The sequence below is a fragment of the Ambystoma mexicanum genome, chromosome 5p, assembly GCF_040938575.1.
Source record: "Ambystoma mexicanum isolate Mex_15411 chromosome 5p, UKY_AmexF1_1, whole genome shotgun sequence".
NCBI lineage: Eukaryota > Metazoa > Chordata > Amphibia > Caudata > Ambystomatidae > Ambystoma > Ambystoma mexicanum.
In genome coordinates this window covers 839,377,720-839,449,808 of record NC_090930.1, presented here as the reverse complement: position 1 = coordinate 839,449,808, position 72,089 = coordinate 839,377,720, and positions in this window count along the sequence as shown.

The following is a 72,089-nucleotide window of genomic DNA, read 5'->3' as shown; positions in this document are numbered from 1 at the left end:
TGCTTGCAGCTTTCTCTATGGCGACTGCAGCGGCTGCTAAACTTTGTTTGCATGGAAAATGACCCCTCATCACTGGGTCTAACATTCTACTGTAATATGCAAGGGGCTTGTACCCCAATGTGGTTCTTTGTGTAAGGACTGCTGTCATAACAGTGCTGTCTGTATGTGAGAACAAAAAGAACTCCTCAGCATAACTGTGAATCCCTAAACCTGGAGCCGCGCAGATTTCTTTTTTCAAATCGTCAAACCCTTCTTCCATCTCCTCAGTCCACACGATTTTTTCCTGCGTTGCCTGTGCTTTCTTCAAGGCCTGTGATAGGTGCCTAATAATATATGAACTGTAGTCAAAGACCCATGCTCTGACGTAGTTACATAATCCCAAAAATCTCTGCATGTGTTTTATCGTGTGTGGCTTGGCGATTTTCAAAATAGCCTCATCTCGTTCAGGAGTAACCTTTTTCCCTTCATGCGAAATCAATTGGCCTATGTACAACACTTCTTGTTGACAATATTGAAACTTTTCCTTGTCAACCTTTTATCCTTTTGTCAGCGAGTATAATCATCAGCTGGACAGAATCATGTCTGCACTCTTCCTCTGATGTGCTGCAAACTAGAATGTCGTCTACGTATTGCAACACAACGCTTTCCAAAGCGATATTGCTTAAGTACATCTGAAGGACTCTATTGAAAATTGATGGGGACTCGCAGTACCCCTGGGATAAACAAGTGCTTTTTAGGTGACTTTGTCTGAACGTAAATGACGTCAGATCCTGTGAGTATGCTATGGGTTTGAGAAAAATGCATTTTTCAAGTCAATCACTGTGAAATATCGTGCGACAATAGGTATATTACATAGATTTGTAGAAGGGTTCGGAACTCGGCCTCTACAATTAGATTTATTGGCCTAAGGTCCTGTATTAAAAGCCATGACCCCCCCTTCGATTTTTTGATAGGGTACACAGCAGTATAACAAGGTGACTCTGACGTCACCAGGATGCCCTGTTCCATCATGGCTGAAATCGTCTTAAAAATACCTTCATCTACCTCTCGAGACATGGGATATTGTCGTGCTTGAGGTAAAATTGCTCCTGGTTTCAACTTAATCTTCACTTTTCCAACCCCCTTCAATAGGCCTATGTAATAGGGGCCTGTGGTTCATAATGAAACTGGCACTTTTGCCATATCTTCCTTGAAATATTCAGGACGTTTTTGTACTAGCATAATTTTCTGAGGAACTTTTCTTTTAATTGCTCTTACCCAAAAATTAATGCTCATCTCACATATTACCAAATCATCAGATGGGTGATCCCCAAACAGATCTTCATCAGTAACGTCAGTCGATCTGTAACCTTCTCTAATGGCGATTACTGCGCACCATTGTCTGCCCTCATCATCATTGCCATCAAGCAAAGCCATTTCTCCATGCACTATGGCTGCTTGTATCTCTAAGGGAAAGACTTGTCCCTTTTCCACAACCATAGGTATCCTTGGTCTGAAGAAAAATTAATCGGGAGTTCTCAACGTTCTGCCAACCATGACATTAGAATACAAACCCCATACTGAAAAACCTCTGGTTCTAATGGAATCACTCTTATAACTATTTGTCCTGCAAATGCCATGATCATTTCGCACACGTTTACATGATGCATTCCTGGTGTTGAACATACTATATCTTCGTCAGTAAACGAAATGGTCATATTTAACTTTGTCATTAAATCTCGTCCCAATATATTAACTGGTGTTTGTCTCGAATATAGCAGTGGTACCTTCATGTCACAATCTCCTATACAGACTGGAAATTCTTCTGTAAAGGGAACTTGACTTGTAGCTCCTGTGAATCCCTAAGTATTCATGGCATTGTCAGACATTAAAAATGTTCCCTCTCGTATACATGAGCGCGTTCACCTGTGTCTACTAGAAGCGAAAAAAATGTGCCTCCTATACTGACGTCCACCCTTTGTTCCTCATGGGGGTTTGGCGTCACGGATAGTATTGAACAAATCAGGTCTCCCAGTGAGCTGTCCTATTGTGGGTACAGCCTTGTCCCATCTTTCATAAAAGGATTCCCTCCATCAATGGTGACACCTCCTACCTTAGTAGTTGTTGACTGTCCCGTGTTTGTGTTCTGCTGAAGCTGCATAGGTGATTGCTGCGACTGTCCTTGGGGCAGATTAACTGCTACCTGCTGTTGTTGCAAGCCTTGCTGAATTCTCGCGCTTGGTGCTCCGGTGTTTGATTCTGCGCAAATCCATCTCCATTCTGCTGCGAATATGCAGGTGGATTTGACATCCCCCCTCTTGTAAAGTGGCCTCTTTGCACGAACCATTGACTTCTGCATGTGCGAAACAAGTGCCCTGTCATTCCACACGTCCAACATATAGGCAGTGGTCTCCCAACCTGCCCATTTTGCATATTCGGATGACCATATTTTGAAACCCACCTTGGTTATTCTGAAAGTTTCCCTGATTACTCTGCCAATTCCCTTGATTACCTTGTCACCCTTGTCCTCAGAATCTGCTTCCTCATGGAGTATAACCACTATTGTTTTGATCTAACTGTCTTTGATTATTCACCTGTGGCATGTTTACTGCCTGCTGTGAGTTTGACCCATCTACGCTGGTCAACATTGCCCCTTCAATGGCATACTTGGATAGTTTTTTCTGCACCAACTTCGCCTCCTCGCCTTTGCAAGCATCGTCTTTTTTGCGATTCTTTTCCTGCAGAAGCCTGCAGTAATGCGCAATGGTCAGCTGAATCTCCGACCATGGTTTAGTCTCTATTCCCACTAATATTTTGAGCTGCTTCTGTTCTGGCTCTGGCGGCCCGTGGCATAATATATGGTAGAACACTGGTAGAGATTTACCCCAAGATTCACGTGTTTCCAACGCCCAAGATTCCTGAAAATTTTGAATGTAAACCAACGGATCATCTCCTTCTTTCATCTTTTTTGTCATTATAGCTCCCATATCAGACATGTCCGGATATAATACTCGAAGCGCTTTCCAGACTGCCGCTCTACAGTTATTGAACAGTGCTCCATCATGAGCAGTGTTGACTGTAGTCACACCAGGGTACCCTGCCCTAATCCACACGTTATCAGCTCTCTCACGAAGTATGGTGATTAAAAGACATTTTATGTCCCCTATAGCCATTGTGTTGCCCCCCGTCATTTTTTCTAATTCATGTATCCATTTCCCAGTGCCAGAAGTTAAAATTGGGAGCTTACACCTTAAATTATCCTTTTCCATCTGGGGCCATGGTATAAACTGTGGTCTGGCCCCTCCTTTTTCTAACAAAGGAAACTGTGACGCCCCAAACTCATTCTCATCTCTCATAATTTGTCTGTACACTGCAGGGACAATATTGCCACATCGACGTCTACCTGGCAATGATCTTAACCTGCTTAGATAAGGTGGCGATTCCCCCCTCTGACTGTGGAGTTGCCCCCTAAATTGGTCTGACTGTGTCAATGGCTCTGTTGCCTTAGACACAGGCACGTTTAAATCCAACCATCTTACTTCCTTATCCATAGAAAAAGCATCCCTCAGACCCACATACGTCATCTCTCTCTTTCCAATGGAAGGCTTCCCCTTCTTCGTCTGACATTTCCTGTGCCCAACTCGTGCAACTTCTCTCGTCTTAACTTCTATTTAGAGTCAGCCTGTCTAAAGACAGTTTCCTTATGTCTCACACTACATATGGCTACCCCTGTGTCATACAACTGAGTGCTCTTGACAGTCATTTTTTCCCTTCCCCTTTGGCTTTTTCTGAGCCTTCATCTCATGGTATACTTTATCGATCGCTTCCCCAATGCCCCTCGAGTCAAACTCAGTTTCTAGATTTGCTCTAGACGTGCCTTCTGGAAAGTATTTCTCTATATCCTCCCATGTTACTTTTGGATTAGGATCTCTTACTTCCTTCTCCAAGTACTCAAGATCACGTGCTCTCTGTCTTCTTTAACGCTCCATATCATCGTCAACTTCTCTTCGCTTTCTAGCTTCCTCTCTCACTCTGTCTTCCTCTTTCCTTTTCATATCCCTTCTTTCATTTGCCCTTCGTATCTCCTTATCCCTTCACCTTTGCATCCTTTTATCCCTTTCATTTTGTTCCTCTTCTTCTATTCTTTTTCTTTCTAACTTCTCCTTCTCATCAACTGTTCTTTGTTTATTGTCACGTTTTCTTTGCTCTTCTGCTCTCTCTTGTTTTTTAGCCTGCTCGTCTTGATAGAACGGCTCTCGTCTCTGTCTATATTTCCTTTTCACTCCTTCATCCTTTAATCATTCTTCTCTTTCCTTGTCTCTTTTATCTTGCTCGTCTTGATCTCCCATTTGTCTTACATCCTCAATGCCTTTACCATCAAGTTTAAGCAAAATCTGACCTCCCATTCATTCATTCTGTAAGAGCACTACCTCGTCAGTTTTATGCAGTTTTAGGCAGCTGGGGAGCAGGTGCAGGTGGATCTGGGTCACCTGGCCTAAGCCCCGCCCACCTGGTGCCTTCCTGGATGCCGCTCTCTTTTTCACCACTTAGCAAGCCCCGCCCACCTGGTGCCTTCCTGCTTGCTGCTCTATTCCCTACTTAAGTAGCCCTGCAGCCTCTTTTCCTTTGCAGCTGGGGAGAAGGTGCAAGTGGATCTAGGTCACTTGGCCTAAGCACCACCCACCTTCTTAGCCCTGCCTCTTCCTTCCTGCTCTTAACTCTTAGATCATGGGTGTCTCTCACCTGGGCGTCCGAAGCGCAGGGCAAACAAAGAAAAGGGCAATTCCTGTTTGGACCTGTTCGGACCAGGAGGACCCAGAGGCTGACCCCCTGCTCAGACAGCAGGTTAGCATGCACCAACATGTGTTTACACCCCCTGTCCCAACAGGCCATCCCCACCCCATCTGTTCCCCCCATGATGTTCCCTTGTGCCCCCCCTTCTCACACACAGATGTTGCCTGTTTTGCTTGATTCTTCTACTCGGCTTCCCCCCCTGCCACCCTCCAGCCTACTTCTGCAGGAGTCTGTCCTGATACATTCTGGTTTCACCATCACCGTCCTGTAGGCAATGCTGGATTTTACGGACTTCATTGATTCACGGTGCGTCACCCTTTCTCAACTCTCATGCTGGACTTCCTTTGCACCTTGTACTCATGATGGCCCTGAATCATGCTGTTCCCATCTTCATCTTGTATCCTGGTTTGCAACATGATGTGTTACTACTGACATCTGCAATTGTATTCGCTCTCCCCTCTTGCTTCTCCACTCTTTTTGACTGCTTACTCTCTGTTCTCCCCTTCTCTCCCTTCTCCTATCTCCTCCTCTCCTTCCCTTACTTTCTTCTATGCACTTACTCTATCAGAATTGTCCCTGGTCCTAGTATGATAGCAACCTTGTCTGTCTCCTCCCACCTCCCCTTACTGTCACCCCCACACCCTCATCCAGCACTATCTGAAATGTAGTCAGGCCTAGTACCATAGTTGCTTGTTTTGTTCCTCCCCTCCCTTTCTGCACCCCTCAACCTCACCTTTTGTTTTTCTCCGGCTCTACCAGAAATGTCATCAGGCCTAGTACGTAGTCGCCTGTCTGTTTCCATTTCCTTCCCACTCTCCGCCTCCCTTCCTTATCCATGTCTTAGCTCTTGACCTATCTGAAATGTCGTCAGGCCGAGTACGATAGATAATTTCACATCCTTACTGTTCATGGCCTTTAAGAATGTCATTGTTTTTTCCCTTGTTCCTTCCCTTGCCTTGAAGCGCTATGAAACACATTGTGTATATGCGCTATATAAATAAACTATCATATCATATCACATCATATCTCTTTCTCCTTTCAATCTCTTCATTTCTCTTCCTATATCTAGAGATGTGCTTGCTTGATCACTTCTCTAATTATCGCCTCTCTCCTTGTCCCTCTGGACCTTGGAGCTTACATCTTTCTCACTATTTTTCTCCGGACCCTCATCCACTACTTTGGGTAGGTGACACATAAGCCGGGTTACTGTACCCTGTCGCATCTTTAAGTTCCCTTAATGGGCATAACCCATCGTCTTTCTTATTCTCGTCTTTTATTTCTGATGGGGCGGGCAGAGCAGAGGGCTCTTCACCCCCCTCTCTGCATTCATTAAGTACCCAATCTAAAGGAGGCTCCTCATATTTCTCTTGTTGATACATTTTCCAAAGTTCTAAGCTTGCTAGGAGCTTTTCTAGCTTTTTCCCAGTATAAGCAGCATGCAGATATGTCATCATATGCTGCAAGACTGTCTTCAACAGTGATCCGCCTTGTGGCCACGGCATACAAATGTTGTCTGCGGTTCCTTTAACCCAGGGGTGCACAACTGATTTTGACAGAGGGCCGAAAGTACCTTACATGAGGGCTATAGTGGGCCGAAAAGTAAATGTGGGCGGGGCGGTAGGCGGGGCGTGGAACACATGGAAAAAGAATGTTTTTGAGGGGTAACGATTTTTATTTGCATTTCAAACTTACATTTTGTACTACACATTTTCCATTGTTATAATTTATTTCCATTTAGTTATTGTATCTCGCCTGTTTAATTAACATATATATATTCTATTGACCCTAGATTGGACATGCCGTTATTTTGGACTGCTACAGTTTGCTATTTGGGTTGCCCAAGAGGAGTATGGCCTTCGTTGAGTCAGGTTTCCTCAAAAAGCCAAAGATGAACATCTCCTAACTGTGCCTGTTTTAGCTTTATTATTGGGTTCACTCTTGGAGTGCAACACTATGCCCCATGGACACCTCACCCCCAACCAAACACTATGCCCCAGGACCCCCTTACCCCCAACCAAACACTATGCCCCATGTCCCCCTCACCCCCAACCAAACACTATGCCCCATGTCCCCCTCACCCCCAACCAAACACTATGCCCCATGTCCCTCACCCCCAACCAAACACAATGCCCCATGCCCCATGTCACTCACCCCCAACCAAACACTATGCCCCATGTCCCCCTCACCCCCAACCAAACACTATGCCCCATGTCCCCCTCACCCCCAACCAAACACTATGCCTCATGTCCCCCTCACCCCCAACCAAACACTATGCCCCATGTCCCTCACCCCCAACCAAACACTATGCCCCATGGCCCCCTTACACCCAACCAAACACAATGCCCCATGTCCCCCTCACCCCCAACCAAACGGTATGCCCCATGACCCCCTCACCCCCAACCAAACACTATTCCCCATGTCCCCCTCACCCCCAACCAAACACTATGCCCCATGTCCCCCTCACCCCCAACCAAACACTATGCCCCATGTCCCCCTCACCCCCAACCAAACACTATGCTCCATGTCCCCCTCACCCCCAACCAAACACTATGTCCCATGTCCCCCTCACCCCCAACCAAACACTATGCCCCATGTCCCCCCTCACCCCCAACCAAACACTATGCCCCATGTCCCTCACCCCCAACCAAAACTCCCACCCCATGGCCCCCTCACCCCAACCAAACCCCCACCCCCCAAATCAGCACACACAAACCAGCACCAATACAGACCCGAACCCCCACCCCCCAACTCAGCACACACACACAAACATGCACCCATAAAGACCCGAACCCCCCACCCCCCAACTCAGCACACACACTCTCAAGCATGCACCCATACAGACCCGAACCCCCCAACTCAGCACACACACAAACATGCACCCATACAGACCCGAACCCCCCACCCCCCCAAATCAGCACACTCTCAAACAAGCACCCATACAGACCCGAACCCCCACCCCAGCACACACACAAACATGCACCCATAAAGACCCGAACCCCCCCAACTCCAAACCCCCCAACTCAGCACACACTCTCAAGCATGCACCCATACAGACCCGAACCCCCCAACCCCCCAACTCAGCACACACACAAACATGCACCCATAAAGACCCGACCCCCCCCAACTCCAAACCCCCCAACTCAGCACACACACACAAACATGCACCCATAAAGACCCGAACCCCCCACCCCCCAACTCAGCACACACACTCTCAAGCATGCACCCATACAGACCCGAACCCCCCAACTCAGCACACACACAAACATGCACCCATACAGACCCGAACCCCCCACCCCCCCAAATCAGCACACTCTCAAACAAGCACCCATACAGACCCGAACCCCCACCCCAGCACACACACAAACATGCACCCATAAAGACCCGAACCCCCCCAACTCCAAACCCCCCAACTCAGCACACACTCTCAAGCATGCACCCATACAGACCCGAACCCCCAACCCCCCAACTCAGCACACACACAAACATGCACCCATAAAGACCCGACCCCCCCAACTCCAAACCCCCCAACTCAGCACACACTCTCAAGCATGCACCCATACAGACCCGAACCCCCCACCCCCCAACTCTGCACACACACACACACACACATGCACCCATACAGACCCGAACCCCCACCCCCCAACTCAGCACACAGAAAACATTCAAATCAAAACATTCATACACATCCGATACACCCCCCACCCCCGCATCTCAACATACACACAAAATACATTCAAATACAAACATTCATACACATCCGACACACCTCTCCACCCCCGCATCTCAACATACACACAAAATACATTCAAATACAAACATTCATACACATCCGACACACCCCCCCACCCCTGCATCTCAACATACACACAAAATACAAATACAAACATTCATACACATCCGACACACCCCCCATCCCCGCATCTCAACATACACACAAAATACAAATACAAACATTCATACACATCCGACACACCCCCCAACCCCCACATCTCAACATACAAACACAAACATAAAGCAAAACAAACCCGACACACAAACACAAACAGAGCACTTACCGGAGACGTGCTGGAAGGCAGGTAAGCTGAACGCTGGAATCGTACTACGGCTGGCGTGGTCCAAGGTTGAAATGCCTTCCGGCATCAAGCCTTATGGACCACGCCAGCCGTAGTGCTGGCCCTCCATTGGTGCAGCACACACGCATTACGTGGCTCGTATGAGCGACGTGGTGCGTGTGTGCTGAGCCAATGAGGGCCAGTGTTTTGTCCGGCCCGGAAGACAACAAAGACTTTCCTAATGGAGGGCGGCCGCGCGGGCCGCCCTCCATTAGGAAAGTCTTTGTGCCTCGCGGGCCGGACAAAAGAGCATGGCGGGCCGTATGTTGTGCACCCATGCTTTAACCCAATCTGCCCTGTACTATTTACGTTTGGGTGCATGTTTTGGAAACTGTTTGCAGAGATGCCCAAGTGGAGTAACATTCTCCATTCTTAACCCTTCACTTTTAGCTTGCTAACGCTTGCTTGCTTTAATCACAGGTTTTAAAAACACGTTTTCAGTAAAACAACACAATATGAGCGAGCACCAATCGTCGCAAGCTCCAATCCCGTTTATCCACACTTTTACTTTCATCTTGCTAAAAAAATGAGGGCCAGTGTTTTGTCCGGCCCGGAAGACAACAAAGACTTTCCTAATGGAGGGCGGCCGCGCGGGCCGCCCTCCATTAGGAAAGTGTTTGTGCCTCGCGGGCCGGACAAAAGAGCATGGCGGGCCGCAACTGGCCCGCGGGCCGTATGTTGTGCATCCATGCTTTAACCCAATCTGCCCTGTACTATCTACGTTTGGGTGCATGTTTTGGCAACTGTTTGCAGAGATGTCCAAGTGGAGTAACATCCTCCATTCTTAACCCTTCACTTTTAGCTTGCTAACGCTTGCTTGCTTTAATCACAGGTTTTAAAAACACATTTTCAAGAAAACAACATAATATGAGCGAGCACCAATCGTCGCAAGCTCCAATCCCGTTTATCCATACTTTTACTTTCATCTTGCTAAAAAAAAAACAAGTGCAATTAAAACAATCACTTTCTTTTTCTGAACTTCACCACTCATTTATCATGAATTTTTCCTTTGGCTATGATGTCATTGTGCTTTCAAAACGACATAAAACAGACAAACTTAACCGGTCAGATAAGGTTTTCTACAATCTTCTTCCTTAAGACTCGTTTTACCCTCTAAAAAATGCTCTTCGCGGAACTTAAATATATCTCCTTAGGACCGCTTCTAATCGGTCCCGTGTCCTACGTCATCCACAAACAGGATTTTAGATAAGATTTCTTCTAATGTTCTTTAAAACTTAGGGATGGGGCATATCCTCTTTATCGTGGCCTCTCACACGATTTTACTTATTATATTTCTCGGCCACACTCAAGTCAATATCTTATTCACCCTATATTTATATATATATATATATATATATTCACTCTTACTCTTTCATTATGTTTATCCCGCCTCCCCCCATTACTCTCCTTTATTTTACTACGCATGCATCAATTTGCCACACTCCTCAGTTTCTGCTCACCATTTGCATATTTTTTTTCTTCTTCGACCCTCGGGATCGCCACCTCCATTACCGCCTCTTCAAACCGTGTTCCGTTCCGCTCTTCGTAGAAGTGGGAGGGGATTCTTATAGCAACTAAAGGGACCTGTCACACCTTCCTTGCAAGGATATTTTTGTCTTTTACCCTAACCACTATCTACGGGGAGCTTCATGTTCTGTCAGCCGAATGGCAAAGGTTGTGCGATATCACCAAGACTCTAAAGTTTACTTATATCGATGATCGATGGACTTTTAAAGAACCATCATCTCTCTACTACCAAGTGAACTGGGTTCTTCCAGCTCTTTAAGATGAGTAGCAATACCCCGAAGATGGATGGGGATGCAGATTTTATTCATACATCAATAATCAAAACGACCCAGGTAGTATTGCAAAAGGGGAGTCCGTTTTATTAAGAAGTATATAAAAGAGGGAGTGCAACGAACATCAGCAGTCGTTCAATCATCTTACTCAATGCATCTTAGTAGAAACTGAGGTTATATTGCATAAAATCATCATCATTGATGTTGACCTGCTTCACCACCTACGTGGCAAACTACAAAAACCTATCAGAGGGAGTGATTGCTTCTAAGTGAATGTCTAAGCATACGTTCAATATCAGTATAGAACTGTGAAGAAAAGTGATAGGGTGATTAACATCAGGTGGGGCAACTAAGCCCTCCCTAAAACATTGCCACTGTGAACGTCACTAAATACACGACGTTCCATTGGCTACACAAACTATAGGACCCTTGATTACATGGTCCTCTACAATTGGTTGGCTTCCGCCCCTCATCAGTAATTTTCCACCTACGTTTAGCTGCATGCAGACTGAACATCCAGGTGCTAGTGGGCTCATCTAGAAACCAGCTTCCCACCAATTATTATATCAATCCATCATCACCTCAACAGTCCAGTGTCAATTAGTGCTTTGAAGTTTAGCCTTGGGTTTGTATTTTGCTCTGAGAATTTTAAGGAGTGTAGGCACAGCCGGCCCTCGTGTGTAGGTGTGACCACCTCGTCCTTCCAATTTCTTCCTTCCATGTGACTGGACACCATGAAATTGAGTTTTTCGTGTATTTAACATTCATTTTTAATAGTCCTCTGACATATTTTGTTTTGCTCAAGCTTCCTGAACAGGAGCCCCTTGTTCCTTCACACAATTTGTATCCAATGTCAGCGAAGTCCGGTTTCATAAGACTTTTGGCTTCCTGGCTCATCCTATCTCCGTCTGCTGGGATTCATCCATGCAATTAAAACTTGCTTTTAACTGTAACAAACTGAAGTGAGGCCTTCGTATTTATGTTCAGCACTGCTTTATAACCTACACTGGAAACATCCATCTTTTATTTGTCCATATGCAACTATAGAGGTATATACATATATTGGCGCTTGCCGAAGTCTATCTATTATAAGCTTAGAGCTAGCTTCACGATCACTTTGCTGCTTGCGTTACAATTGCATCTGTACACGTGTAAACTGACTTGATATCTTCATCTGTTTCTGGGGCATAAGCTTCTTCATCCTGAGCCCAAGATGTCACTTATCCTTATTGCTTTTTTGATGCCTTGTAGAATATCTGCATTCTCTGATCTCTGCATCTCTTCTGTGTGCGTCATCTCTTTCCGCGTGAAGTCACCATTTATTCTTGCCTTTTAACTGCACTGCTTCTTCGGGAATCTCATTCAGTTGGTCATCATTTCATCTTGCGTGCAGGTACGGTTTTCCCAATGGGCACCTTGCCTCCCAGATTCTCTTAGGTATTGGTACTCTTTTGGGTACTGCACAGAGTCCACGCTCTGCTCTTTGCTGATTCAATTGTTCTGCATACGTCACATACTTTGGTTCCCATTTTATAGGTAATATGGGCGGGGCAGTTGGAAGGTGAATACTTGGATCCTCCTCTACAAAGGCAAGGCTGATTATATGTGTTAAATGTCACATGCAATTTTCTGTAACTTGAGCAAACATCAATATCATTGTAGCGGTAAAAATAAAAAATGATAGCACATGCAGGAAAATACTAAAAATGATGTATTAGGTTTGTAATTGAAAATGGTTCTGCATTTTCATCAGAATTAATTTAGAAAAAACTAAGCTATAAAGAAGAAATGTGGATTTACAATTTGAGAAGCATTGAATTATCAATTAGAATCCTACTACCATATCCTGCAAATCATTTATGTATCTTAATAACATGTCCACTTTAAGATGGTGCCTGGGAATGAGACACTGCCCTTGATGATCTTATACAAGTGAGTCTTTCCTTGACAGCTATGCCTCATGAACTTTCACTCTATCTAGCCGGTTTAGTTTAGTTTATTTAGGCAAGAGCACCACAGCATAATGCATACATTGTTTATTTAGGCAAACACGCTGTGAAAAAAGTACCTCATGACGGCATTTCCTTGTGTAGCAGCGCAACAGACATAGAAGGACGCTACTGCAATCTAAGCAGGTATTTACACTGTTGATTTAGTGCACCATAAATTCAAAAAAACATAGCACCACTGGCTCCAACTCTATTATCAGATGTTACAGCTAGAAAGAAGTGCATGTAGCCTTGTATTGTGCTACATGTCTTGTAGACCCTGAAATGTGGAAACCCATGTCAATGTCCAGCATTGGTTAACCCACAAATTGAACCGGGAGAGGTGTATGCTCGCTGCATATGGGTGTCTTGCGAGTTGTACAACTTGCCCTGCAAAGACTTAGTTGGATGACTGCTTCAAAGATCTACCAGAGGAATTCATCTAGATTTTTTAATGTTTAAACTGCAGTTGGCAACACTGACTACTAGATGGCTGTAAAGAGCTACCTGAGGGGATTTGGAACGTACCAGTTGCATGCGCACACGGGTAGTGTACGCACAAAACTCAGTGCTTCTGCATCAAATTGTGGCAGCGAATTACAGTTCAACCCATATCTTGGGAGAAATGAAGCATGAGGGATATTATATTCCCTCTTGGACACAATATACCTAAAATGATCCAAGACTGCCAATTAATGTAAATGACCTGGAGGCAGCTGCTGTCAGCTCTCCAGAGAGGCAGAAAGAGGAGACAATGGAATCCCTGCCAGGAACATTAAGGCAGACAAATGGCTGATGAATACGTCAACAGGTCACAGGAAGACTCCAGCATGGGAAATACTGGTTCCTGCACCGACTAAACAGACGGTTTTTGTTGGCACCATCAGCATGCATCAGTAACACTGCCTTCCCACCCCCTTGCTGTAGGTAGGGAGTAGGGACAGGCTAATAAAGCAGAATTAAAAATAAAAATGGGGGGGCCTTCTTGAAGGTTCTATGGGCAGGAGGGTGGCTGGGCATGGCACACATGTGAACACCGGTGGGTTTGTACAGGAAGGGATGGTTCCTTCAGAGCTCTACTTGTTTGCAAGTGTCGTGAACTGGGCTCTTTTAGGCACACTTCCCAATTTAGAGATTGCGTGCTGTGTCGTTTCTTTCACTTTCAGCGATGTATCACAACAGTCACCAAGAGACCAGCCATAAAACAAGGTGCTTGTAACACGCTGCTTAACCAAAGTGTGTGATCTTTGGCAAATAATTTAATCTCACTGTGCATTGCCTAAAATAATTTCCCCAAGCCTGACATCTTTTATACATAACCATATCATTGTCAAAATAGGTCAAAATCAGTCTGTGATTGATGAAAGTCTTTGAGCAATGGTTCCAATAGGGCAGATTTTGAAGTTAACCTCTCAAACCTGGGCATATGTTATTCTTGCAGCCGGTCATGAGAAATATTACCCTACTTATGCAGACAATGAAACAATAAAAGAATATTGGTTTGTTTACACTGGAAAAAACAGTTATCTGCGATTTTATTTTTTTAAGCAGGCACATGGGAAAACACTGATAAACACAGATTCTGAAATATTTTGAAAATACTGGAAAAAAACACCTAAAAGAAATAATTACATAACCAGGTCAAGCTTGAAGCGGCGTAGTGCAGTCTATAAAGAGTTGTCCTACAGCCAGACAGGACGACTTGAAATTCTCCATTTCAAGTACTATAATTATACCAGAACAAACAGTCACAATAACAGAGGATTATAGTAAAAAGCATCTAGTTCTGGGAGATTTTCCTCGTCTTTGGTTAAACAGTGGAAGACAGACAAGCATCGAAGTAAAAAGCTTCAGCTATTCGATTGTTCTGATATTTGTTCACTCATTTAAGGTCTATGAAAACTCTTCACGTTTATGCATAGTGTGGGTGTTTGGAATCAGAAAAGAAGGAGTGTTGGAGATTGTTTGAGGTGAGAGCCGCAGAAGAGTTGCATGGAGTAGGGCGAATGCGGAAGGAGATAGAGGGCTCAGGAGACAAGACAAATGGAAGGACGTGGTGAAGAGTAAGGGGGTGGAGCAGCTGGTGAAGACCAAGGAAGGGAAGGAGGAGGAAATATCTAAACTAGTAAGGCAACTGGTAGAAGAGTTACAAGAGAAGGGGAAGGGGGAGGACGTGAAGAGGTTGGAGATAACGGCAAAAGAGGAGAAGATGATTGTATTTTGGAGGAGGTTGGTAGAGACATATGGGGAGGAGAGTTGAGAGCCAGAAGAACATGGGCGTAGGACATGGGGGTCTTGGGGGGACAAATCCCCCCACAATTTTAAATGGGGGGGATATAATAGCTTTTATCCCACCCAGAATGTGTGTCTCTAGCGCCTTCACCTCAATGCCACGTGTGTGTGTTTCATTCCTGCAGCAGGGTTGGATTGGTGGCCCCCTCGGCCTCTCGGCCCGTGGCTGGGCCGAAATCGTCCCTGGGGAGTGGGAGCAAGTTTCTGACACGCCTGGGCCTGTTTGGAAAAAAAAATAAGTAAAAAAAAAAAATTAAAGATTTGAAGAAAAAAAACAATCATTTATCAGATAAACTTAACTGGTCTGCTGTTAAATCTCAGTTAACAGTTTAATGGTATCCACTACAGAATAATTGCTCATTTTACTATAGCCGATATGATAGCTCAGTGGGTTGAGCGCTCGCTGCTGAGATGTGTGTGTGATCTGCAGGTTCGAATCCCAGCAAGGCCATCTCAGCCTTTCATCCTTCTTAGGTCAATAAATGAGTACCAACACAGGTTGGGTGATATTGTTTGCGTATTTGTTCTATAAAAAAAGAGCTTAAGCGTAAGTGCTATACAATAACATATTATCATTTGGCCTTGGGGGTCTGCTTGCATTCACAGTAATTTGACAATATGGATGTATAAACACATATATTAATGATACATATGGTGATCCATTCTTGTATGAAATGTATATCACAACCATGTAAATCATAACAATATTTTTCATAGTGTACTTAAGAACAATGCTATTTGATGCTACTTCCTATTTTGTCAAGGGGTGAAAGGTCGTGTTTCATCGCTTCCCGGGATGTCACTTTGGGGTGGGGTCAAATGACATCCCTTCTGGTGATGTCATCAGAGGTCAAGGGTCATGAGGCGAGGGTGCAACACTTTTTTGAGGCGAGAGGTGGGCCACATTTTTTGGGGGGCCCAAACCTATTTCTTGTTCCAGTCTGACCCTGTCCTGCGGTGCCATAAAACACCTCACTGGGTCCAGGACCAGAACTCCCCCGCCCCTCACCTGCAGTGACAGAGCACGCCGGGTGTTCTCTCTGCTGCCCAGTACACACAGTGCCAGAGCATGCACACCTTTTCATCCAGTGTCTTTGTCACTGTAGTCCTGGGTTAAGGGCTGTGGCGAGGAAGGGGGGCGCATTGCTCACTGCCCCTGTTCACAATCGCTCAATCTTCCTTGCTCGCATGCAGTGACAGACCACACCATATTTTTACCACTGCATTCAGTGCCCCAACAAAACCACTTTTCTTTCCACAATGCATGCAGTGCCAGCACACACACCATATAACGTTCTTCCATCCAATGCATGCATTGATCACCCGCACTCCCCAACATAATGCATGCAACGCCTAAAGAAAGCACCCCAGAACACACGCACCTTAGCTCCCTTTAACACTTGAATGCAGTGATGAAACACAGCCCATCTTTTTCACCGCACCGCTCACTACACGCACTGTGTGCAGTCACACCCTTTCTCTCCCCCATCAAGCGCATGTAATTCCAGAACACAGGACCCTCCGACTCCTTTCACCCTAAAGCGGCAATGCCCCATTGCCGGACCTGCCTCCTCCCTTCACCCCTTGGCCACAATGCATGCACTGCCACACAAGGTGCCTCAACCACTGCTCCCCGCTGTATGCAGTGCCACAGCGGCACCTGTGCGCCCTCAACCGCCCTTCCACTGCAGTGGTGCCACCCTTGGCCCTCCCCGGGCGTTCCATCGCCTCTGCATGGAGAGCTGCGTGTGCCACTGCCACGGATGCCCCCACTCCCTCGGCCAGTCAATGCCAGGGTGCGCTTTCATTGCCAGGCCGCTGTGTCCGCCTTGCTGTCCCTTCTTGGCCACATCAGTCACCATGCCGACACTCTGTGTCGCCTCCTGTGAGATTGTTTTGGAAGCATTTTGATAACAAATTATTCACCTTGAAAGACGAGGCTAGTCCCAAAAGAAAAAATGGTCCCCAAGTGGCAATATTGTAGCGCTTTTGTATATTCCTGGCACTATACAATACTCAGATAGTGCAATATTTGGAGAACCAGCATACGCTGCCTTGTTATTGTTATTTTACATTTATAAAGCGCTCACACAGCCCGCAGGCATCGAGGCGCTGTTACAGGAATTGTTTTTTTTATTTTTTAGTTGCGTAATTGTGTTTTTTTTTTTGTTTTAGTTACGTATTTATAACGCGCTTAAACACCCAGAGGTTTTTAAGCGCGGACCCGGGGATTGAACCTGTTGTTGCTTCGTGTCGTCTTGCTTCCAAGACGCGCACGCTGCCACTGAGCTATCCACCCGGGACAAACAGGGGGCAATAAACAGCCAGGAGAGAGAAGGGGTGGGGGGATAATGGAACTGCAGCACTGGTAGGTGGAGGGGGGTTGTATAATATTGAAATGCGTGCATTTTTTATGCTGTCGTTGAAAGGCGTAGCTGGGGCAGTAGAGGCAGTCACGTGTCAGGTCAGGTGGGTCGGGTGCGTACATGTATCTTTCTGCGGGCAGTAAAAGAAAAACTGATTTATAATATTCCAGAAGTATTTTAGATGCTGGTACTTCCGAGACTGTGCTAGGGCTGAGGCAGTTACATGTTGGGTGTGCCTACATAACCTTCTGTTCTTCTGACAGCCATCAAAAGTCTGCCACGGAATTGTGTAATGTATGAATGCATGGGTTTTAGAGCATAGACCTATGTGGAAAGCAGCCCCTGTACATAGGCGATGCACCCATGTGGCCATTATTAAACACAGGTCCCTCTTAAAGACCAGTAGAGAAGAGGAGGAATCAATCACATGTCACATGTGCCCAAGAGAGCTCTTTATCTCGCTTAGAACAGTAAAAGGAGAGACATTGAAATGGGGAAGATTAACATGTGCAGGCTTCCTACAAGGTAGTACTTAAGGCCATTCTCAAATGGTGCCGACTAGAATGGCTTCATTGTGCCCCTGACAAACTGGTCAAAATATAATAAAGATTTCTCCAAAATGTGTTTACGCAAAGCGCAATAGGTAAGCACCACACCTCTCACATCAACCTCGTTTGAGGGGTGCCACCAGCACCCTCCTTGGGATCAGCTTCACCCTCACGAAAAGCCAAAGATTTTTCATAATCTATAAAGGGGTGGGCGGACTGGTAATCCTTCATTACCGCCAGAAAATATGTGATCTAATTTGGTTTTAACGGGATCACCACTACCAACATCTGAATTCAGTCATCTTGAAGGGACAGGTGGTTTAGCTTGCCCTGGAACACCAGGCAAGTATCTGCAGCGTATAAAATACGATGTCAGCTTGCAAAAGTTAAAAGAAGACTGTCTGCAACTTCTGCTGCTGTGCCCCACGCCTGCGCATAATGAACGTGCCCAGGCCGGGAACAAACTGCACGTGCCCTGCCTGCGCAGGGCACTGCTGCGCAGCCTCAGCCTTCGTGTTTCCAGAATGAAGGAGAAGCCACGCAGCTACCCGTGCTCCAGTGACTCTGGGACAGCATGTGTTATCGAGGGAGAAAGAGTGACACAGACTGAGTCCGACTGCGACTCGACCTCCACCTGAGACCTCAGCTATGGTAAGGTAAGTCAAGTGGCGTGGCCCCCTATCCTAGGTGCAGGGCGGCATGGGGAGGATTTATTAAAGGCAATGTGCCACTGCCAATGTCAGATATACAGTTTCTAAACACATGCAGTGCGTTGCAAAACTGATGGGAATCCTGGCCTCTTAATGTTTCATGATGAAACTTTAAGAGGCCAGGATTCCCTGATCAGTTTGCAATGCACCGCGCGTGTTTAGAAACTGTATATCTGACGTTGGCACACTTTCATGAATTGAAAAACGTTAGGCCCTGCTGCCCTCAGTTTTTTCAATTCATAAAAGGGTGTCCCTGCCAAAGAGGAACATCACATTGGAACAGCTCTTTGTTTGTTCCTTACTGTTGGGCAGCCAGGGCTCACATTTAAGCAGCACAAACAATATACGGAGGCCATTCACTGATACAGTGGAGGATCAAGGGTGCACATAGGGAGCTGGTGTTTTTTAAGATGGATTTCTGAACTCTGACCTGGTGGGCAGAGAATCAGGAGGCCAACCTAGTTTCTTGGAACAGGGTAACCTTCTGGATAAGCCAGACCAATCAAGGTAGCTCGGCGGCGGTCAAGACTAGGTCTCAGGAGGGATGAGGGTGACTGAAAGACTTCAATGAGCACACAGAGTAAAGGACACTTACAAATCACTCCCAGTCAGGTGTAGATATATTAAAAATACATATACATATATTTCAAGGCCTTTGAGTTTCAAACACACAATCAAATCACAGTAATACTATTTAGACCAACACAATACTATCAGAATACATATATACAAGACCAATGTGGTCTAAAGGGTTAAAGCACAAAATGGGTCCACAACCTAAAGGGGAAGGAAAAAGGCAGTGCAAATAGTCTTTAGCCCCTTCTACATCCAACACACTCCTAACTAAGAGGCAGTCCGATCCCTAAGAAGAGAGGAGCCTAATGCTCAAAAGTACAGGCAATGCAAGCGCACGCAGTAGTTCCAATGGGCAAAACGGGGTCTCTTCAGGGGTCTCTAGCAGCTTGGAATGTGGGTGAGGTGATGAAGAATAGGTTCCCACTATTCAAGGAGGGTCTCCACTTGAGGGCAGAGTAGATTCCAAGGGTTGGGAATAGTTTGCTAGTTTTCACTAGCAGTGGAAAGGAGAGGGGGCCCCAGGGGCCACTTGTGCGTAAAAATTGATGGAGGTGCTAGGGGCCACCAGTTAGGGATGCGATTACTCACTGACCCCCGGCGCACTCCGGACCAAACTTCAGCAGTCAAGTCCATTTTGGTTGCAGGTTGAAGTGCAGCAATTTGGCGGCTCTGCAGCTTTCAGCAACAAAGATACAACAATGATTCCCAAACGGGACAGTGGCGATTTCTCCGCTCCTGGTGGATGGATCAGGCCAGTTTCACTGCAGCAGGCTTCAGGGACAAGAGAGGCACAAATGCGGTGCACCTGCAAAGATCATCAACATGGCTGGGCGACACAGTAACCGTGTATGCTCCGGTTCTGGCAAACTCGTCTCACTTCAGACCTGGTAATGCCAAGTGTCCAAAATTCGGTGTGAGGGTGCCGTGAACACAGAGCTAGCAGTATATCAAGTTTTGAGGGCCTCTTCAAAACGGCGGCGGAGACAGAGCAAAGGTCCTGCGTAGGTTGGTCAGCCCACTGGTTGGCCCAGGGACACTTCCGAGAAGGCTTACTTGCAGGTTTTGGTGAAGGTGCAGAGAATAGTTGGTCGCACTATTCCAATAGGTCAAAGCATCTTCACAGACCTTCTAGGATGACCCGATGCAGAGGGGTACCACGACAGCGGGCTCAGGGTGCCAAACCTTCCAGCAGGTCACCAGCGGCTCCTTGACTCAGCTTCTTAGCTTCAAGATACTTGGATCCTATCCTTCGTTCAGTGAGAACTCCAGAGATCGACATGGTATGGCTGTTTGTGGGCTTCTCTTATCCAGAATCTCCTTTGCGCCAAAATGAAGAGGACCCAATGGTTGATCTGCTCACATTCAGGCATACCATACGTGGGCCAATCACGGACCACAATGGTCCCAGGCATTCACAGCACTCCAGACTCTTTGGCACCCAGGATGTGTATTGGGGACAGACACCCCAGCCCACATCCTAGAGGCACACACACAAGGCATGCAGAAGCCTGCGAAAGCTTGGTGTTTCACGGGAAAATGCATGCCCAAATAAGGATTGACCCGGGTCGGCTTGACCTGGGGAAGGCAAAGGGGCAAGATGGCCAAAGGACAGGACAAAGAACCTTGTGGCATGGCCAATTTGGAGTCAGACCACCTATTTGTGCCAAAAGCAGTTATCGCGGTTTACCTGGCAGGAAAGAGTTAAAATTATATGAAAATATAAGCTGCCACCAGCCCTGTCCGTGACACATCTGCACATCTCCTAAAAAATCCTTTGGGAGTATCTAGGGCCTTTGGAAATGACTAAGAGACCCATGTGCACTGTTCTGGAAGGTACCTTGTGCACTTGTTACATGTTGCAGAAAAATTGCAACAAGTCAGACTATGGTGTTAAACAGCAGCAAAAAGTTGGGAGGTACACAACTGCAGGGAAAATTACACATAAATCGAAATCTTTCCCAACAGTATTGACATGTACATGAAGTTTCTATACAAATGCCAGACACAACACTGTTTAATATATTATGCATTGCCTTTTTTAAGGAGAAGGGCGTGACGATTATTTTTGCTGCTTACACTAGTGCCCCTAAACTGTCAGGTTACTTTGACATTGTTTCTAGTTTATTTCCTTAGAGTTGGATCACGCTGGCTGCACCTGACATGTTTCTCTGCGAACAAACATTACAAATTATATGAATGTATCTATAACTGCTTCCCAAAATGAGACCCGGTGCCCCAGCTGGAGGTGACACCTATTGCTGTGACACTTTGTCCGTCTTCGCACTCACTCAACATGCTTAGCATACATGGAGCAACAAGAACATTTATGATTGAGGCATTTTGTTATAGTGTACACTGCCAACTGAGTCACTTCTAGGTGATCCCAAGTAAACCTATAGAGAAAATAATGCACACTGGGGGGGTCACACGATTCGCCCAGGATCACACAATCTGGCAAACACTGTATTTTCTCCAAGATGTCCCTGTACCCCAGGCCTGGCTTGCAAAGTGCAGACACTACCTGACATTGTATACAAAATCCTCATGAAACCATATAAAGTAAAAGGAGGATGAGCCAATCTCAAGAAGGGCCGCTACGTGGGATGTGTGCTCTTTTCCATAGTAGTGTTTAAGGTAGGCAAGGAAAACACTTGATGTATACTCTAATATCAGTAGGATTTAAGGCACACCCCTCCACGTCTTCCCACCAACTCACACCTGCTTGAGGTTTGGATGGTACCACACCTAAAGCTTGGTCTCTGACATGAGGGCTACCTGCATTTCGCTGCTAGTTCAAACCCAGCAGCAGCTGGGTCCACTTAACCTTTCATGAATTCAGCAGTGTTCAAATGAGGGTAATAATACCTGCTATTACATTGCCTATAAACTGAAAGCATTTAGCATGAAGCGCTATGACCAACGTGTTATTATATTCCATAAAACATACTATTACCAGCCCAGACCTGAACTCTGTCCCTGACCAAAATAAACCATTTGTTGGTGCCCATCCTGCGCATCTCTCAAAAGAAATAAAGCGCTAATCTTCTTTAGGTCTTGGCTAAGCTTCACCACGTTTTATTCAGCCTGGCTGTTTCTGTCAGCGTACTTGAGTGGTTGCAGTGTGATCAGATTTTCGGGGTAGAGCCTCAGAAGTACGTGGATTTAGTGACTTCTGTGTATGTCCCCCCTTCCACATATCCATGCTCCTGACCATTTCTTAAGAGTTAATGCTTTCAGATATCAATGGGCCCTTTTAAGGTCATGGATCTGGCATGCCTATTCCAGCTTATTCTGAGAAGCTATATGGAGTGGTTGGTCATGCAAGGTGGGCAAGAGAAAACCTGTGAAATGTAAGCCAGGATATCGAGGGTGCTCTGAAGACTAAGGAGAAAGTGCTGAGTAAGTGTACAGATGAGAGTTGTGTGGGGGTGCTGGCCATGGGGGAATGGAAAGCGAGGCACTGGGGTGCAGTAGAGTGTGGGACTGCAAAGTGAAAAAGGGTAGAAAGGGTGCAGAGGACAGAAAAAGAGAGGAGCAAGGGAGGGGAGAGACCAGAACACAGGGAGAGTGGTTTAGGACATAAATGGCATAGGAGGTGCTTCAGGTTTTGCAAATGAGAGCACAGTACAGACAAGTGAGAAAATGCAGTGGGCAGTGTGTCAGAGGAGTGACTTGGTGTGGGGTGCAGGGGAAGGTACTTGGGAGAAAAGGGTGTACAGCAGACAATGTGGCGTAGAGAAGGGCACAGAGCGGAGATTTGTGCAAGGAAGAATGGTGGCTTGCCTCATTTTCCTAGATAAAGGGTGCAGTCACAAAATGCTTCTTCTAATGCTTGATCCATGCTCACAAGGCCTGCCCAAGGACGATTAGAAGTAGTTTGTTGAAAGTAGTTTGTTTGAAAGTAGTCTGTTGAAATAATTGCAGATATATGCACTACATCAGATCTGTATGCGTATTGATTGGGCCTGATAATACACACAGTGGCCCCCCTCTCCCAGGTGCAGGCCGGCATGGGGAGAATTTATTAGAGGGAACGTGGGAGCTCGGGCTCGGCGCTCTCCCACTGCCCCAGTGTCATCTGCACTCATGTCTGGTTCCTCTCTAGGAAGAGACAGTCACAGCAGGCTGTTCCCGTATCAACTCCCTTTTCCACTCAATCCTATCTGCAGCCTAGGTCTGAAGTCAGGACTAACCTTAAATGAGGTATATATTCACCTCTGATCTGTCCTGTAGTGGGAGCTGGTGCCAGGGTGCGCTGCATCTTGCCTTGCGACACAGCATCATGTTATTTGGGCTGTCCTAGCAACCTTCATGGGTTTTTGGTGGATGTATGCCACGTAGGCCGCAGACTAAATTTACGCCATAACCTATTCCTTTAAAGAAATACTGGAATGATTTATAAAGGGCATGTAAAGTGCCAGTTCTGGTTTAGATTACTACAAAGCCCTGTGTAGTTAATAACTTAATTGGAGCTGGGAACATACTACTGGTGTAATACAAATGTCTTATCCAGGGATGCCTTCAGCCACTCTACTAGCACTGTGCATTTCCTTCACTGAAGTCCTGCTAAAAACCAACAATGGCAAGCGTTTGCTTGTGTATACGTATTGGGCATTTGCCAGGCACTTCTATTAAATGTCCAGGTTCTTGCACCATTTGCAGCTGCCACCATCAGTGGGTACCTAATACCACTATGGCCGTGCTTGGCAAGTGCCTTTTCTATGCCTACATTAAAGCCCAAACGGTTGGCGTTGCCAACACTTGTTTCAAAATAGGGATGCAACTGCATTTTTGGTACCTACCACCAGCTGAATAATGAGTTGTAGAAAAGTTGTAATAGAGGCCAGCATAAGCCATCTGGGTGACCCAGACAAAAATGAAGCAGAGCATCATGATTCACAACAGCACTTGTTCCGCTACCCATGTAAATCCAGTGAATACCCTTGTGCCGAGGTATGATTGCAGCCCATACACTGCTGTAAAGGGGCACACTCATGTTCCATCATTGAGGGTTCAAGTGGAATAGGATAGGATGGGTTGGCCAAACTCCATAAAGCACTTAAAGCGCAAGTGAGAGTATTATAAAAGATCTCTCTAAATGTCCATCGCTGGGAGGATTTTATACTCTGAACTGCTTTTCTTTTTCTTAATTTTGTTCTGTTTTCTTTACTTCTTTTCTCTTGTTTTATACAGTGATGATATATGTAATTTTATACATACTGATATTTTCATGTTGTGAAAAGTCGAGTTCTTTGACTAAAACACAAGGTGTTCCCTGTCCCCCCCAGATTTTATGGGTCTCCTACGCCCCTGCAGAAGGATGTTGTAGATGGAGAAAATGAGGATAGCAACAATAACAGAGAAGTTGTTGAAGAAGCTAAGGAGGAGAAACAGTCAGGCTACAAGTCTGACAGGGTGCACGCAAACACATTGTATAGCTTAGATGAGGTGCAGAATGTGGGGTATAGTGGAGAGGAAGAGTAGGGGAGGTCACCCTAGCCTAGGGGCTGTTGCTATTTATCAGGAAGGTAGACAAGAAGGGAATGTTTGGTACCAGAGTCCGAACCCTGGCAAAGGAAGGAGGAGAACGTGATCAGAATTACCCTATAGACCAGCATGAATGGGCTGCATCCTGGTGGAAGCTGTGGGGCTCAGCTTGCAAATAACCAGCCCAAACTTTGAGAGCTATCCTGGCCAAACATGCAAGTGGGGCCAGAGACCCAGACAGGCAGAGGGGTCTCCTAGATGTCGAGGACAAGAAGCAGAAGACTTGAAGCAAAGGAACAAGGAGTCAAGAAAGACATTCTGGGACCTTCAACCCCTAGACTGTGAGTGCCTAAGAATTAACAATTAAGGGGTTATGAGTGTCTGTGGAGAAAGTGACAATGGATGAGGAGAGCAGGTTTATTCTTGTTGATGTATGCTATGAGGGGAGCCTAATCACAATCAGGTCTATTTACGGTCCGTGCTCAGCAGGAGCGGGTTTTTTTCTTACTCTATCCTCCTTTTTGCGTGATATGCATGGAGAGCACATTATTCTGGGGGGTGATATTAATTTTGTTCTAGATTATAAGCTTGACCGCTAAGCATATTGTAGGTGTACTGCATTGGAAGCTAGAATAGAGTTTGGGAGGCTATTACATAGGTTTGACCTGGTAGACGTTTGGAGAGTCTTGCATTCTGGGGAGATAGAATATTCCTTTTTTTCACCAGTCCACGATTCATATTCTAGAATTTTCTATTTTATAACCTCTGATAGGCTCATTGAAAAGACTAATAGTATTGATATGTTGGAGAAAGGGTTGTCTGACCACTCCATGATTAAACTAAATTTAAGCTTGAGTAGAATGGGATCAATCTTCATAAGGTGGCGACTGAAACAATTTATTGTAGAGGATCAGGAGGTTCTGAAACATTTGGAGACCTTTATAAAATTTAACTTTAAAGTGAATATGGGTACTTCAAATATATTGATAGTATGGGATAGTTTTAAAGCAACGATTTGAGGCAAACTAGTCAATTTAACGTCTTGTGCAAGGAAATCGGCGCTAAGTGAGTTGAAGCCTTTGAAAAGTGTGCTTGGTAGATGGGTACGAAAATATCAGACAACAGGAAGAATTGAGGATAAGATGTAGATGGATGGGCTAAGGAAGCTCTGAAATGTGAGATGGATCTACATGTAGAGAAAGGGTTGTTTTTATATGAAACAGAAGTATTGGGAGGAAGGGGATAAAGGCTGTTGACTTTTGGCCAGTAAACTAGTAAACTAAAAGGAATGGTAGAAAGGTCATACGTTCATAGAATAGAAGATGAGTTATAGTGGTGAAGAGGGCAGATATCTGTGATTGTTTTTGGAGCTTCGATGAGTCCTTGTATACTAAAACGATATATCTGTCGGATTCTGATCTTGATGGCTTTTTTGAAAAAATGTAGCTGTGAAGACTGGCCATTGAAAACACAGTGTCCTTTGATGAGCAAATTAGCAAAGTGAAGCTCTTACTTGCAATTAACCAGTTGAACACAGGTAAATCTCCTGGTCTGGATGGATTGTCAGTCGAATTCTATAGGGAATTTGGCCCGTGCTTGACACCTTTCATAAGTGAGCTTTATAACTATTTCCTAGCAGAGGGTACCTTGCGCCAAACTATGAGAGAAGCAATTATTACTGTGATTCTGAAACCCTGTAGGGACCACTCGAAGTGTTGTAACTACAGGCCAATCTTGTTACTCAATGTAGATGTTAAAATCTTTACTAGAATTTCGGCCAATAGATTGGATACATGCATTGGTGAGTTGATAGCCAAATCCCAGGTTGGGTTCATGCGGGGGAGGCATGGCTATGACAATGTTAGAACTATTGTAGACATTATTGGGCTTCCGGATAGTGAAGTGGAGAATATGTTACTGGTTTTTATGGATGCAGAAAAAGCATTTGATCGAGTCAAATGGAAATTCCTAAATTCTACTTTAAATAAAATGGGTTTCCGTGCCACCTTTTTGAAAGCAATTGGAGTACTGCACTTGTCGATTTGCGCAAGGGTTTGATTGACTGGAGAACTCTCAAGTTGTTTTCAGTTTTCAAGGGGCACCAGGCAAGGATGCCCACTTTTGCTATTCCTTTTCAACTTGGCACTGGAGCCATTAGTGGCTTATATCAGGAAGGAACCAAGTCTGTTGGGCCTAAGCATGGCTGAGAGAGAAATTAAAGTCCTAAGCTATGCGGGTGACATGACCGTTATGTTGGAGCAAACTCCCAGATAGGTTTGAGGGCTACTAGGAGTTTTCAGACTCAAGGAACTTGTGGAAGGCCCCAACACCTTCACCCAATAGGAACGTAGGCCCAGACAGATAGCAAGTTCAACTGTGGTTTATTACAGTCAAAACCAACAGGGATCAGTACAAGGATAGAAGAAATCCGAGGGCCACTCAACCTCTCCTGGCTCACAGGCCAGTTTTGTATCCTATTGACATTAGGGAGACGCTACAACCTGGGCCCTTCTCCAGAAAACCTATGGTCATCTGGGATTGGGTATTGAGTAATAGTCCACCTATAGTTTACACTATACATGTTAGTCTACTGGCTCTCACATGACAGGTGGCTGGCCTGGTCCAACCCCAATTATCTAACTCTAAATAATGTTCCAGTGCGAGGGTGGTACCATTGGTTCTTGCCCGTTGCTACCCACCCCTAGGTGCCTATAATCTGATTGGCTAGAGCTGACCTCCCTAGGCCTGGGATCTGCAATGATTCTCAGCTCTTGGTGTACCTTTCACAAAGTAATAAGAATGACTATGTGTCAGCATTGTAACTTGTTTTCACCACCTTAGACTATGAGAGTGTTCGTTCACGTCGTGCAACACTTGTCTCACACTGTAACATCTTTGTTGCAAGCTTCTGTCTGTCGGCAGGGTCACGTGTTCAGAGACCACGATTTGGAGCTTGTGCAGCTCTGAGTTATGAGGAATTATTTGCATTTCTTGCAGCTGGTGTTACTGTCATTTAGGGAATGGAATGTCGTTCGTATCTAGTGGCCTTGGCAGCTGGCCCTGTCTCACACGTTGGCTCTCTGTTCAGTCTGGATTCAGCTCAGCTCAGCTCTTACTGAGGGCTTGAGGCCCGTTGTAATTTTCCTAAACCATAATATGGCTTCTACATGTTCGTGCTGTTCTACATTCTCCATATGTTAGTAACACTGGACAGTCAGGTCCCATAGGTGCTCCTGCAGTTCCATAAGGTTAATTGCACATAAGCATCTGCAAGCTTCATTTAGGATCTCTTGCTTCTTGCGGTTTCTGAGTTGCTGCGTTGGGACAAAATAATAAAGTAATGACAGTATGTACGTGTATCTGTACTCTAGTATAGAACTGCACATCTGTGTTCTTCGTTTAGTGGAGTGCGTGTTTGTGTTTCTATGTGCGAATGGCACGTGTGCTTCCTGTCTAAGGTTTAATACTGTCAATTGAAGTCTCCCTAGTTGCGGCCTGTGGGTCTTCATCCACTTTGGGTAAGGTTTGTACCGCGCCAGGTCTGTACGAGTGAGTACCTTTCGACATACTTATCAATGATTAGAGCACTAGGAATCGGTCCGAAATAGTATTGGTGTCACAATATCTTGGGTTCCTCTTACACATCATATACCTCATCAGAGGGGGACGAGGGAGTGATTTTGCCCATCCCTCTTCAGTTATTTCAGCTAACCTGGATGAAGGGGGGGATCGATTATGGGCATGTTTGAGGAGGTTGGTCTTTTGTCAGGTCACAAGATTAATTGGGAGAAATCAGTGGTTTTTCCTCTTGGACCTCTTTGTTCTTGTGAAGACCTGGCTTTGTGGAATTGCCAATGGGTTGGCAGGAGCATGAAATACTTGGTAGTTCATCTGGTTCGGGGCCTGAAGGGAATTGTAGAATTTAATATTGAAACATTGATAGAGAGGCTTTAAAAGGATGTGCGAAAATGGGACCGCTTTACGCTTCATGTTTGGGTGAAGATAAATGCAATCAAAATAGTGCTTCTACCAGAAGCACGATCACCTCGGGTGAAGAGGGCAGGAGCCCCCACCAGCAGAAGCCTAGCAGCCTGCCCGCGACAACCAGAGCACCCACAGTACTGCCTGTGCTGGCATGCACATGTGCTGTCCTCCCTTTGATCTTTAGCACAGCTACGACGGTGAGAGCTCTGATAATTAGAGCATCTGCCCTATGCTCTCTGTAGCGACTGCTCAAATTGCTGTGAATTCACCTTATTTTACCAGTCCACCATAAGGTGCACCATATCTGATTTCCTGCTCTTTGATCCGCCTACTTCTAAAAGGCCCAGCGCAACGCGGCATGGAAACAAGGCTAATCTCACGTTACCTAACAACTGAGATGCCTCTTTAGCTAATCATCTCGGCCGGCAGGCGGAAGTGCCAGCGGCCACAACAAAGGCCAGAAAAAGGCCCTGTTTGCCCCTGTTTGCCACAGGACACTACGGGCTACCAGGAGGATCTGCTCCCTCATCTTATCCCTCATTACTTCCGAATTACGGCCGTTAGACTGTCACGGCCTAACACTGCTCACCGGAGCCGTAAATGCTCAGACCAACGTACATGAGTACTATAACACTTCCTGACGCTTGTTTATCACTGCGTATGTGCCGTTAATAATGGTAGCAGCTACCAATATCATGTGCCGACCGCTATAACTCTGCGGCATCCCCCTCCAGTGCGAGTCACAAACTTAATGCCTGGCACTATTCGCCTTAACGAGAACCCGCTTGTACTACCATCGCTATTAATACTACCTAACTTTGTTTGTAGCCCTTTGTAGTGTGGGCACTATACTGCATTGTACTTCTTGTAATCTCTTTATCATATTACCACTGCATTATCTGCCTACTGTGTACTCAATCTAGCACCATCTTTGACTACCTTGCAGAATTCCTCACGTAGCCTATCGGGCCGTGGAAAGCCTTCTCTGAGTATACAGAAATCGCCTACCGAGCACCACCTCTAGCAGCCTACCACGTCTGTACACGCCTTCTAGGTGTTATAGCCTCCAGGATTACCAACTGTTTAAGCATAAGTTCCTAGCGAGCCCATTGTGTTTGTACATGTATCCCCAGGCAATGATAAACTGACTTCCATAGCTCTGTGTGATGTTAAACTGTATGCCATAGCGTTCAGAATGACCACTAGGATCTGATGAGCAGCCATGTAGACAATGCTAAATTTTGTTTACCATAGCTTTTGTATAATGGTAGATTGTATGCCATAGTATTCAAATGATCAATTACTCTGTCCAACCTATGCTCAACAACTGTACTCTAGTTAACTAATATGGTACTCTAGTAGCATCATGTACATCCCTAATCTTTTGTTATTAGGACTGTATGCCTCTTTGGTTGTAGGCACTCAAGCATTTGTACCTGCCCTAGACTTCCTCAACTACCCTAGGATTGAAATGGCTATCAATGTCATCAAGTCTTGCACAGGAACTAAACTTCCTACAACTTGCCCTCAGTTTAAATGCGACAAGTTCCCTTTAATTTTCTAACTCCCAAGCTCGTCACCCTCTCCTAACCTAATCACCCTGCACACTTCTCCAGAACGCTCCAGTGTCATGGGTCCTGATCTCCTGCCACCCACTAACATAAAGACCTCCTACCTTACCAGTAAAACAAATCTACCTTGTTCTCCTACAGCCAGAAACTCTAGACTTTGGGCTAGACTATCTAGACTGCATGAACCACTGACAAATTCCCTCACTAAAATAAATCCCACCAGTATGGGGAATAATACTAATATCAAAACCCACTACAAAAGCAAAAATCCTAAACCACCTAAAGACCTAACCACCACTCCAGGCTTACACCCAAAAACTGCCTTGGGCAAACCCCTTGGTGTGACGAATGACATCAATCACACTAATATCAAGGGCACCCTAATTAATGCTAGATCTTTAGTGGCACATGCAACAGAAATAGCAGATCTTATCACAATGGACAATCTAGACTTCCTTGCTATAATGGAGTCATGGCTTCACGCTGCCGCAGGCCCTTCCATCTTACTAGCAGTCGTAGATAACTATCAAATCATAAGAGCAGACAGAGCTGAGGCTAGAGGCGGAGGCATTGCCCTCATTGCCAAGTCTGACGTAGCTATGAGACTAGCCCCATCACCTGATGTGAACTCTTGTGAACTACTTACAGTTAAATTACCAATATCTAAAACAGGTACCCATAATATTCACCTAACATATAGACCACCAGGTCTGATTGGTTCATTCGAAGAGGACCTCTCTGTAATTTTTTCGGATAAAACTAAACTGACCTCTCAAATTCTCTTGCTAGAGATTTCAACTTAGGCTTCAATGATCCTATAGACCATCAGGCTCTAGAAATATCGAATGCACTTACAGAACTGGGGCTAACCCAAAGAATGGCTAAAGCCACTCGTAACAAAGGCAGAACCCTTGACTGGGTGGCTGATCTTAACTGCGCAGTATCTATCACATCTATTACGCCCCAAATCTGGACCGACCACTTCCTGCTCTCCTTTACCATATCCACTAATACCGCTAACTCCAAGGTCATTCCAATAGCTCCCCTCCCTACGAGGAATAAAAGGAACATTACTGCAGATAAGCTTATACCACTTATCATGCCTACTCTTAATTCACTGACGGACTTAACCAGTCCAGATAACCTAGTGAATGCTTACAACGCCACCGTGACCAAAGCTCTAGACACCATTGCTCCACTCAAGTTGCGGAAAAGCAAACCTAGAGCTCATTTGAACCCATGGTTCAACCCCCACTTAAAATCCTTGAGAACTCAAAAAAGAAAACTAGAAACCCTATGGAATCTCTCTCCGACTGAGGAAAACAAAACTAATCTGACCAACCAAGCCACCTTTTACAAAAAGGAAATGATACGCACAAAACAAGAATCATGTAATGAGAGGATTAATCAAGCTAGATCAAACACCAAAGAATTATTCACTGTTGTAAGGGAAATGGAAGCACCCATTCCCCAGACAGACGAGTGTCTGAAAGACAAACTCTAGTGCATGAATATCCAGTACGCCCTAGTGAATAACATTTCTCTCCTCCAAAGTAAGATTGCTAATAAAAAAGCTAACCTAACTAACCTAGGTAAGCATAACACAGCCACAGCCTCTTCCAGCAAACCCACACACTGCTTCAGCTTCTCTCAAGTCTCCACCTAGGAAGTTGAAAAAATCATCTCCTCCCTTAAACCATTAAGGTGTCAAGGAGATAGCTGTCCGGCCCAGATAACCAAAGATGCTGCTAAAGACCTAGCGCTATTCATAACCAAACTAATTAACTCCTCATTCACCTCTGGCACTGTTCCCAGTAACTTAAAGGAGTCCTGGGAACTACCCCTCTTCAATAAACCAACACTGGGCCCCTAAATCCCCACCAACTATAGGCTGATCACTACCGTACCATTCTTACCTAAGATCCTTGACAAAGTGGCTTACATCGAAATACAGGGGTGCATAGAGAACAACCACCTCCTTGGTGCCCGCCAATCCATCTTTAGACCACGCCACGGTACTGAGACAGCTCTCATAGATCTAAAAACACAGATTGATGAACTTAAGGACAAAGGAAAAAACAGCATTGCTACTACTTCTTGACCTCTCGGCCGCCTTCCACCTGGTGAATCACTAAGTACTTTGTAAACACCTTGCCTCTGCGGCGCACTTGTCTCAAGAGGCGATCACCTGGATTAAATCCTTTTTAGACAACAGAACTATGACAGTCTTCTCGCCACTAGCAGCTGCAGACCTGATACCGATAACCTGTGGTGTGCCACAAGGTTCCTGTGTATCTCCCACAATGTACAATATATTCACTAAGCCATTGTTCGATGACCAAGACCATCTGGGTGTCATCTACACTAACTATGGAGGTGACACCCAGATCCTCATACCTCTCACAGGAGATTATGACAAGGACCTGGCCTTGGTGAATAAATTATACCTTATGATCCAGGCCTGGATGGCAGCACACGGCCTATGCCTGAATGAAGATAAGACCGAGCTCTTCATACTCGGAACCACAGCTAACCTTAACCAACTGAGTTCAAATTATACTGCCTTCAATATTGAGGGTAACACCATCAAAGTGGTTAAAGAAGTAAAAATGTTAGGTTTTTACCTTGACTCGGCCTTCACATTTAACAAAGAAGTCAACGCCTTGGCATCCTCCATAGCCTACACTTGTAAGTTGATCAGAGCCTGCAAACCATTCTTGTCCAAAGAAAGCTGCACAATTTTAGCTAGAGCTCTTATCCTCTCCAAGCTGAATGATTCTAATGCTTTGTACTTAGGGGCGAGTGAATACATCATTAACAAAATCAGAATTCTGCAAAATAACGCTCTCAGTGCTGCTCATGGTATACCTAGGAGAGAACACATCTCACATTTGAGGAGACTGAACAAATGGCTTTCCACCAAGGACAACATCTTGCTCAAAACATTAACTCTGATTCATAAATGTATTAATCTAGCAGCCCCTATCTACCTCACTGAGAGAATCACCAAACAATCTACATCACGACCACAACAACAGTCAATTCATCCTGTCTGGTCATGCCTAGATTTAAACGAAAAAAAAAGCAGGAGGAAGCAGCTTCCCTGTTATGGCAGCACAAGCATGGAACGCCTTACCTCATTCATTGAGAGCTAACCAACCCTTCTTCATGTTCTATGTACTGTAAAATGGCTGGTTATTAATGACTCAACTGGATAGTTCTAACCCGAGACAGACTAGAAGTTCCCTCCCTCGACTCTACCTAGTAACCCCTCCTGACTGCCCTTTATTCTCCACGATACCTGTCACTTATGTATATATCATTGCACCTTATCTTGTATACTTCACTGTATATCTTGTATATCCATTGTATATTTTGTATAATTCACTGTATCTGTTTTATATTTGCTTGCACCGTAACTAAGTTGAAAGTATACCTGTAACTCATTTTCGAAAGGCGCCCAGTTACCTCCGGGTTGGGTGTGCCATGCAAATAAAATAAACAAACAAAACAAACAAAGTACTTTACATTAGTCAAACACTTCCCCTGAAATTCCCGAAAAAGTACTAAAACGTATTGATAAGGTCTTCAAGAGTTTTTTATGGGGTGATGGTAAGAGGCCTAGGATTCCACAGTATATCTTAGTTTGCCCTGTACATGAGGGAGAATTTGGTTACCCTCACCTCAAAAATGATCATAGGGGGTTTCTTTTGAAGAAATCTGCACACTACTTTGCTGCAAGGAACCATTCAGCGCTGCTCATAGAGAGGGAGATATTGTTGCCCTATTCATTGGAAAATGTGTACTCCATGGGGAGGATGCCTAACTTAGTGACTAAGCTTCCAACCACTCTGGCGACGAGGGAAGCACTTCTTTCATGGTTACTTGGGTGTGGTGACAACTTTCTGATTCATTACAGGGCATCTTTGTGGTACAATCCGGGGCTGCAGAAAGACCATACAACTCTGTACTGGCGAAGCTGGGTGAAGAGAGGAGTTTTGAAAATTGGCGATGTTTGGAGTGATGGACATATTATTCCTTTTGACTCTCCTAGAGCTCAATTTGATCTAGGACGGAGGGAATTCAGGAGGTATATGGAACTAGGGGAACTCTTGTCACAGAGCCAATAGATGTTGAATGACCGGATGAAAGATAAGCCTATGGCCTGTAATGTGTTTGATTCGCCACCTCACATGGTATCGAGGTTTCTAAAATTGATGCCGTTGGATGCCTCATGGGAGAAATTACGGCAGTCATGGATAAAAGAGCTCAGCAGGGAAGTTGCAGACAAGGAATGGGATAATTTGATGCGAGTGGGGATAAGATCAAAGATGGACTTGAATCTACGATTTAGTCATCAGAGGATTATGTACCGTCTATATTGGACCCCAGAGCCAGTGTTTAGGTTAGGTATGACAAGTGAGGAGTCCTGTTGGGGCTGTGGACAAAGGGGAGACACCTTGCTACATATGCTGTGGAAATGTCAACGAGAGACTGACTTTTGGGGAGGGGTTCTTGACAGATTGGATTTGACTCTGGGAATAGCATTTCCTAAAACACCTTGTTCTGTGATTTTATTTTCAGGGTCAGGAACATGCACTGTAGCTAAGGGTTACGGTGTCTGGATTGACAAAGTGCCTTGTGGTTGCTGGCAAGCACATTTTACATATTTGGAAAACAAGGAAAAAGCCGTCAGTAGATATTTTTTTGTTAGACTTGCAGACTTTGTCAAGATATGAGAAATGCATGATACGAAAGCGGAATTGTGAGGGTTTTTACTAAGAGATGTGGGGACCATTTAATGAGCCATATGGCTGAGTTTGGATGTCTTTCTATAGTCTCGCTGCGAGAGCTGAAACGAGCATAGATGTAGTGAGAATACAGGTTTATGTCTATGTTCTGTGTGTGTATGACTGTGTTGTGTGATTTTTGTTATGTTTACATGTCTTTTATTCTATCGTTATAGCTAGGCATTGGTTTGTTGGTACATGGTGACCTTGTAATATGTAATTCCGCGAGAGGGGCTGGGTGAGTTGTTTTGTTACTTTCTTGGCAAGGTTATCATTTAAATTGTTCAAATGTATCTTATTGATTCTGCACCTGTGCTTGTACTATGTTTGTTGCTGTTTTATGAAAATGATAAATAAAGAGTATAAAAAAATAATATCACAGCACATCTACCCTGGATTGAGCATTAGGGAACCCCGAGATTCTTTTTCTGTTGAGCCCCGAGACCTTTTTGGAACCCAGAGATCTTATTGTTGGAACCCTAAAGAGAAGCTATGCTCTTGTTGTGTTACATTTTCCTCAATTGCCCCAATCTCTGTAACCAAGGCCTACTGTTTAGACTTAAGAAGAAGCCTTCCAGATTTGGAGATACCTGTTTGGCCATGCTGCCCAGATGAACCATTCCACTACCTATCCCCATTAATTCAGGAAACTTCTAGCGATCTGAAAACTGATTGTGAGTCCATTTTTATGTTGAATGGGCACAATATCGTAACACATTAAATAACCTGCTCTTAAAACATTATCAATCTGTGAAATTAATCCCACTTGGCTTCATGACAGTTGGTGTCAAAAGTGGGATCAATGGGCCCGCTTTTGGTTAGGCCTAGCCACTGATACACTCCTCTAGACTGACCAACTCAATTTGTGTCCTCGGTTTTAGTTTAGTGGGCGATTGGGTCCCACAATCAAAAGAGGATGCTTTTACACCGAGTGGGCTTCCTGGTTTCCCGAGTGTCTCCAGAATTTGCGCTGAGGTATGGCTGCAAAATCAGGGATTTTTTGTGTGTAAAATCAGGGATTTTATTTTACCTTGAGCATTGAAATGTATTAAACACGTAAACACGGCTCTGTTGTTACCTGTTGCAGTACTGCCCCGGGTGCCTTCCACTCTCGAGAGAGTTGCCACATAATACTGCAGTGTCCCCTTAACCATTTCCCGAACCTGTGCTGTATTTGGTTATGTGCGCACGCTGAGAGAAAGTCTCACTCACTCGGCCACCCACCCACGGATGGACCGGACCCACCAAGCCTTTCCTGCCCACTGCTGTGGGCTGCTGCCCTGACCTGCCAGCCTGCGTGCTGTGGTGGTCCACGGTGCCCTGTCCCCCTGCTGCGGCTACACTGCCCCGGGCACTTGGCTTCAGGCTCCAGTGCCTGCCTCCTATAACGAACATGGAGTGAGTACTGCGCGGAGAGAGAGCAGAGCAAGTGAGCTGTATTAGTTCGATAGTAACTCTGACTCGCCCCCCAATTAATGTTGTGTCCACATAGCGATGGTTACGTTTACTATGAGTCTGCAGCGGGTCTCTCTGCAATAGTAACTAGCACCATGACGTTGGGTCCATGGTGCTTGAACATGATCTTTGGGCATTGTATAGACCGCTTGGGTGGTAATTTCCTAATCTGTCTCCCGCGTCTGCTCTGCATGCCAGCTGTGCGTTCGTCCTCTCTCTCTTTTTTCAAAAATGCGGATGGAGGTGCTTCATATTGAATTGGAATCTCTTTTTCATATTGAATTGGCCATTTTCTTGCACCTGCAAAGCGCAGGCCGAGTTTATAGGAATGCGTATACATGTGGTCTGTACAAATTCATGGACTTGGCCGGTGGCAGTTACAATTCGTTTTGTCACAGGTGTAAAACCTGGAAACCTGGACGCGCCCCTATATCTCTGAGTGTTCTCCTGGACATTAACAGGGAAATCCCGAATGACCTCCAGCGAGGTGGCTGTGTAATGCTTTGTATGTATATTTTTGCATTTCGTATGAAGCAATATGCATAAAGGACACGTGTGGCATGCATCCATACCGGCTGGGGATCAAGGCCTACATTCAATCGAATATTGCATACCGGCTTCATTTCGACCAGAATAAACCAGGGTCATTCTTTTTGGGAGAATACGTGTAACTGCAAATGCAAACTGTACAGCACAAAATGCACACGTACTTCAATCACGCTTGTGTTTGGGCATGCAGTTTACCAGAATCATGCACTTTTTAAAGCTTTTAGAAACTCCTGTGACGTTTGCCTTAAGTAGGTTTCATTATTGCCAGGGCGGGTCTTCCTTTTTGACGTTTTGGTACAAAACATTGAGCACAGTTCTGGAATCGGCACATCATAAACGGAGTTACATGTTTTAGAAGAACGTACTTGTAGGCCAGTCTTTTTTTTCTTCTAACCGACATGTGGCCCTATAGAGTCCAGTTAATTACTTAGAATGGTGTTGTCTGCATTCTGAGCTACTGGCAAGTAGAGGTTTGCATGGGTTTCCACCCACTAGTTTCTGTCTAACATTCAACATTGAGACCATCAGACTGATCCTGACCAACACTAATTCTAGGGTAGCACTGAAAGGATCAAACTACCTCCATCTAAGGTTTAAGACCCACACAACCTACCTCTGGACGCCTTCCTCCCCTCCTCCCCTCCTCTACTCCGTCATATCCGTTCTGGTCTTCCTGTGACAACATTGAAAGAATCACTCTTGTGGCATCCAAAAACCGACTCAATGTACAACAATGCTCCCCAGGACCCCAAGGGTCACCAGCAATCATTGCGAGGTTGCAACACCATGCACCTACACTACGTCTCTACAGGTGATGTTGTCAGATTTATATAGTTTGTCCTGACAAAGGTCCCCATTATTGGAATGGGTGACTGAAACAATGATTACTCTGTTTATCCATAGCATTAGAAACCCCACAGGCACACCTACTGTGTAGTTATTAGAAAACACTATAAAGACATGCTAACATGAAGCGTCCCCAGAGGAGCGTGTGCACACCTCTGAATGAGTGCTAATTGTTATTAGCAGCCTTTTCAAACCTTCCGATACAAAACAGAATATTATGCAAGCCAACTCAAGAAAATATTCTTAGGAAAACTCACACTAAGAGCCGATGTGCATAGTGTCAGGTGCACATATTTAGGTGCACAGTTTGGCTATTAGCCAGCTCGGCTAGGATGCTTATCGGATTATGGCATGCACCATAAAATGGATGATTAAGTGTGGAAATTGGCTGGAGTTATTCCAGAATTACTGTTTTTGTTTATTGGGGAGTAAATACAATGTACTTATGTAAACCTTTCATCAAGACACTTACAGGGTAATTCATAGAATCCAGCGCACAAGTAGCGCACGCGGCTGGCGCACAGCGTGCGCCTGCGATAGTCTGCGCCAGGCACGTGCGCTAAAACAGATTTCCGCGCACAGCGTATTCATGGATTTCAAGCTCCCAAAACAGCCGTGGCGCAGAGAATCGCAGCGAGCCTGCAGCAGCGCCAGTAACGCCCCCAAGAACGCCCTCGCGCACGGAAAAGCCATCAAAAGCGCTAAATCATCGCTAAGGGCTGCGCTAACCCCGGACCACTTCACAGGGCAGGCAAACAAGGAAAGCAAAGCGGGCAATCTCCAAATCAGGAGTACGCGGGAAGTACTACACGCGACTAGGCAGGGAACGTGAATCACAGGGGTACGCGGGAATCATCACACGCGAACAGCCAGGGTGCGTGTATTACAGGGGTAGCGGGAAGTTCAACACGCGATTGGCCAGGGAACGTGAATTACAGGGGGACGCGTGAAGTAGAACACGCGATAGGCCAGGGAACGTGTATTACAGGGGTACGCGGGAATCATCACACGCGAACAGCCAGGGTGCGTGTATTACAGGGGTAGCGGGAAGTTCAACACGCGATGGGCCAGGGAACGTGTATTACAGGGGGACGCGTGAAGTAGAACACGCGATAGGCCAGGGAACGTGCATCACAGGGGTACGCGGGAATCATCACACGCGAACAGCCAGGGTGCGTGTATTACAGGGGTAGCGGGAAGTTCAACACGCGATGGGCCAGGGAACGTGTATTACAGGGGGACGCGTGAAGTAGAACACGCGATAGGCCAGGGAACGTGTATTACAGGGGTACGCGGGAATCATCACACGCGAACAGCCAGGGTGCGTGTATTACAGGGGTAGCGGGAAGTTCAACACGCGATGGGCCAGGGAACGTGTATTACAGGGGGACGCGTGAAGTAGAACACGCGATAGGCCAGGGAACGTGCATCACAGGGGTACGCGGGAATCATCACACGCGAACAGCCAGGGTGCGTGTATTACAGGGGTAGCGGGAAGTTCAACACGCGATGGGCCAGGGAACGTGTATTACAGGGGGACGCGTGAAGTAGAACACGCGATAGGCCAGGGAACGTGTATTACAGGGGTACGCGGGAATCATCACACGCGAACAGGCAGGGTGCGTGTATTACAGGGGTAGCGGGAAGTTCAACACGCGATTGGCCAGGGTACGTGTATCACAGGGGTGCGTGGGAATTATCACATGCGAATAGGCTGGGTGGGCCCCCACAGGTGTACCCTGTACACCCTCCCCGGCCCCTGCAGGCAGCCCACAAAACAGTGGACTACCCTGCACACCTGATCATGTCCCCCTGCACCCCCATCCACCAGGGGCACCCTCCACCAGGCCCCCACCCATGTCTCCCACCACCCCCACCCCCCAGCAGTGCAGGGGCACCTGCCATCAGGCCCCCATCCATGTCTCCCACCACCCCCAACCCCCATCCACCAGGGGCACCCTCCACCAGGCCCCCACCCATGTCTCCCACCACCCCCACCCACCAGCACTGTGGGGCACGTGGCCAGCAGGCAGTCAGGCAGCAGCCGATGGCAGGTGGGAGCGTGCTCAGGGTTCTTGGGGACTTAAATTTGGCCTCCTGGCCAGGAGCGTGGTCTTTCGTGTTAGAACGCGTGGACAGCCTGATAGGGAGTGATTTTGCACCTGAAAACCCCACACTCATCGCGCGAAAACCCGTCACCAGCATATGTGCGTCAATAGTTACCTGCACGTGCAGTGTCAAAGCGTGTGATTGGTGAAAAGTGAGCGACACGCAGGAGTGTCGAAGCGCGTGATTGGTGAAAAAGGATCCACATGCAGGAGTGACAAAGCGTGTGATTGGTGAAAAGTGAGCTACACGCAGGAGTGTCGAAGCGCGTGATTGGTGAAAAAGGATCCACATGCAGGAGTGACAAAGCGTGTGATTGGTGAAAAGATACCTACACGCAGGAGTGCCAAAGCGTGTGATTGGTGAAAATGGGCCAAGCACGTACACGCCGTAAGTGACGATGTACGTGTGGGCCTGTATAAAAGGTAGTGTTGAACACAATTTCCTTGTACGTGCTTTTCGTGGAGAGCGAGTGGGTGAATTCGGTACTTCTTGTCGTTTCACACGCGATTTACTTCGCGGCGTTTCCAGTTCGTACTCCCTGTTACCTCTGACAGCTCTTTTCTCTTTTTCCTCTTGTACTGGTTTTCCTGGGCCTGTTCCCTCAAACAGTGTCCCCTTCTACAGTTGTCCTGTCTCCTCAGACAGCGTACACCTCTTCTTTTGGCGGGGGTGTTGCCAACCAAAAGTGCTATTTTTTCACGCTCTTTTACCTGGCAGACGGTGAGTCACGCACGTATCTAACATCTGTGCTTGCCCCGTGTGTAGCCTACCCCTTCAGAGGTCAATCTAGGCCGCGTGTGACACGCATACGTTCATTGTGTTACTGGATGCCACAGCGTAGTGCAGGGTTTTCCATCAGCACACGTGGTCTAGGAGGGGTATTGTGCACGTTCCTTAACTTTTTTGGGGTGCCTGTGCGTTGCGTGACCCGTCATCTTTCCCCAGGGGTGTCATATAGCCTTGCCACTGCACTAGGGTACGAATACCATCTGGTACCCAACCCCTTTGACACCCAATTGCCCAGGACAATTGTGCACACCCACTCCCATACGCACAATACCATCAGTGCCATGGTTGGGAGGCGTGCAAGCCGTAAGGGTGGCAAAGGTGGCCGAGCCACACGTGGTGGCCGTGGAGGATCCAACAGGGGACGTGGTTGTGACTTGCAGGGCGCCCCTGTTCCCCCCAGTCTGGAGGAACAGTCAGGGACACCCATGCCCCCCCCCCCCCCCCCAGTTGAGAGTCATGTGGCTGATACCAACCCTGATCAGCCCATGTCGGACCAGGCCATTGTGGCACCAGACCTGTCCGAGGGTGATTCCATCGCTGACATCCAGGTCAGCAGGTCCACTGCACGTGCACCGGTGCACATTGGTGTCATCAGGGCACGCGCATCTATGCCAGATAGGTCATCTGCTGGCCCCCGTAGCCAGGGTGTGGCTCAATCCACCCCACCTCTCATACACCCTGCCAAGACTGTGTCGGTCCTAGTTCATGCACCTCAGATCAGGCCTGACCCCATCCCACTACCCCCAATGCCTGCACCTACTCCCATGCTGAGTGGGCAATCACACACACCCAGTACAGAGTCCACCACGGCTCCTGCCCCTAGTGTCCACAGCGGCGTAGGACACTCTGGATCCCCACCCCCTTCCAAGCGCAAGAGGAAGAGTGCACGTCCGGCACAGGCTGATGCCCCAGACACGGCTGCACAGTCCGGCCCATCAAGGAAGCCAAGCTTCACAGACGCCGAACTTAATGCACTTGTTCAGTATGTGTCAGATCATGATAGGGAAATGGTCATCGTTGCAGGGTCCAAGACCACACATGCCAGACGCCAGGCACACTGGCAGACCATTGCTGACAGAATAAGTGCCCTTGGAGTAGTGAGGCGCACAGCTAGTGATTGCCAGAAGCGCTGGAATGACCTTAAGCGCAGGGCAAAGGATAAGCTGGCCTCAAGTCATGCCGCAACCTTGGTGACTGGAGGTGGGTCCCCAGCACAGGAAATAGAACTCACACCACACGAGTCCGTAGCTGGATCCTACGTCACCGAGGGACAACTCCAAGGTGTGGGAGACCTCCCTGATTACGAGGCATCATCCGGTGAGTGCACATGCATGTGTGTATTATCCATGTGCATGGTGTGTGTGTGAAGCATTCATGTTGGGTGCCTGTCAAGGGGGTGTGTGGCAGAGTTGATAGTGGCACCCATGTGCCTCATCCAGTATGTTCAGTGCAACACCATCTGGCCACAGCACTATCCCTACTGGCAACAGTGCACATATGGGCCAACACCATGGAAGTTGCCCTTGATTAGTAATTTTGTCACTACATTGTTGCTCATACTCCCCTGTCTATTCATCTGATGTCTTACATACCATTCCTCTCCTTTCCCCCAGCCATTCAAGTTTCATCTTCACATGCCTGACATGCAATGATACCACATGCTAATGCGTCCTCTGTATATAAATGCCTACCAACATGCAGTCATACTGTGGATGTAGCCTTGACATCCACCTCCTTCCTGGGTCCTTTGGTACCGTCTGGTTTCGAGCCCCATTCCCTCACACTCCATGCTGCTCTTCATGGTCTATCTTCCATGACTTCTACAGTTCAGACCATCGTGCCCTACGCACGACACCTGCTTGCCAAAAGTCAAATGAGGGCAGCCTGCCCTCCAATGCGACCCACCCTATTGCTGACCAGTGCATCTGAGCCTACTCTAAGCTAACTCTCACTGACATCTGCTCATACATGCCTTTGCCTGTCCCATAGACCCTTCACATGGTCCCTGTCCTCTCTCCTTGCTCCTCTTCCACCATCATAGGTGGGACCCGTTGGGGTGTACTCCTGGCCTCCTTCCAATCCTCAGATACCACTATTGATGTGCATGGTAATGGGAGCGTCTCAGTCCAAGGCCCTTAGGCCAACCTCAATCTCCTTGAGAAATGCTACCCACATCTCATCAACTTCCTTACCTCTCCTGCTGTCCCCCCTCCTCTCTCCTCATCAATCCTGCACTGCCTCCCTGCACCCTCCCATGAACCTTCTCCGCCTCCCACTCCAACTCCTACACATGCGGCACCTCTGATCTCTAGCACTCCCCGTAAGTCCTACAAGGCTGTCAACCTCCTCCACAATTACACTCCTTTCACTGCGGCTGCATCAGGCATTCCTCCGATAACTGTCACTTACATGAGGTTATGCACCTTGACATCCTTGGTCTCATGGAAACATGTCTGACGGCCAGCTCTGTCTGCATCCTTGACCCTCTCCTTGGCCCGCCACTACTGTGCAGGGGGGGTGTGCCCTTGGCTTCCCTGAGGGTATTCCTGCCACTGTCACACCTACTTAGACCTACTCCACTCTGGAATGGCTTGTGTGAGGTTTCTGTCCACCACACCTTGACATTCTCAAACAGTGCGTACTGTGTCTGGGAAAACTGGTCAAATGTACTACTTCCTTTCTGAGTGTCCTCACCTCTCCTCCTCACTCATGTCCCCAGACACAGAATTCCTCATCCTTGGTGCGGTACGCATCCACCTGCATGCCTGTTGACGCCCCCACGTGACCTTTCTGTGACCTCAGCAACTCCCTCTCACCCTCTAGACTCCCGTCTGTCCCTACTCATTCTGCAGGGCACACTCTTGATGCTCTGATCTCATCTGACTTTCCCCTCTCCGTCCATCTCTGCACTCCTCTCTCCTGGAGTGATCACATTCTCCTCTCCTCCCAGCTCACCCTCAACACCCCACAGGCAAAGCCACCCTCACCACTGTCACACACCTTCTTGGTATTCCGACCCATGAAGTGTGTGTCAGTCGAGGCTCATGCTGCCAAAATGTCCCCCCCATCCAGCTCCCCCTTAGGCTCACTCCCATCCTGACAGGGCCCACTCCATGCTCCACTCCATGTCAGGTACACTGGATGTCTTAGCCACGGTCATGACCACCTGTCTGAAGCCCCATGCCAATGCAGAGTCCTGGCATGACTCGGATCTTGGGAACCCAAACCACAGGTGCCGGGTGGCAGAGAGGGAATGTCCTGCATCATGGCCATCCTCTGGCAAACTGGCCTGCCACATGCTCCAAAGGCAATAGCGCCTCACCCTTCTCACCAAGATGAGATCCCCAATCCAAGGGCACATATCTGCGGCATGTGACAACTCTGCAGGACACATAGAAATCTGAAAGGACCTTGCCGAGCCAGAGGCAGTGTGTACCTCCCCTGTCCCCTCCGAGCCCACAGCACAGCATGATTGTCTCTGTACCCCTATAGGCCACCCCCCCAGCACTTGTCTGCGCCTAACACCATCTGCCCTTGACGTCAAGTCCTACTTACCTTGTACAGCACTTCCAGCCGCCACTCCCCCTTGCACTTCATTGTGCCACCCACCCCTGCACTTGCGTGACATGAATGACACCAGCACCAGTAGTATTGTTGACTGGCATCCCCTTCTGCCCCACCACCCCTCAGTGCTCCGCTGCACCTACAAACATTACTTGACCGGTGCTTCACGAATGCAAAATTATTCCGTTACAGGTGTTGGGGAGGTGGAATCACAATGTTTACTGCATTATGTTGATGTAGACAAGGCACTGTGCATCGTTGCCAATTTGGACTAGCAGATCCATGTACAACATGTATACTAATTGATGTGACGATGCAATGTCAGGACCAGAGTGGTTGAAATCCAAAAAAGTAGCCCTCCTCTCCCTCTTCACTTGGTGGCTATGTCACATGCCATGTGTGTGATGGCATGTGCCTTTGACATGGCAATCACCGCCCAATGTGTGATGGCAGTGCTAGGCATCAAGGTGAGCAGGCGTTGCTCTCCAATCAGTACATAGTATGCCCTGAGCCTCCCCTACAGACCCAGTGATGGTGAATGCATAGGAGGACTCCCAGTCATGTAGGACATGTGTCGTAGGACTACTGCCTATGTTGTTCATCAGCCCTTGTTGCATGCCATGGTGCTAATGCCTGTTTCCATTTTTCTCTTTCATGTCTTTGCAGGGGACGAAGCACTTGTTGATGCTGGGGATGTGGTGGTGGAGCCGTCCCAGGAGGGCAACCCGGGCCGACCTACCACAAGTGAGGGACGTGGTGTGTTTGTGGCTGAAAACCCACAAGTGCTGCAGGCCGTGCTGTCGAGGGGTGTCTCTGGGGGTTCCTCCCCCGAGCAGTATTCAGGTGTAGACTCGGAGGATGACACCTATGTGCAGTCGCAGGTGAGTGTTCTTGGGAGAGAATCTCCTCTGTCCGACCCACCTGCAGCCAGGCCATTGGCCTCAATGGGGATGTCAGTGTCGGCAGATCAGCCTCCGGTGGTTACGGATGCAGGGCCACACCACCCAATCTCTGATCCTGTTCCTGGGGCTGCAGATCAGAGAGGGAATGCAGTCCTGCAGCCTGAGGCCTTGCCGGCACAGCAAGGCGCAGTCCGCCTTGCCCCAGGCAGGTGTGGTGCCCGTCAACGTGGTGGCCGTATGCCACCTGGCAATACCGTATGGGAGCAATCCATCTACGGTATGGCCACCCAACAGGCAGCATCATCCGAGATGATTGCACAGGCCATGGATAGGGTGGCCACTTCCATTGTCCCCCCAGAAAGGCTGATGGAGCGACTGGAGCAGGCTACAGAGTCCATCTGCCAGGCACACAGGGAGGATATGTTGGCGTCCAACATGGACAGGCGGGCGGCACTGGCGACTCTGGGGGAATCACTTTCCATGGAGTCCCAGCGCCACAGGGAAGCCCTGAGGGAAGAACTCCGTCACCTCAGGTCGACCCTGTTAGAGCTTGAGGCTTCATCCCATAGAAGGACAGAGGAGCAGCTGGAGCGTCTGACACGGACGCTCTCGGCCGAGATGCAGGCAACTCGTGCGGAGGTCAGGTCATCCCGGGAGTTACTGCATGGGGACCTCCGCATGATTATAACCCAGAACCAGAACTACCAGACCCGCCTGCTTGCAGCCATGGAGGAGCAAACTCGTGCTTTGCGTGGGCTGCCTCCCATTGTCACACCATCTTCTGAGGCAGCTCCCCCACCTCCAGAGTCAGCTGCAGGGTCTGGGCAGAGCCATAGCGACTCATCTCCCACAACAGAGTAGCCGTGTGGGCCACGAGCCTATGGGGTGTTTTCCTTTCCCATGATCCACACAGGTGGATTGTGGCGTGCATCCTGTCCTCGGACCTCATAGGTGCCCCCCCCCCCCCGCCGGCCCTTTCATGGCCATTTTTTCTCTTTTACATTTTTATTTTGCAAGAGTGTTGCCTTGTGTGGGTACCTGGGCATACACTGTATTGTGGCTGGGCACATGCAGGCTTGTCCTGAGTTTGGTTTCGATGCTTGGGTAGCAGACATCCACACCCCTCCTGCTTCCGTTTCCATGGGCTTGCAAAGGGTGTGCCCAAGTGACAGCAAATTACACGGTGACATTGGACTCCCATGAGCTGTTGGCCAGTCCATAGTCAATACTGTGTAGACATTCATAGTGTTCATTGTTGTTGCACCTAACTATGCATGATGGTATGATATGTGCCTCTACTTACATATGTTGCTCATGTTTTGCAGGTATTTCACACAGATCTTCACAAGGGCATACTCTCTGGAGTCACACTACATGTCGGTAGATGTGCACTGACACTTTTGCATGGCGCCATCACTGTACATCTGGACGGTGAGGACATACCAGCTGAATCAGGTAATGAGACTACCATTGATTACATGCAATGTGTCTTGTTTGGGTGGGCTTCAGGGTGGGTTGGTGTGTAATTTGATAGAAATTACTCTTACACAGGTGTGTAGTAGTTGCTCCAGGGCGGTTAGCTGCTCAAGTGCGGCTATGTTCCATTTGGGGCACTGCTATTTGTGACACTGGTGTCATGTTGTGATGGCCAGTTTGTTTGCTGTCACATACCATGACATGGTGTCCTCAGTGGCGGGACTGTGAAGGGAGTGGGTGACATGGCAATGTTGTCATGTAGTGAATCGCCTGTGGCAATGCATTTTAGATTGATGGAGTTGTGTCTTTGCGTTGTGATGCATAGCTGGTGTATGTGTAGCTAGGGGTGCACACATATTGACACTTCCATGTTAACAATCTCAGGCTGATGTGTATCTGACAGTTCATTGTCAAGTAATTTTCAGACTTTGTCAGGTAGAGTCATCATTGATTGTCAGATGGTATGTGCCAGAGCAGTGTGCACTAGCCAGCACTGTGATTCCTAGGTGAAGAAGTTGGCCACCAGTTGCGTACGGGCTGCCTCCCCCCGTGCCCTTTCCCCTCCCATGCGCAGCGGGCGTGCATGTGGTTGTGGATGTGGGGGCACCACCATGTCCACGGGCAGGCCCCGGCGTGTTGCAACGTTGTGCAGGACACATGCTGCCACTATGATCCTGCACACTATTCGGGGAGCATATAACAGCTGCCCGCCAGAACGGTCAAGGGAGCGAAAGCGTGACTTGAGCACTCCGAATGTGCGCTCCACTATGCCCCGTGTAGCAATGTGGGCTGTGTTGTACCTTACCTGGGGTGGCGTGGTGGGGTTCCGGATTGGGGTCATCATGTGGGGGCTGATAGGGTAGGCACTGTCCCCTGCGGAGGTGGTGATGGGTATCATTAGTGGTGTTGTGTCATGACCCAGTATCTGACATGCATGCATGTGGAGTGGCATTCATGCTCACCAAGCAGCCATGTATCTCCATGCTGGCCAGCCTCTAGGTCCCGGCATAGGGTAGACATTCTGTAGATGAAGCTGTCGTGGGTGGACCCTGGATAGTTGGCATATACTGATGTGATGATTCCCTTGGCATTGCATACAACTTGGACGTTGATGGAATGCCAGTGCTTGCGGTTTCTATAGATGTGCTCTGTTGCCCTGGGTGGACGTAGAGCCACATGTGTGCAGTCAATTGCACCAAGCACTTTGGGGAATTGAGCCACACCATAGAATTCCTGGATGCACGTCCGCCTTTCTGCATGAGTCCTGGGGAGATATATGTGCCTGCGGACTGAAGGCCGTGCAGTGATGATGTTCAAGACCTGGTGTAGGCAGCGTGACTGCGTGGCCTGTGACACACCACCCACTATGGCACTTGTCCGCTGAAAGGATCCAGTGGCCAAGAAGTGCAGTACATTCAGGACCTTCTGCAGGGGGCTGAGTGCTTGGGAGCACAGGGTGGGTGATGTGAGGTCATCCTCCCACTCACTGACCAGGTCCAGTATGATGTGTGCTGGAAACCTGTACCTCCCATACACCTGGTCATCAGGCATCCCGAATAGGCTGGTTCTGGGTGTGAATATTCTGGCCCTGACTCTCCTCCTCATCCTCCTTTGGTAGCCCACTGCCACTGCTGCTAGGAACGGTATGTTCATCCTGGCATCTGGCTTGTTTATTGAAAAGTGCGCAAATTAATGCCTTGCGCGTGTAGTAGGCAGCGTGTGAGCCTCGCACCCCTGGAATCGGGTTCCCACTCCAATCGCGTGTGGAAATTCCCACGCTGCAGGCATACAGGTGCGCTGACGTACTTGCCTGTGTAAGTGGCCGCGCGCCCCTGAAATACACGTACATAGGCCAATGGCGTGTAAGCGCACTTTTGGGCAATTACACGCGATGAAATACACGTACATAGGCCAATGGCGTGTACGCGCACTTTTGGCCAATTACACGCGATTAAATACACGTACATAGGCCAATGGCGTGTATGCGCACTTTTGGCCAATTACACGCGATGACACTCTGACGTGCAGGATTTCCACGTGTGCTCCGTCTTCACGTGCTGAGTGGGGAACGCCCGTGCGGATCACGTCAGACGCGCTTACGCGATGAGGGACTCTGGTCCAATAGAATCGCGTATGCGTGCTGACGCACTTACGCGCTAAGGGCCTTTCCTCGGATTTCACGCTGACGTGCAGGAATTTCACGTGCCAAATCACTCCGTATCAAGCTGGCCACCCGAAAACACACGGAACACCACGCTCCTGCCCCGAAGGCCGAGTTACTGCCCCCCAAGTGCCCTGAGCAGCCTCCCACGTGCTATCTGCTGCTGCCTGCCTGCCTGCCTGCCTGCTGCCACCGTGCCCTGCCATTTGGTGCCTGCACATCAGCCATCTGCAGGGGTCCAGTTGCTGTGTCCACCCCTGCTGGAACTGAAGACTCCCAACTGGAATTACATCGCTCCACAGCCCAGCCCCAGGACCCAGTTGCCCACCCACACCTGCCTCTGGGGTTGCCATGTCGGGCACTTCTACATCTGGCACCAGTGGCAACCCCAGGCCAGAGGGGCAGAGGGGCACCAGCTTCACTGCCACCGAAGTTGGTGTCCTGGTGGAGCATGTCCTGGGGCAGTATGATGCCCTCTTTGGATCGTCCCGCGCCAGCAAGGAAGGACGGGAGAGGATCTGGGCCGACTGTGTGGTTGCCATCAACGCGGAGGGGGTGGCAACCCGCAACGTCTTGAAGATCAAGAAGCGCTGGGAGGACTTGAGGTCCAGGACCCTTGTGAAGGCCCGGCGCCTCGTGGAGGGGGGCCGGGGCCACATGAGTTCCATCCAGAAGAGGGTCCTGGAACGCGTACGCCCAGCGCTCCACGCCCAGATCCTTGAGAGGGAGACCCGTCTGGAGTTGAGCAGTAAGTGTCCAAGCATCACTGTGTGAGACAGGGCATGTTGCGGTGTGCTGGTTCTATGATACTTGCCTGTATGTGTGCCATGTGCCATGTATGCATGTATGTGTGCTGGGACATCATGGTAATGCATGTGCGACCAGTGATGTGTGACCCACATGGTTGTTGCATGTGTAGAAATGCGGCATGGGGAGCACTATGCAGATTTGGGACATGAGAGCATGCCAGTCTCTGTACCTGGACATGGATGGGGGTGAGGATGGGTGCTGATGCCAGGTACATATATGGTAGCCATGTCTGTGTGCCTGACCTGCATGTCTGTGACTTGTGCATGCCATGGATGCATGACTCATGTGTGTGACAATGCACAGATTCAGTGACGCACCCACCTTACCCTTGTTTTGCCTGTGTTTGGTGTGATTGTGGCCAGATGGATGTGACTGAGGTGTAGTGTGTGCATGTGATATGCATGAGCCATGATGCATGTGAGTTACATTTCATTGAATGTTTCAAGAGTCAATTGGACATGCATGGAAATGTGCATGGCATGCACCATGCCTGTTACTGTGTGTGTTTTGCCTGGACTGACCCATGTGTTGTGGAGGGACATGATGGAAGTGTACTTTGACAGGGGTGCTCATCTGCTATTGCTTCCTGTCTAGGGGACCATTGTACAGTAGCCTGATGCTTGTGTTCTTTGTCTCCCTCTACGCAGCGGCTAGTGAAGAAGAGGGCGGAGACGGCGCTGTGGAGCAAGGCGGCGGGGATGCCCCCACGGCTGCAGCGGAAGGGGTGGGTGAGCCCCCACAGGGGCCTGCTACGGCGGGAGACGGTGAGGAGCCATCCAGGTTGGTGGTTTGCACAGAGGAGGAGGAGGCCGACACTGGTGCACACATGGGCCCTGGTGGGAGCATCCCTGCTGGTGCAAGTGGTGCAGTCCAGGGCCAGGGGCAGGAGGCAGCACAGGTCACCATGGAGGGGCCTGTGCATGTCGCTGTCCCTGACCCTGTGAGTGCACCACCATGCACCAGCAGGGATGCCCCATCCCAGGCCCGTCCGCAGGTAGAGGGGATGTCCATGTCAACTGACTCCCCTCCACCTGCGGCCGTGGGAACCCCTGGCCGCGTGGAGCAGGTCCTGATTGGGGTCGCGATGCGCACGGCTGTGATTCGTGATGCCGTGCGTGCTTCCCGGGAGGAGCACGCACGTCATCACGAAGTGCACCGTGCCGACGTGGCCCAATTGGGATCGGCCATGTTCGGGGGGTTCCTGCATGTGTTGGCCAATCTGACGGCCCTCTCCTCCTCTGTGCAGGCTATCCACCAGTCGTTCTCCTTGCCGTCTTCCGGCCCAGATGCCACCATGGCCCCCTGTGGACCTGCCCCGACCAATGCAGCCAGCTCGGTGGGGATCCCATCCCTGCCACAGTTGGGAGTCGGAGGTCCAGCAGGGGTGGACGACACAGCAAGTGGACCCCAGCAGATGGAAGATGTGCCGGCATCATCGGGCAGGGCACGTGCACGACGGCGTCGGTGGTTACCATCAGCCTGGATGCCGTCGTGCTGGCAGAGGCAGTGGCGTCGCAGGCAGCAGCGGGCTCGACGTGGGAGGCATCATGGCTCAGGGCCATCAAGATCGGAGGGGCAGGCATCGGCCGGAGGGCAGGGCAACCCTGGCATGGCGGTGTGTTCCGTGTGGGAGGAGTTTGGCCAGCGGATAGGTGCGGAGCGGCAGCGGGCGGAAGAGGAGCGGCTCGCCATGGCCAGGGCGGAGATCTCCATGCATCAGGCATTGAGGCGGGCTGAGTGCCTCGAGGAGGCTCGCAGGGAATTTGGAGAGCACATGGGGTTGTCCCTGCGAGACCTCGGGGCCAGGACTGAGTCCCGCCTCCAGGACATTGACATGGAGTTCGAGGATGCCCTGGCCAGCATCACCAAGTGAGCCGCAGGACTAGCCCGCTGCCTTTGTATATAGTTTTTTAGTTAGTTAGTGCTAGGTTTCCTTTATTTAATTTTTTTTTTTTGGACCGCTTGGACAATGGCCACTTCTTTGTACATATTTTTTTAAATAGTTAGTATTAGGTTTAATTTGTGGTGTTGGGCTCATGGACCCTTGAACAATCCTGTAAATATAGTTATTTTTTGTGAGATAAATTTTTTAACTTTCATATTGGTCACACCATGTCGTAATGGTTTATCTTTCATTTCATTCTACATGTGTTTACTTTGGACAAAATCTATTCATTTTTCTATCCTTTGTTTTTTGGTTTCTCATTTTTGTTCCCGGACATGGACCTTTTATTTGCTTTACCAGATAGTTGTCAGAGTTTACTTTATTTTTATTTTTTAATACATTTTAATATTATCTTACACTTGTGTCATTTTTTCTTTGGTTTCTTACATGCCATGATATGGGTTTTGACATTGACTTGCACCCATTGTGTATGTGTGTGTGGCGGACATGTGTTCTTTTGCTTACTTGCCTTTGGGGTTGTGTCATGTGATTGCATTCACTATGTGGGTGCATGCAATCCTTGCCTGGGTGTTTGTGCTGGGTATGCTGGTCATTACTGCCATTATTGTGTATCGTCAGGACCAGGGGCCAGGGGGACATGGGTGGGGGCCTGGTGGAGGGTGCCCCAGGTGGATGGGGGGTTGGGGGTGGTGGGAGACATGGGTTGGCCATGGGTGGGGGCCTGCTGGCAGGTTGCCCACAGTGCTGGGGGTGGGGGTGGTGGGAGACATGGGTTGGCCATGGGTGGGGGCCTGCTGGCAGGTTGCCCACAGTGCTGGGGGTGGGGGTGGTGGTAGACATGGGTTGGCCATGGGTGGGGGCCTGCTGGCAGGTTGCCCACAGTGCTGGGGGTGGGGGTGGTGGGAGACATGGGTTGGCCATGGGTGGGGGCCTGCTGGCAGGTTGCCCACAGTGCTGGGGGTGGGGGTGGTGGGAGACATGGGTTGGCCATGGGTGGGGGCCTGCTGGCAGGTTGCCCACAGTGCTGGGGGTGGGGGTGGTGGGAGACATGGGTTGGCCATGGGTGGGGGCCTGCTGGCAGGTTGCCCACAGTGCTGGGGGTGGGGGTGGTGGTAGACATGGGTTGGCCATGGGTGGGGGCCTGCTGGCAGGTTCCCCACAGTGCTGGGGGTGGGGGTGGTGGGAGACATGGGTTGGCCATGGGTGGGGGCCTGCTGGCAGGTTCCCCACAGTGCTGGGGGTGGGGGTGGTGGGAGACATGGGTTGGCCATGGGTGGGGGCCTGCTGGCAGGTTCCCCACAGTGCTGGGGGTGGGGGTGGTGGGAGACATGGGTTGGCCATGGGTGGGGGCCTGCTGGCAGGTTCCCCACAGTGCTGGGGGTGGGGGTGGTGGGAGACATGGGTTGGCCATGGGTGGGGGCCTGCTGGCAGGTTGCCCACAGTGCTGGGGGTGGGGGTGGTGGGAGACATGGGTTGGCCATGGGTGGGGGCCTGCTGGCAGGTTCCCCACAGTGCTGGGGGTGGGGGTGGTGGGAGACATGGGTTGGCCATGGGTGGGGGCCTGCTGGCAGGTTGCCCACAGTGCTGGGGGTGGGGGTGGTGGGAGACATGGGTTGGCCATGGGTGGGGGCCTGCTGGCAGGTTCCCCACAGTGCTGGGGGTGGGGGTGGTGGGAGACATGGGTTGGCCATGGGTGGGGGCCTGCTGGCAGGTTCCCCACAGTGCTGGGGGTGGGGGTGGTGGGAGACATGGGTTGGCCATGGGTGGGGGCCTGCTGGCTGGTTGCCCACAGTGCTGGGGGTGGGGGTGGTGGGAGACATGGGTTGGCCATGGGTGGGGGCCTGCTGGCAGGTTCCCCACAGTGCTGGGGGTGGGGGTGGTGGGAGACATGGGTTGGCCATGGGTGGGGGCCTGCTGGCAGGTTGCCCACAGTGCTGGGGGTGGGGGTGGTGGGAGACATGAGCAGGTGTGCAGGGTAGTTCCCTGTGGTGTGTGCTGCCTGCAGGGGCCGTGGAGGGTGTACAGGTAATGCCTGGGAGCTCACAGCCAAATCGCGTGTGCAACTTCCCGCTCACCCCTCAAATCCACGTTCCCTGCCATATCGCGTGTGGAACTTCCCGCGCGCCCCAGAAATCCACGTACCCGGCCATTTCGCGTGTGCAACTTCCAGCGCACTCCTGCAATCCACGTACCCGGCCATATCGCGTGTGGAACTTCCCGCGCGCCCCTGAAAACCACGTACCCGGCCATTTCGCGTGTGCAACTTCCCGCGCACCCCTCGAATCCACGTTCCCTGCCATATCGCGTGTGGAACTTCCCGCGCGCCCCAGAAATCCACGTACCCGGCCATATCGCGTGTGGAACTTCCCGCGCGCCCCTGAAAACCACGTACCCGGCCATTTCGCGTGTGCAACTTCCCGCGCACCCCTCGAATCCACGTTCCCTGCCATATCGCGTGTGGAACTTCCCGCGCGCCCCAGAAATCCACGTACCCGGCCATATCGCGTGTGGAACTTCCCGCGCGCCCCTGAAAACCACGTACCCGGCCATTTCGCGTGTGCAACTTCCCGCGCACTCCTGCAATCCACGTACCCGGCCATTTCGCGTGTGCAACTTCCCGCGCACTCCTGCAATCCACGTACCCGGCCATTTCGCGTGTGCAACTTCCCGCGCACTCCTGCAATCCACGTACCCGGCCATTTCGCGTGTGCAACTTCCCGCGCACTCCTGCAATCCACGTACCCGGCCATTTCGCGTGTGCAACTTCCCGCGCACTCCTGCAATCCACGTACCCGGCCATTTCGCGTGTGCAACTTCCCGCGCACTCCTGCAATCCACGTACCCGGCCATTTCGCGTGTGCAACTTCCCGCGCACCCCTCGAATCCACGTTCCCTGCCATATCGCGTGTGGGACTTCCCGCGCGCCCCTGAAATCCACGTACCCGGCCATTTCGCGTGTGCAACTTCCCGCGCACCCCTCGAATCCACGTTCCCTGCCATATCGCGTGTGGGACTTCCCGCGCGCCCCTGAAATCCACGTACCCGGCCATTTCGCGTGTGCAACTTCCCACGCACCCCTCGAATCCACGTTCCCTGCCATATCGCGTGTGGAACTTCCCGCGCACCCCTGCAATCCACGTACCCGCCCATATCGCGTGTGGAACTTACCGCGCACCCCGGTATGCACGCACACGTTTATTTTTTCTCTCTGCGCGTGTCTGTGTTTGTGGGTACCCCTTTGTACGTCATTTGTCCAGGAGGGCAACAGTATTGTACATTGGTCATGTCTGTATATAGGTGCTATTTGTTGGCGCGCCTTTTAGCGCACATTTCTTGCAGGCGCAGACACGCTACCGCCTGCTTTCTTGTGGCGGTCGTGTTTGTGCCTGTTTGTGCCTGTGCGCTGCTTTGAGCGTGCGCTTTTTTGCCCTATTCTATTCCATGAATACGTGTTGTATGCGAGCGTGTGGGCGTTCCGCGCACTTGCCTCCTGAACTTTCCCCGTGCCGCCCACATTCTTCCCCATTCCGAGTGTTGTGCCCCATTTTATTCCCCATTCCGAGTGTCCCGCCCTGTGTTCCGCCTACTTTAGAGCTGTGCGCTGCGCTCGGAGTGATGGCGCAGTGGCCGTGGCGCACGACGTTGGTTGACCTGTGCGCCGGCCTGCGCCGCGCGTTTTTTCCGCGCACGTCCTCTGCTTTTCTTGCGCAGGGACTTCCATGAATCGACGTGCGCTGGTTTCCCTGCGCTTTGCGCTGATTTTCGGCGCAGCGCACGCATTGGCCCCTCTGCGCCGGGATTTTCGGCGCACATTTATTCCATGAATCGGCTTGTTATTGTTTAAAACACGTTTTTTTATAATGAGGACACGTCTGCATTACTCGCACGCAGGAGAGGGTCAAGTCCTAAAAATAAAGGTGGGGGACTCATCAACAAAGGCAATGGGGTGTGACGTTGCCAGAAATGAGCATATGAAGGTGAAATATGTACATTTCATTAAATTGGCTTTCTATAACCACCCAAATTGCACAGGACAAATGGCTTTAGCCTTTCAAAAAATCAACACACACACAGCAAACCAAGAGAGGATATTTTCTTCTAATAGTGTTTTTGAAAACTTTAAAAAGTGTGCACGTTTTAAACTCCAAGAACCAATACAGATGTTTTCCCTGGAGCTTGCAGTATCAAAATGAGACATTTCACCTTTAGTTGTTATTTTTCATTGGCTTTAATTCACAAAACCAAGGAAGACTTTCAATGTTTCTCATTTTAGCTGGGGGCCGGGGGGGCTGAGTCCACCTTCTGAGAAAAGTGGGTGGACTCCGTCCACCTGCGGGTACCTTCGACTTAAGCCCTGATGCAGGTTAGTATTAAAGATGGCACTGCAAAGGGAGCAAAGCAGAGATAGATGCGCCATCAAGGCGGGCAAGTGGAGAATGGAGAAGATTTGCAGAGAGGGGTGAGTGGAACTGTGGAGAAAGGGTGGGGTGCAATACATTGTAGAGGAGGGAGTGTAATCACAGGTCAAGTGGCTCTCTGGGTACATCACTGTATGGTCTCACACACGGCAGATACTTTTCTCAGCGGAACTCAAATCCTACGCATCAGGCAGGAGACTATTTTTCTCCCTCCTAACTTTGTAAGGAAGTGAAGTGAGATGCTGACCCGGAAAAAGTACAGTACATATTCAGCATCAAAGTTTTTACATATTTTTATAACACTTCATATAGAACCTCTTAACCTTTGGGAAGGGAGGGAGGGAGCTGGTGATTTGCCATCAATTGCCCATTCTCCTCTGCTCGCCTTGTGACCACGCCCCACTGTGCTGCAGCCCTACTCACTTAGCCCATAAGCCCTTTTGGTGACCCTCCACACTGTTCTGCACAAGCTAACTGTTCCATCTCTCACCACACGTACACCCATGTGCATCGGCTTGCTGCAGCCCTTCCATACCCTCTGCTTCTTTGCAGTCCCTGAAGAATATTGAATTGTAGCACAGACTTGTGATCCATGGTAAACCACATTTAGTTTGATCTCCAGTGTTTGCCTTGAATGTGCTACTTGCCATGTTTATGATGATTCATTTATATAGCGTTTTCACCAAAGCGCAGTACATAGAACATATATACATACAATTATTATCCCAACCGAAGTTGGTACTCATTTATCAATGTGCCCTTCACAGTAAATGATATATCTCCTTCTCAACAGTTCCTAGATATACCTGCAAAATGAAGAAAATGGTACTGATTCCAACACCTCTCTGACCCGACCGGCACAGTGCCCCCTGAGGAGCACTTCACCCCTCCCCCCTGGCACTAAAATCTGGCTCCGCCACTGAGACTCTCAGAAATGGATCTGCCATATCTCAGTTGAGCCCAACACGCTCCCCATCCAAGATGGCAGGCGCGTGACTACTGCACTACCCATCAAAGATGGTGGAAGCATGCTGACCACGCTTCCTACCCAAGATGGCGATGACCTTTGTCCCTTCAAGCGTCAGCAGATCCCACTGTACTGACATTGTTCCAGTCAGTTGATTCCCCGGAAGATAAAAAATACCGTAATTCTCTGTACCGCTCCTTGCAACCGATCCAAGTGGTGGAACATGGAGGAATGAGCTGACCATGCAGAACATGTTGAAGTAATTAGGTTTTGTTCATTTTGTCCACTACACACCTTTATTGTACGTCAACATCGACAGGGTTTACTTCTACAAGCCAGGAGGTCAATGGCTTTCATGTATGCACTATCCTCCAGGCAATTGACTAAGTCCTAGAAGGAGTCCAGTTGTTCCATAAAGGACCTGTTTACCCCAAACGTTTGCATGCATGCCAAGCTGGCTGGACGATCTAGAGTTAAAGTATGCCACTTATCAAACGAAGAGGTAAGAAACAGCTAAGTTTCCATATATGTTGGGAATTCATATTATTCCCTTTGCCTACTATGCATCATACATATTACCTGGAAGCCACCCCAAGCCAGGAGTCCTAAGAACCAAACCATGTCTACGTCAAGGGGACAATGTTAAGTTGCTGTTGCAAGACAGGAGGGAGGACATTCTGGGTATAATTGCCCGCTTTTGAGGTGTTCTGACATCTTGGTTCCTGAGAGTCATCTGCTAGGGTCAAGACGTGACGGGTATTGAGTGTTGCCTAGGAGTTGGCTTTTCCAAGGCCCTGAAGCATAGTACAGGAGGCAACCCTAGGCTTTCTAAGGGTCTTTTGCTGGGCCTCACTCCCACTCCCTCTGTCTGGGTCCTAGTTCTACAGCCTTCTAACCCATTCTCTGTCCCCTGCTCGATGTCTTGCTACAAACTCTTTCCTACACCCTCTAAAGGATCACCAACTTTCAGGTTCAGGGCTTGCCTCTCTCCACAGCACCGATTTAACTTTGCCAGGTATGACATACCCTCCTCCTCTACACTGCTGACATTCTCCTCCTTCTCTTTCCATCTTCTATTGTGTCTTCTTTTGACCTCTTCCTTTCCCTGCCGCCTGGTAGTGTTAATTTTCATCTCTCTGCTTTGCTCCCCCTCCCTCGCTTTTCCCCAAATGGTTTTTTATCATTTTCCGCTCTAGCTCTTCTATCAGGTAACCCTCTTCTGTAGTCTCTCTTGCCACCTGCTTCTTGACACATCTCACTGCCTCCTTCTAAACTACTTGCACCTACTCCACCTTAGGCACAACAACATCCAGTGCCTTTTTATCCACAGCTCTTGTCAATTACTCTTCTCCAGCTGCTGAAGTGAATTGAGAGGCTGGACAGAATAGAGGATGGGCCAAGGTGCGCAGTGACAGCTTACGAGAAAGAGTTGGCACTGGGAAAGTGGAAGGAAGAAGGCATGTTCGGGGAATGGAGCACAGGTATGGTAAGATCCTGGTGAAATGAAAGAGGGAACTTAGCAGCAGGTGCACAGAGGAGTTACCAGGGAGCGACATCATGGAAGCCTGGGGTGGCCCATCCATGCCATGAGGTGAGACCCAGGAATCGGCCTATGGGAAGCTGGCGATGGTTAGAAGATGGCACTAATACAGAAACTGAGAAGTATATATACATCACAGGGGACGTGGAAGGGATAATGGTTTGCAACATGGTTGCAAGCACCTATTGTCTGTTGAACCACTTCAAATCTGTTCTAGGTCTGATCAATTAAAACATGTAATTGCCACTGGCTCCTAATATAGTGAATGGGAGGCGAGTTGGTGATCTGAGACCAGTTCCTATTGGGAAAGGGAAGTACCAGCTGGAACCACCATCATAATTGATAATTGCCACCCTTGTTTTCAGTATCTAAGTCATGGCCAAGGAAAAGACAACAAGAAGTCTCAGCTGCTGATGTTTCCCTCAGAGCACGGTTTAGGCAGATTGCAGTGTCTGTACCTCCCACATAAAAGGGTTCTGCAGGGGATCTGGCACTTCTTGGGTGCATAGAGCCGCACCAATCCGATTTAGGACATATATTTAAATGTTGACAATTAGATCAAATGTCACCATTTTATTGCCACCACCTCTGCTGTAGCCGGTATTACCCGCTTTGATATCGGGGGAAATCTGCCCTCTCCTCACCTACCAGTCTGTGTGCATATTAGCTCTGGTAATGGGGTAGGCCTACACCTGGTCCTCCCCCTCTACTCCTCTCTGTTTGACGAAAGATCAACTTCACCAACCGTACCTCCTCCTCCCCACTCTTCTCCTTCTTCCTCCTGCCACCTCCACTCTGACTGGCTCTCTATGTGAGACATGTCCCTATTCAAATTTGTATCCTTATCGTTAAATCACTGGATGGACTCACCACTTCTTCGAGCACCCCATCAAATCACCAGAACCTCAAGTCGACCCGACTTGAACACAGATTCAAACCTCTTGAAGTCATCTTGTCATGCGTGGACTTCACCCAGCTGTAATATCGCCTCAAACGAACTCTACCACTGGTCTAAACCTTTTTGGACCCTTCGAACTGTATTGTATAGATTGCTGGCTCGAACCACACAAGTCCCAACTCAACGCCTCCACTTTTGGGACCACAGTGATTTGAAAGACCCTCTTTTCAATCCTTTTCTTGAAAGACATAATTAGTTGAACAGGGACATTGCTGCTATTGTTTGCGTGATCAACCATTCTCAAGTACCCAGAGTCCTTTTCCATACCAGTTTTGCATTTTCTGTGTTCTTTCCTCAGGGTGGGTTTTTGTGAGTATTTTTACTTAGTTACTTGCATTGTTGGTGGTTTAATTAAAGTACACATTTTTTTTTATAGAACCTTGATTGGAAATTATTGTATTCTGGCGTCTTTGTATGATTGTTGTTTCGTTGCTACTGTTATCGCCTCACACTACTCCTTAGAGTATAGCCTGCCCCCAGTCCATGTTACCACAAAAGGCAAGGGAAGTGAACCCGTCGGGCTGTGTCTGTTTCACCTTTATGACTGGGATCACTGCTGGTTTAGTAGTAGTGTGGGTCTGAGTAGTCAGTTTATCCACTGCTCATCGTGTACTCCTGCTGTGCAGTAGTCATTTCACTTTGTGTTTCCGGGTGAAACACTTTGTCCCCTCAATCAATAAATACAAACATACATGTGTTGATGAGAATACCTGACCACTTTTTAGGACATAAATATTGGTCGTCTGTGCCCTGAAATGGTTTAATGCAGTGAGTGGCAGGCGAGTGGTCTGGAGGGTGTCTGATGCTTTGGGGAATTCCAATAAGTGCAAAAAGGGCAGAGTATATTAAGATGCCCTTTATCGCTCAGAGGACATTTAGAGCACTTTTGTTCCAGGTGTGTACTCATTTACATTGCCTTTACTACATTGATCTGGATTAAATGAAATAAGACAAAGAACGTTTGTTATCAAGATGTTGATAACCCGAAATCGATGGCAGTATTTACTTTTGTTCCATTTTGTTTTAGTAGTTTCCCACGAACGAGCTGGACCGCGGCCGAGTTTCAGGAGCATTTCCTCTTCCGCAGGCTATGAAAGGGTATTGTATTATTCCCGGCGCAAGGAGTGACATCATCGCCAACCAATAAATGCCGGTAATACGGGAGCTAATCTCGCGAGGCCAGTACAATGCGCAATGTTTCCATGGCATGCATTGTGGTTACGAATCAAGGAACAAGAGATGCACTGGCGCAGCCTATATCTAACGCTGGGACTTCTGAGTACAGGCATTTCCCCAAGGCGATTCCTCGTGATTCAATGACGGACAAGTAGGCTGATCACTTTTTCATGTAAAGTGATTTTTAAAAGGACTATGGGCCTCATTACACGGTAGGCGGTGGAGCACCTAATAGCACCTTGGTCAATGCCGGTAAAATACCGGCACCGCCTTGGAGGAAAGGGGAATTACTGCCCTATTCCAAGGTTGGCGGGGTGGTAATTCCCCCTTCCCCCATTGCCCTTCCCCATTCCCATTTTTGCCCCATAGGGCATAATGGGAATGGGGAAGGTGCTAATTACGGTACCGCAAATTACCAACTCGGGCAAAGCAAAATGAAGTGGCCATTTTGTTGGATCCTGGAGTAAGCTTCATCCCACAATTTGATACCCTAACTCGCAATGTACATGTCCTTCCTCACCTCATGATGGGGATCTGCCCCTTACCAGACTCCACTCCAGGTGAGAATTGAGAGGCATGGGATCTCTAGTGTGTTTTTTATAGGACGGAGGTAACACACCAACTTCATCTAGTGCAGAAGAGGCCCGCAAGAATGACCGTGGCTCTCAAAATAAGAGACTCCAAAGCCCTGGCACTAAAGACTGGACACCTGTAGATCCAAGAGTCAACTGCCAAACACACTGCATTGCAGATCGCGCTTACCGGTCCAAGCAGCCTAATAAATGACCATCCCTCTCTCCCACTAAAGCCTATCCTGATCCATGTTCGCAGTGAGACCCAAGCCCATCTTGGGCCACAAGTAGAGAAGATATTGTCAGCTAGGGGTCCAAACCTCTGGAAGAAGCTGCTTCTGGCCTTTCAACAGCAGGAAAAACATAGCCCAAGTCAGGAAAGCCCAAAAAACGGGACTATTGAAATTCTCTTTCCCAGAGAGACCTTAATAGAGCTGATGGAGTCGGCTAGGTAGCCTTTGTAACTTGGATTCTTTATTTAAGGGAATCAAGTTATTATTCTCTGGAAGGCGACCTACACATGGGTCTAAATGCTCATTATTTCTGCACCCAACTCACTGCGGCCCTTACAGCGTATTCGGCAGAGGGCCGGACATTTTAATGCATTTTTAGGGGAGTGAGGGAGTATTTTTAATGAGGCTTTAAGGTAGCAGGGGGATAGGGTGGTTGTAGTGGGGTGTAGAAGGAGGAATAGGGTCTTACACCCATAAATAATGCCACCAAAAATTTTGTGAAATGGCCATTGCGGTTTAATGCACCAGATCCTGCCCGCCACCCGTGCCATAAAACATCTTGATTGTGTGAGGCACATTATAGAAGACAACTTGAAACAAGAAATTCAGAGACCCGTCCTATTTATTTCTTTATGTACTAGATCTCGCCCCAAAGCACACACAGGTCAGAGTTCGGTCCTATCTTGGTAACAGTGAAATTAATTTCACTCTATTTCTAAAGTTCTTTCAACAGAGCACTGCACATGTTAAGAAAAATCCAAGTAGAGTATGTTAGAATAAAACCAAGCAGTGATGACGCAGAGGGAAAATGATCAGGAACAGCAAGATGTAGGGGGAAGGTCAGAAGAGAGGAGCAGAAAGAGGAAAGAGAGGGGGGAGGTCTGACGTCAAGGGGTGACCATTTCATACCCTAGAACAGTGGTATTCAAACTGTGGGGTGCGAACCCCCAGGGGTCTGCGGGTGCATCCCTGGGGGGACCTGAGAGCTCAGCATTAAATATAAAAAAAAAAATATATATATATATATTTTTTTTACATTGAAAGAAATGGGCAGGGGTGGCTCACATGGTCGGGCTGAAGCATGAAACTGCCTCAGGCAACAATGAAAAAGTGGCCCGCAGTTGTAAATGGATATTCATTCCTTTAGTCACAGACTGGGCCTCATTACAACTATGGCGGTACGGTAACAACGGTGCCGGTAAGCTACCGGCACTGTTGCTACCGTACCACCATAGTACGAGTTGTGCTCGCGGGTGCCTGACAGCCCGCCAGGTCTGACTTGGCAGGCCGTGCGACACCCGCGAGCACAGCTCGTCGGATGCACGGCACCGTAATTAACGCCGCCGGTGCATCCGAGCTCCCCATTCCCATTGAGCCCTATGGGCCTCAAATGGGAATGGGGATCTACCGGTACCGGCACCGGCGAAAGGGCAATTATCAGGTCCGCCTAACTCGGCATGGTCCGGTAATTGCCCATTCGCGGGTGCTGGACCCGGATGCAACTCCGGCGGCAGCCGTGTCGGTTTTACCGGCACAGCTACCGCCAGGGTTGTACTGAGGCCCACAGTTTCAATAGTACCCAAGGGGGTGCTTTGTGTTAAAATGTAAGTAAATTGTGATATATTCAGCAACAATGGTCAAAATTACTAACTGCATAGTTAAGTAACTCATCAAACTGGTCCACATTGGCCAAAACGGTGGCTCATTTTGACTGGCCCACACTAGCATTTTACATTTTTGGTACAGGCATTGCCCTATAGGCCAGTCCGAGCCTGGCGGCTAATCCATAATGGTGAGGGGGCACCCACCCAGTGGCCCCTCTCCCATTATGAAGGAGCTATGGAGCCAGCAAAGTGAAACAGTGCGCACTCCCTCAGCTGCTTTTTCCAGCTGATGGGTGCTCCTGGGCTGGCTGAACTGTCAAAGGGAAGCATCGTTTCCCTTTGACAGTTCAGTTTAGTTCCCCAGCCGCACATGCTCACTGAGCCATTCAAGTTCTGGGGCGTTTTGCTTCGCCAGCATTGCATAGCTCATTGGAAATGCTGGCTGGGGCACTGCATGTTTGTATGTCCGAGGGGGAGCTCCTGCGCCTCCTCGCACATACGGACCGAGCAGCCTGGAGCAGGGCGTTTCAGCACCCTCATGCAGGCCAATGCAGAAGGTATGTTTATGTTCATTGTTTTTATTTAAACATGTGTATGGATGCGTGTATGCTTATGTTATGAGTGAGTGTATGTTGCTGGATGCTCGTGTGAATGATAGAGTGATTGCTGTATGAATGTGCAGTGCCTTGCATACACACATAATCATGTTGATTGTGTTAGGCCCAGTGGGGCCCAGGGGACAGGGATGGTGTCTTTTTACTGGACATCTATCATAGATGTCCAGTAAAACATGTCATGCCTGCCCCCCTGGCCCCCCCAGCACCAATTGCAAACTGTTTGTCTATTTACCAATCTTTTTGTTAAAAGTATGCTCTACAATGCAACATTTTAACCCATTATTTAAAAATAATTCACAGGGGGAAACCCCCCCGAAACCCTCCTTTATTGGTTCGGCTCCCTCACTATGCTCGGTCGCTATGGCATTTTTGAGGGAAATAGTTATGCCCCTCCACTTAAAAAAATCACCAGCCGCCACTGGCCCTCAGACTGTGTTGGGAACGGGATGGGGGGAACCCAGGGACTCTGGTGGGAGCACAATGGGCGGGAACCATGGGATAGTGGTGGGAGCAGAGTGGAGAGAGCCCAGGATGTGTGATGGGGTGGGGAGAGACCAGGGATTGGGTAGAAGTGGGATGAGGGAGCCCAGCGACTGTGATGGGAGCAGATGACGGCGTGCAATATATACTATCCATTTGGCATTTCTGGGAGGTCCCGACCTGCCCAAATTTTGCTCAGGGGGGCCCCGGCCAAAAAAGTTTGAAGACCACTGCCCTAGAAGCATCCAACTTTATTTAAACTTTGAATCCGCACAAATGTATGATGTGTGGGCTGCTGCACCAATGACAAGGCTTCCTTGAGTTAGGGCGAACATGTATGGGGGGTTGAAAGCAATTTATACTGAATATTTAAAAGGGAGTCCATTTATTTTCAATAAAGCAAAGAATTACCTCTCTGTTTGTTTTTTTGGCACTCATCATCTTGTTTTCTCTGTGTGAGTGAGAGCCTGCAAGATAAGCAGAACGCTTGAAGGGGCAGAAACCTGAAGGAGTAGGACGGGAGAGTGTAGGGAAGAGAACAGGCAGTGAGATAGATGTTGTATCTGGATGGGGGGTTGAGGGGGCTCCACACCCAGACAGACAGTTGCTGGTTGCACCCAGCAATAACAGCTTATGACGCGGTCACACGGCCACCAAAGGCGGGGCACCCTGCTATGACCATGATCACCCCCTCGGACATAGGAGCGGGGATCACCCAACAGATAGTCCTTGGCTCGTGGGCACACGGGCCTGGGGAACACACAGGCCATGATCTCATGGCAATCCCACAATAACTGGACAGGGACACCAATTTGCCACTCATGGAGTCTGCTCCCGTTCTGGGCACATACCAGCTGAGGCTCCGTTTATTAACAGCCAGTCATGACCAAGTCAGGACACACACTCTTAAAAGGGCAACACCTCACTAGGGAAAAACTAGAACGCACAGATAGGGTAGGGCTTGCTTCTGGGGAAAAAACAAGACAAAGTAAACAGAACTGCAGATGAGATAACAAAAGGATCCAGCCAAGAAAAAAAAGCATGCAAGACAAGAAGGAACCGTGTGGAGTTAATGCTGGGCTAAAGAGGGGCAAGAGAAGGGATGGGCAGACCGATTGATATAAACGAGTAATGGTCCAAGCAAGAAAAAAACAGTCGTGCAGGAATGAAAGGACAGAAGAGGCCGGATAAGTTGAAAATGACATGTTCATTCAAGAGTGTAGATATGAGGACTGAAGGAGATGACGTAGTCAGAGATCACACCCAGGTGGCAAGCAGAGGAGGAGGAGAACAGGAAGCAGGAAGAAAAACAAGCTCTTGAATGAGGAGCTTATAAAGACTTGCATGAGTTAACAGCAAGAAAGCAAGCAGAAATATCAGGAAGCGAGTGGGTACATGAGGAGAAAGAAATCATGGGCGTAGGACATGAGGGGTATGGGGGGGCAAATCCCCCAACAATTTTAAGTGGAGGGATATAATTAAGCAATGGAACCTGAGTGGCGGGGGCATTACCGACTTAGGTATTTAGTACCCCAGCCCGCATTATTTGCATGACCGGGGCACTAAAAGCATTTTTTTCTGTCCCGAAACGCTGCAGAGTTTCGGGACAGAAAAAAAAACGACCAAGAAAATGGCCGCCGCCATGGAAAGGGAAAACGGCGTCCGTTTTCCCTTTCCATGGTGGCCATCGGGAGCGGACGCGCTGGGAACACAAGTGTTTTCAGCGTGTCCGCTCCCGAAAAAGGATCAAAAAGAAGGTAAGTGGGGTTGGGAGGGCGGGAGTGGGACGGGGAAGAGGGAAAAAAAAAAGAAAAAAAATACGTACCTGCGTCCCCGGTGGGGGACGAGGGAAGCCCCCAGCCGTGTGGAGGCGCAGAGCGGGGATGGCCCCGCTCTGAGTCTCCACACGTCTGGAGGCTTCCCTCATCCCCCGCCGGGGACGCAGAACCAAGAAAGTAAGTTGGGGGGGGGCGGGTGGGAGGGAGGGAAGGGAAAAAAAATAAAAAAGACTTACCCCAGTCCCCGGTGGGGGGTGAAGGCAGCCTCTCAGCCGCGGGGAGGCTCGGAGTGGGGATGGCCCCGCTTCGAGCCTCCTCATTGCCTGAGGGATTGCCACGCCCCCCACCAGGGACAAAGGCCATGGAATCCCGACGGAGGGATTCCCAGCCGGGTACGGACCTGGCGAGAACCAATCAGAATGCTTGTTGCATTCAGATTGTCTCTCGCCGGGTACTAATAGCTTTTATCTCCCCCAGATTATTTGTGTCACTGCCGTAAAACACGACTGCCGCCGTAAGCACTGGTGTAATTGGATTCCCCGCACCCCCTCTATGGTGCGGTGCCCCGTCCGTGTCATGGTAGGGGCCCCTCCGACAAAAAAATATATTTTTGTTTACAAAAAAAAGTCAAAACAGAAAAAAGAGGTTTCTTTTTGAAGTCACTCTGCCTTCATAAAGATTTCTTTTTACAGAAATAATTTCTTTATGAAGGCAGAGTGACTAAAAAAAAGATTCTGTTTCTTTATGAAGTCCGAGGGCTCCCCCACCTCATGACGTGTAAGCCTAAAGGCTAGTGGCCTCCAAGGCATGGGGTGGGGAGCCCTATGACTTAAAAAAGAAATAGAGCCTCATTACGAGGTCGGCGGTAAACCTCTGGTGTGACCGGTGGGTTGCTGCCGTCCACGTAAATCCATTTCCGACACCTAGCTTCCTGGTGCTACCAGAACATTACAAATCCTGGCAGACCGTGAAGGTGCGGTCACGGAAGCACCGGCACTGCCACTAATGGTGCCTGTGCTTCTGTGATGAGTCTGCCGACTGGGGCTGCTGCGCCCGCAAGGGTCAGACCTGTCGGGTGCAGCGGTTCCAGCAGGCATACTCTGAGTGTGGCGGTCCGGAAACAAGGGTGCCGGAAAGCTTACCAGCACCCTTGTTTCCGGACCGCCACACTTATAATGAGGCCCATAGTTTATGTTTGCAGTAACTCTGCCTTCATAACAAAATTATTTCTTTTCCGGTTTGGTCCTTTAACGGAAATAATTTCTTTATGAAGTCAGAGTGATTTAAAAAAGAAACCATTTGTTTTTGAAGTAATGGGACTCCCCTCCACCCCATGACACGGGGGCCTCCTGATCCTCTGCAGATGACGGAAACAAGTATTCCTGGCTACTGCAGGTAGCTGAAGGTCTCGTTCCCTGGACCAACGGGTTAAAGGTAAGAAAATGTATTTTCTTTAAATGTGTGTGCGTGCATGTAAGTGTGTGTATATGTATGTATATAATGTAATGTGCATTAATGAGTGAGTGCATGATGCGGCCTGGATATGCCTGTGTGAGTGTATGGTGAAAGTGTGCACACTCAAATGTATGGGTGGCTGGGTGTGCGAGTGTACGGTGAAATATAGGGGTGGCTGCCTGGGAGTGCCTGTATGGTGAAAGGGTGCACACGTAAATGTACGGGTGGCTGCCTGGGTTTGCCTGTATGGTGAAAGGGCAGACACTTAAATGTATGGGTGGCTGCGTGTGCGTGTGTGTGTGTGTATGTGTATGGTGAATGGTGTGTGTGCTTGTGTTCAGGGGCTCAACAAAACCTACATTTCGGGAGACTGCTAACCCATCAAATGTTGGGAGAGGTGCTAACTTCACGAGCGGGGTGGTGGCACATTTATTTGTGTGGGGGCATCTAACTTCTTTACGCATTCTAATGAGACTATTCTAGTGCAGCTTCAATGTTACAAGCAGTTACCTCTCTCCTTTAAGTCTGAAAGCACCCCCTTATGGACTGCTGTGAGAATGAGCGGCCTCCTGTTCCCTTTCTACCCTTCCAATCACTCCCCTGGCATGCAAGTACTAAACCCATATCATGATTTCAACTGCCTAAAAACGAACAGTGAAATCCTTTACGTTAGTATTTGCTGGGCCTTTAAGAGCAAACACAGGTGCCGTTTAACATCTGTGTCCTGTTCTGTCCGGCAACTGATTTGTAGGTCATCCAGGTCGAGTTAACATAGCCCACAATCTCAGGGGGTAGGGGAAGAGGACTAAAGCTCAGTCAGATAAATGGTGTTGTGCCACTGCTTGTGTTTAATGCCATGATTACTTATTGATAATCTCCATTACTCGTATCCCCATTCTTCCTCATCCCAGTACATGTGTATGAGGCACTTTGCCTCATACACAAGTACTGGGATGAGGTAGCGGGGCATGGAGGTAATGCCTGGCTTAGTTATCTGTAGTTTTCATTACTCCTAGCTCCACTCTTCCACGTCCTTGTACTTATCTATGAGGGAAGGTGCCTCATATGTCAGCACTGGGACAAGGAAGAGGGACGCAGAGGAAATTCTGGGCCGATGTGCTGATTTTGGGGGTTGGAGCAGGTGGTTGGAGGGAGGGGGAATATGTGGAGGGCAGGGATTGTGGGATACATCAAAATGGCAATCCATCTTCAGGCTAAGCAGGCATGAAATGTGGTATTAGTGGCTAGAGAGGCATTTTCGTGCAGCCAGTCTAGCATTTCGTAGTTTGGCTTGACTTTCTTTAACTGGACACCGCTGATTAAGCAGTTCTGCTAAGTGTAATTACCTGGCTAGACTGGCTTTTGGTTGCTGCCCGTCTAGCCGTTTCTTACTGTGGCATTGTATATTTTTCTGGGCATCTGTGATAAAATAACCATCATAAGTGTTATTGCTTTGACTGCCATTTTGGTGCAGCCAGTTTAGGTATGTCTAAATGTTGCCTGCCATGCTTTATTGTAATATGTTATTACATGTCTAGACTGGTCTGCATTGTACAGCCAGTTGGACATGTTTTCATTGTGGCATGTCATTTTTAATAGCAAAGCATTCCATTAATGAAAGCATTAATGTTCCTGTGCACTGTTGGTGACATGCATGTATTGGGTTTTTGGACTGGTGTCACTCTACAAAACAATTGCAAACGCTCTGGTTTTTTAGCCCATTTTTCTCAGAAAGTGTGCTGTTTAATGCATTAAAACACACACGTTTGTGTGCTGCTCCAAGCACAGTGTGCAGCGTACCCTTGAAGCAGCACGCTTGTGTGTATTGTGCAAGCGTAGTAATCTAGGCCATCCCAGAGTGTGACGCAACCCATCATTTGTTGCCAAACTCGAGAGGGCCCCCTCAGCATGGCTTGCAGGGGGGCCCCCAAAGGTAGTGTTATGCCACTGATTGTAAGCTTCCAAAAGTTAAAGTAGAGTCTACTTTTACTTTGCTTACAGTAGACTGACTGTCTGCAACTTCTGCTGTTGCCCCGTGCCTGTGCAAAATGAACGTGCCCAGGCCGGGGAACAAACAAACTGCACATGCCCTGCCTGAGCAGTGCACTGCTGCACAGCCTCAGCCTTCGTTTTTCAGAAAGAAGGCGAAGCCAGGCAGCGACGCGTGCTGCAGTGACTCTGTGCTCATGACAGCATGTGTGTTATCGAGGGAGACAGAGTGAGAACAGGCTGAGCAGGCAGCAGCTATCGTAAGGTAAGTCAGTCAAGTGCCTCCCCCTCCTCTCTGAGGTGCAGGGTGGCATGGGGAGGATTTATTGGAGGGAATGTGCGGCTGTGCCAATGTCTGATATAGTTTCTAAAAACGCACATCGCATTGCAAAACTGATCAGGGAATCCTGGCCTCTTAATGTTTCAATGAAACATTAAGAGGCCAGGATTCCATGATCAGTTTGCAACATGCCGCGTCTGTTTATAAACTGTATATCTGACGTTGGCAGTGGATTTACTTGGGGTGAATTCAATGTGCCAATGTCAGATATACAGTTTCAAAACACGCAAGGTGCATTGCAAAACTTATCAGGGAATCCTGGCTTCTTAATGTTTCAATGAAACATTAAGAGGCCAGGGTTCCCTGATCAGTTTGCAACGTCCTGTGCATGTTTATAAACTGTATGTCTAATGTTGGCAGTGGCACACTTTCATGAATTGAAAAACCTGAGGCCCTGCCAGTGCCGCCCTCATGTTTTTCAATTCATGAAAGTGTGCCAAAGCCCCTGCCAAAGAGGATCATCACATGATTCGGAACGGCTCTTTGTTCGTTCCTTACTGATGGCCAGTCAGGGCTCACATTTAAGCTCCAAGCATTGGCCAACACGGGCTTGCAACTCTGCACAAATAAATACGGAGGCCTTTCACCTATACAGCAGAAGATCAAGGGTGCACAATAGGAGCCGGTATATATTGACATGTACATGGAGTTTCTATGCAAATGTCACAACACTGTTTAATATGTTATGTATTGCGTGTTTGAAGGAGAAGGGTGTGACGATTATTTTTGCTGCTTACATATACTAATGCCTCTAAACCAGAGGTCGCCAAACAGTCGATCGTGAGAGATTCTGAAAAATAAACACTATCTGAATTGCAATTGTTTTCTGGTGTGTTTTGCAGTTACTGTCTATGCTCGGGATCCAAACCCTGGTCCTCCCCACTTGCAGGCGAGAAGCTTGCCTGCTGTGCCACTGGAGCTGCTTGTGAATTCACTGACAGATGTCAGTATCACATTCTGCTACTGTGGCCGCCTGTAGTACCACAGATGGCCTTGTGCGCCCCCTCGACACTGTGTTGATTGAGCGAGCGCGCTCTTGTTTGCAGAGATGTCCGAGGGGCTGGGGCAGGATCAGTGTGGGCCACACAGTGTCAGCTAGATGGAATTCATTAAGGACGAGACATCTAGATTTACAAGGTTTACAAGTCATGCTGCGAAAGATTGCCGTGGCCGCGGCTTCTAAACCGGCAGTGGAGATCAAGCAAAATGGTGAGAATTTCTGCATAAAAACCTACACAACTGTCCACACTACAGAAATCAACTTCAAAGTCGACCAGGAATTTGAGGAACAGACTGTGGATGGCAGGCTCTGCAAGGTAAATAGACGTCATCTTCTCCTCTGTTTATGCATCAGAAAAACAAGCCTCCATACCCCTTGACCCGAACATGCAGCGGCAAGACTAGTTGGTGGCACGGAATCCCTCTTGAATCCTGTGCCCCTGTGAACGCTTTGTGATTCCAGGGAGCTAATATGACCCTCAAAACTCTGAGGAAGGTTCTGGGCTCTATAAGATGGCCCTCCTTCCTATGACTCCCTCATCCAAAATGCCAAGCGGGCGTACCACACTCTTATAAAGGTTATGTCTGGTGTGCATCAAACTCAAGTCAGTCACTTATTTTCTGCATTCATACCCTAACAAATCACATGTGCATCACATTGAAGACATGCTCTGTGATTGTATACTTGCCTACCCAAATAGTTATGTGTATCACACTTAAGCAGGTCACTGTGATTTTCTGCACCTGTATCCTAAGTCCAGACAATGTGATTCTCTGCTTCCACAGACCAAAAACACCACATGGGTATCGCATGCAAGTGACCCACTGGGACTCTGTTCTCCTCGACCCATAAAAGTCACATGTGTGAATTACACTCAAGACAGTAGCTGATTTTCTACTCCCACGCCCAAAAAAGTAATACCTGTTTATCAATCCAACCAAACACTATGATTTTCTGCTCCCACGCTCCAAAACAATTATTGCTTTATACTCAACCTAATCATTGTGCTCTTTGCATCTCACATTCATATCCTGTGCACCACTGCATGCAAGTCCCCTGATTCATAAAGGGAACTCTGCACAGGAATAGGCTTGGTAAGATTGTGAAATTCTGTTCCGCCAGCCGCGTAAGCAAAATCGGTAAGATTTCGATTTGTTTCACCGCAATCCACCGTTCCACCACTACTGCATCTCAAAAAGAGCAGCACACCGTTTGTTGTACCATCTCATGAACTGAAACAAGCTGTGCAAAGTTTCTCATGCGGCTCTGTGTACCTAGCACAGAACGAAATGAGCAGTACAACGTTTCTCGTGCCACTGGGCGAACCTAGCACAAATCTAAAAGAGCGGCACAAAGTTTCTTGTGACGCTGCGCGAACCAAACACAAACTGAAAAGAGC